Here is a 72089-nt window from a genome sequence, read left to right as displayed (position 1 = left end):
GAGCTGGGCCCCACAGCCTGGGGTCTAATAACATGGCCTGAGCCCTCTCTGCTTTCAGGTGTCCGGGCCTCTCCAGCACCTGCCCCCTGGGGCACAGATGTAAGCGTCATTGGGCCATTCAGCTGGAAATCTGGGAGCAGTGACTGTCTGACAAGACTCCAGGTGCCCCGGTCATTGTGGACAGAGATTAGATGCCAATCTCCTTCCCTAGGACACACAATCCGGCAGGCTTGTTTACAGTCAGACAATTGGCCACTGTCCCCGCCTGGGGGGCTACTCGGCCGCCTGCCCAGGCCGATGCCAGACACGGAGCAGGAGCCCTTCCCAGCATGCTGTCTCCTGGGCCCAATTAGGGAGGGCGGCGTGGGCCTGCAGGGATATCCTAGCGTGACTGGCCCTGCTACTGCCCAGGGCCCCCTTTCCACCACTCATCAAAGGCGGCCAGATTAGAACCCACTTCCCCTTACTCACAGGAACCAGTTAAACAATCTCAAGTGTCTTTGGATGTCCCCTCCTGCCTGTTTGTTTTTGTGTTTATCCCCACAAATAGGTCACAGCATTTCCTATAATAGTGGAAAAGGCAGAGCGAGCAATGGCGTGTATTCAACAGCCAGTAAAGAAAAAGAAATCTTGTCTTTGAAGCCAATAGCGTGTATCTAGATAGCTAGCAGAGACTACAAGACCACTCCTCGGCCAGTCTGCTTTGAGCTGAAGTGAAAGATGTTCCCACAGCTGGTGCAGCAGTGTGGCACTGTCATGTAATCATGGTGAGGGCTAGTGGCCACCTTGTCTGAGGTTAGCAACCATAGATCAAATGCATTTCGGTGGGCCAGGAGGTTCTCCAGTCCTCGCTCATCTCTGGAAATATGACAGGACACAGGATAGGATAATGCAATGGAATTTTGGTCATGGTGTGATTTTGCCATTCCGAACACATCCAGGCTGTACTCCGACTGGGCCTGCAGATGCCACATTGCCAAGTATGGTTCGGGCATGGCCCCGGAGTGAATTCTGGGGACAGTCTCCTGAGGCGGGGGGAGGATCTCTCAAGAGTGGTTCTTCGTCCACAATGGGGTGAGAAGCCCTCTGCCATGCCTAGCAAGTGCTGAAGCAGGACAGTGCTGAGCCTCTTGAGGCCCCAAACACTCTTTTTTCCTACCACACAAAAGACCTATTGATTTCATTATGCAGTTCCCATCCTTGGGCCTAACTGAGCTCTCCAGGGACATTTCTTCCAAGCTGATCCCTGGGTCTCCAGTGGCTGAAGGCAACTAGAGGTCACGAGGAGCCTGCAGGGCCAAGGGCCTCTGCTGCATTGGGTGTTTACTAAGGGCATCAAGTCAAGCTCCAGTTATTTGGGGCAGTGGATACTTTATGAATCAAGACACTATACTTATTTACAGGAATGGTAAACCAACCTGGAAAGTAGAGTAGAGTCCAAGTTTCCACTCTCAGACTCTGGATGAACTTGGGATATCAGGCTGGAAGGCATTATTTCCTGTCAACGATTTAAATTCAAATCCAGCCAACCAGGAACACGGTGAATAAACACACAGGGACCTGTTAAACATGGAACCGTGGGCGAAAGTGAGTTTATCCCTTCCCAGGACAGGTATCAGATGTTCACTTCCCTGTCTGTAGGGGACTGGTAAACAGCCACTGGGGAGTTGCCTGCCCTTTAATTGGAGTGGTTCTTGAAGCAGATGTCCATTGCGAGGAAGATGTGGATGACAGCTCTGAGGCCTCTGGCCCTAGAGGCTGAAAAAATGAAGAAGGCCCAGTAGGCCAGACCAGAAAAGTATCACTCAAGGGTCAATGCCTTAGGCCTTAAATCTACCCAAAGCAGCACCTTCCCTAGTTTACAACCTTTTGGCATAATATGAAGAAACTTAAAAAGTTATTAAGTGTGTTGTATTCAAGCCAGATTCTGACAATGCTTAGAAAGTCTCTTCTGAAAAAAGCTTTTCTCAATCTGTTTTCTAAACTTTGCTGTTTAGAGCCTAGGGTCCAGGCACAAAGCTCCTTTCTTCCCCCCTCATTCCTGCCTGTCCCTGCCAGGGTGGATATGCAAACACACATTACACTTGCTCTCTTTGGGGGAACACAACCCAAAAACTGTTTAAAAGTTACTAGCAGTGAGGTTGTGCTGAAAAGCAGAGCTTTTACAGATGAGTTTGAGATTTGGTAGAGTTAAGTCTTGCCATGGGAGCTGGAGACAGGCAGGAATAATCAGTAAGAGCAGGAGTCAATGCAACAGAAAATAGAGAAGCAATGGATAAAATCAATGAAAGTAAACATCGTTCTTTAAAAAAGTTAATAAAATTGATTAACCTTTAAAACTAGATCGATCAAGAAAAAAATGATAGAAAAAGCAAAATACCAATGTCGGCAAGGAAAGGGGCTTTTAAAGACATTAGCAGGCTAATGAAAAGAAACCATGAACTACTCTATGTACATAAATTCAACAACTTGGATGAAATGGACTGATTTCTTAAAAGCCATAAGGTACCAAAAATTAAAAATAAATAGAATATATAAAAACTTTGAATTTGTAGTTTAAAAACCTTCCAAAAAAGGCAAAATCCAGGCCTAAATGGTTTCACTGGTGAATTTGGCCAAACATTTAAAGGAGAAATAACAGCAATTCTTCATAAATAATTCCAGATAATATTAACTGAAAAAGGGCACCCTTCATAATTCATTTTAGGAGGAAGCCAATGTTACTCTCATAATAAAGCCAGATAAAGACAATTATAAGAAAAAAACCATGCTTCCATTAATATAGATTCAAAACTCCTCAATAAAATATTAGCAAATTAAACATAAGATATTAAAAAAGGATAATACACCATTGGTCAAGTAGCATTAACCCTGAGATAAAGATAGGTCAACACTTGAAAAGTAATGAATATGATTCACCACATGAACAGTGTGCACACACTAACAAAGAGAAAATATTCATGACAATTATTGTCCTCGTTTCTGTAACTGGTCATTTGGCTGTAGCTGGCAATTATAACTACCTTCTTCCATATTCCCTTTGCCTTCAATCAGTCATGACCTCCATTGGCCATGGTTTTTTTTTTTGTTTGTTTTTTTAATCCCTGCTGGAGTAAGCCAAGCCTTAATTCGTGAAGGATTTGAGCCATCAGTAGCCCTGCTGGGATTAGGTTTTGTGGTTTTCCTTCAAACTTAATCACAGAGCATAGTGACACTAAGAGACACTAAGAGACACATTAGGAATTCCAGACTTACTTCTTCCTTGTAGAGTAGCAACCCAATTTCCTTTTGGTATTCAGGATCAATCATCTAAATCAGGGTACGCACCTGGGTGGTTCAGTCGGTTGAGCATCCAATTCTTAATTTCAGTTTCACTCAGGTCATGATCTCAGAGTCATGGGATGAAGCCCTGCATCAGTCTCTGCACTCAACAGGGAGTCTGCTTGAGATTCTCTCTCTCCCCCTCTCATTCTGCCCCTCCCCCTGCTTGCTCTCTCCCTCTCTCTCTCTTTCTCTAAAGTAAATAAATCTTTAAGAAAAATATCTTAGTCAGCAGAGTAACTTCTTTCTTTACCTATTGATTCAGAGAAATGTGAGTCGAAAATGGTTGGATGGCAGTCTTAACTTCTAGATCAATGAAATCATTATTGTGCCTCCTGGTGAAAGCATTTCTTCTTCTGGAACTAAGACCCCTAGGCCAGCAGAGTGTAAAACTGTGGGAATAAGAATCAAAAATTTCACTACTGAATCACTAGGGGTAAGTAGTAGCGAGTGATGTCACTTCCATTTCTACCCCTTGATTCCTGATCCCATGAACCTGGCTATGGAGGAAACAGTAACATAGATGTTGATTCAGAGCATATGCAGCTTTCTGAAGAACCCTTCTCCAGCCACGCAAGTTATTGCCACCTAGCTGGAACTGTAACTGAATCTTCAAAAGGCCATTTTACCATTTTATATAGCAAGCCCATTCAGTATGGAGGGAACATGGCAAGATCAGTGAATTTCATGAATATGGGCCCATTGTGGCCTTTCACTTGCTGTGAAGTGAGTTCTTTGATCAGAAACAATGCAGTGTTGGAATACCATGATGATGAATAAAACATTCTGTAAGCCCACAGTTGGATGGCAGTTTTAGCAGAAGCATTGTGTAAAGGAAAGGCAATTCTATATCTTAAATGTCTATTCCAGTAAGAACAAAATGTAACCCCTTCCATAAAGGAAGTGGCCCCATGAAAACAACCAGCCACCAGATAGTTGGCTGATTACCATATGGGGGACTCAGTGTTGGTCTCTGCTGCAAAAGATTGTGCCCTTGGCCATGGCAAATGGAAGTCTATGTTGCTGAGTCCATGCCTAACCTCTATCCCCACTGTGGCCACTTTGTTCAAGAGCCCTTTAAGCAATGACAGGTTGGGGAGAGGCTGACTGGCATCCAAAAGGCAGGCAGGTCATCTGATCCACTTGATTATTAAAACTCTCCTCTTTATATGTCTCCCTTTGGTGGCCATTGACATGAAATACAAATATCTTCACATTGTTAATCTATTCAGAGATATCTATCCACATACGTCTTACCCAAAATTATTTATCATCCATTTTCCCATTGTGTTCTTTCCAAATCCCTGACCATCCAGCCAAACCACTGGCTAGCCCATGAATCAGTATATAATCACACATATAACCATTGTTATTTTCAAACAAAATGGTTAACCAGGTGCACTATTTGAAGTTCTGCCCACTGGGAGGATTTCCTTTCACTGTTGTCCTTCAGGATATTCCAGAAGGAGGCTGTAGTGCTGTGGATGTCCATTTCTGAGAGATGCCTGCATATCATGCAAAACCATATGTAAACCCCGCTCAACTTTTCTCTTCTTCTGTTAACTAATTATGAGGAACTCCTCATGAGATCATAGGTGAAGACTGGGAAAGAGAAGTAGTACAGCAGGAGTAGTACAGCAGGAGTGGCTTTATGCCACTTCTTTATGTAATTTACTTGGATGATTAGGGCCTGTTCTGACCCAATCACATATAGACCATTTCATTTGATGATGGAGTGCTGCTGTGCACAACCAACTTTATGGCTCAGTGCATCAAATAACATCTAGTTCATGATGAGTAGCTTAGATCATATGGTAACTTGGTGGCCAATGGTTAAGTGTCCAGTGTCCACTAAGGCCAGTATGAGACCAAGAGCTATTTCTCAAAAGGAGAGTAGTTATCTGCAGTGGGTGAAAGGACTTTGTTCCAAACTTGACTCATAACTATAGAAGTAAAGAGTTGTGTGTGCCTGTATGTGTGTGTGTGGGGGGGGGGGGGGGGCGGGTATTGGGAGGTGGGAAGGGACGTCTGAAAAGAATAAGGATTGTCTTGCATGGAAATTGCCTCAGGGAGGCCATAACAGTTTCCTCTGGCAATGTATAGCTAATCCCCTGAGATGGGGGTGGGGGAAGGGGCTGCTTCTACTGGGAGTGGACCCTCAGGAAGACTTTAAGAAATTAGGTGCTCAATGTCCCCAGTTTCATAAAAGTCTTCCCACATATCCCCATTCCAACTTTCAAGAACACATTCCTTCCCAATGAAAATTACTGTAACAGTAGAACTTTGCAATGTTGGAAATTAAATTTGCATTGTAAGTCAGCCACTCACATAATGAGTTTCTACCTTTGGTTTTCAGCAATCTCAGCTCTGGAGCTACTGGAGATAAGTGTCTCTTTCAAGGTAGACATTGGAGTTTTCAGGTCTTTTATTCAACACTTGAGCTAGAAATTGGAATCCCTCAGCTCATCGTTTTGTTTCCCAACTTTGCCCAGTGATAGGAGCAACCAGGCAATCTCATTATACTCATTAGTTTGATTAAAATGTTTGAAAATATCATATATATGATACTGCAGATTCTTGCTTTTTATAAGTATTTGATTAGGAATATCTGGTGATGATATTTTATATATCTCTATTGCCAGATCCTGCCACTGACTATCAGTGCTGTTTACTATCAGAAATAAAGTCATTATGTATTTAAACCTAATTAAATTAGAAAACCAATTCTAGAAACACTAACACTAATTCAGAAAATTTGTTCTTAAGATTTTGTTCCCCTAGAGCCACCCTTATTTCCAAAATCTCTATTAATTAGGGTTCTCAAGAAAAATGGAAACATAGGAGACATATACTATATTATAATTTAGTTATTAATAAGATTAAAATATATTATATTCCTTAGAATAAATAGCCAATTCCTTAGAATAAATCTCTCCATGTCTCTACCTATCTAGATAAAAAGATTTATTCAAAAATACTAGCCTCTCTGGCATGCATATTATATATAATATGGGATTATATATATTCATACTTCAAACTTCAGATGAAGTCCAAAGGTAATCTTTTGGAAATTTTTCTCTTGCTCAGGAAAACCAGTCTTTTTCCTCTATTAGGCCTTCACCTGAGATGGCCATCCCCATCATTGAGGGCAATCTGCCTTATTTTCATTGATTTAAATGTTCACTGACTTAAATGTTAATCATATCCCTAAACACCCTTCAAGTTGATACATAAAATTAACCACTATAAGAATTAACAAGAAAAATCACATCATTATATCAATAGATATAACAATAGATGAAGAAAAACATCCAAGCACTATTTTTAAAAAGTTTTTTGACAGAAAAAAATAGAAGTGAATTTCTTCAATCTGATAATGGGTGTGTACAAAACAACTACAGCTAACATAATTCTTAATAGTGAAAGACTGAATGCTTTCCCTCTAATACTGACAGCTAGGCAAGGATGTCTACTTTCACTACTCATACTCAATAGCATACTTCTAATGCTAGAAAATGTAATAAGGCAAGAAAAAGAGTTAAAGGACATCTAGATTTGAAAAAAAAAAAAAACTATTCCCATTCAGAGATAATATTATTATCTATGTAGAAAATCTCAAACAAACTATTTTAAAAATAAGCTCCTAGAACTAATAACTGAGTTTATCAAGGTCATAGCATGTAAGAGCAATGTAAAAAATCACTCGCATTTCCATATAATAAAAATGGACAACTGGAAACTGATATTTCTAAAAATAGTAATACTTACAATAACTTCCAAAATGAAATAGAAATAAACATGACAAAATATGTGCGGAATCTATATGCTAAAAAATACAAAATGCAATGAAAAAGAGCAAAGAAGACCTAAATAAACAGTGTCATACTATACTCACAGACTGAAAGAATTACTTAAAATGTCAATTTCCCTAAATTGATTTATAGATTTAATCTTAGTAAGATTCTTTGTACACCTAGACAAGTTGATTCTAAAGTGTACATACAAAGGTTAATGAATTAGAACAGCCAAAGAATTTTGAAAAAAGAACAAAGTTCAAGGACTCATATTACCTGATTTTAAACCATATAATGAAATTCCAGTGATTAATACAGTATAGTATTGGCAAAAGACTAAACACACACGTAAGTGAAGTAAAATAGAAAATCTGGAAATAGGTTGCACAAATATGGCCAACTGAATTTTGGCAAAGTTGCAAAAGCAGTTCAGTGGAGAAGGAACAGATTTTTCAATAAATGATTCTGAATCAATTTAACATCATGTGCAAAAAGAAAAAACCTCAATCTTCACTTCATGCCATATTAAAAAGTTAATTCAAATAAGATTATAGGCTGAAAAATAAACATAAAACTTGTAGGAGAAAAACTCTTCATGATCTTAGGTTATTCAAAGAATTCTTAGATATGACACCAAAATGTAATTTTTCTTTCCATTAAAAAATTTGATAAATTAAACCTACTCAAAATATAAAACTTTTGCTCTGTGAAGAGTAATGTTTAAAGAATAAAAAGACATGGGAAGCCCGGGTGGCTCAGTGGTTTAGTGCAGCCTTCGGCCCAGGGCGTGATCCTGAAGATCCAGGATTGAGTCCCATGTCGGGTTCCCCGCATGGAGCCTGCTTCTCCCTCTGTCTGTGTCTCTGCCTCTCTCTGTGTGTGTCTCTCATGAATAAATAAATGAAATCTTTAAAAAAAAAAAAAAAAAAAGAATAAAAAGACAAACCAAAGACTGGAAGAAAATATTTGCAAATCACATATCAAAGGACTTGTATTCAATATTCATAAAGAATTCTCAACAAAGAGAAAATAATAACAAAAGGAGCAAAAATTGAACACATACTTTATAAAGTGGATACATGGATAGCAAATGAACACATGAACAGGAGCTGAAGAAAAAACAGCAAATAGATCCTACGCCCAGCAGAAGAAGATAATTAATAAAGATTCGAGCAGAATTCAATGAAATAGAGACCAGAAGAATTGTGGAACATATCAACAAAACCAGGAGTTGGTTCTTTGAAAGAATTAATAAGATAGATAAACCATTGGCCAGCCTTATTAAAAAGAAGAGAGAGAAGACTCAAAGTAATAAAATCATGAATGAGAAAGGAGAGATCACCACCAACACCAAGGAAATACATTTGATTTTTAAAACTTATTATGAGCAGCTATACACCAATAAATTAGGCAATCTTGAAGAAATGGACGCATTTCTGGAAAACCACAAACTACCAAAACTGGAACAGGAAGAAATAGAAAACCTGAACAGGCCAATAACCAGGGAGGAAACTGAAGCAGTCATCAAAAACCTCCTAAGACACAAAAGTCCGGGGCCAGATAGCTTCCCAGAGGAATTCTATCAAATGTTTAAAGAAGAAACCATACCCATTCTACTAATAGAATGGGTAAAGATAGAAAGAGATGGAGTACTTCCAAACTCATTCTATGAGGCCAGCATCACCTTAATTCCAAAACCAGACAAAGACCCCACCAAAAAGGAGAATTATAGACCAATATCCCTGATGAACACAGATGCAAAAATTCTCAACAAGATACTAGCCAATACAATCCAACGATACATTAAGAAGATTATTCACCATGACCAAGTGGGATTTATCCCTGGGTTGCAAGGCTGGTTCAACACTCATAAAGCAATCAATGTGATAGATCATATCAACAAAAGAAAAAACAAGAACCATATGATGCTCTCAACAGATGCAGAGAAAGCATTTGACAAAGTACAGCATCCACTCCTGATCAAAACTCTTCAGAGTGTAGAGATAGAGGGAACATTCCTCAGCATCTTAAAAGCTTTCTATGAAAAGCCCACAGCAAATATCATTCTCAATGGGGAAACACTGGGAGCCTTTCCCCTAAGATCAGGAACACGACAGGGATGTCCACTCTCACCACTGCTATTCAACATAGTACTAGAAGTCCTAGCCTCAGCAATCAGGCAACAAAAAGAAATGAAAGGCATTCAAATTGGCAAAGAAGAAGTCAAACTCTCCCTCTTCGCAGATGACATGATACTGTACATAGAAAACCCAAAAGACTCCACCCCAAGATTGCTAGAACTCATACAGCAATTCAGCAGTGTGGCAGGATACAAAATCAATGCCCAGAAATCAGTGGCATTTCTATACACTGACAATGAGTCTGAAGAAAGAGAAATTAAGGAGTCAATCCCATTGACAATTGCACCGAAAAGCATGAAATATCTAGGAATAAACCTAGCCAAAGAGGTAAAGTATCTATACCCTAAAAACTATAGAACACTTCTGAAAGAAATTGAGGAAGACACAAAGAGATGGAAAAATATTCCATGCTCATGGATTGGAAGAATTTATATTGTGAAAATGTCAATGTTACCCAGGGCAATTGACACATTTAATGCAATCCCTATCAAAATACCATGGGACTTTCTTCAGAGAGTTGGAACAAATCATCTTAAGATTTGTGTGGAATCAGAAAAGACCCCGAATAGCCAGGGGAATTTTAAAAAGGAAAACCATAGCTGGGGGCATCACAATGCCAGATTTCAGGTTGTACTACAAAGCTGTGGTCATCAAGACAGTGTGGTACTGGCACAAAAACAGACACATAGATCAATGGAACAGAATAGAGAATCCAGAAGTGGACCCTCAACTTTATGGTCAACTAATATTCGACAAAGGAGGAAAAATTATCCACTGGAAGAAAGACAGTCTCTTCAAAGATGGTGCTGGGAAAATTGGACATCCACATGCAGAAGAATGAAACTAGACCATTCTCTTACACCATACACAAAGATAAACTCAAAATGGATGAAAGATCTAAATGTGAGACAAGAATCCATCAAAATCCTAGAGGAGAACACAGGCAACACCCTTTTTGAACTTGGCCACAGTAACTTCTTGCAAGAGAAGGCAAGAGAAACAAAAGCAAAACTGAATTATTGGGACATCATCAAGATAAAAAGCTTCTGCACAGCAAAAGAAACAGTCAAAAAAACTGAAAGACAACCTACAGAATGGGAGAAGACATTTGCAAATGACATATCAGATAAAGGGCTAGTATTCAAGATCTATAAAGAACTTATTAAACTCAACAGCAAAGAAACAAACAATCCAATCATGAAATGGGCAAAAGACATGAACAGAAATTTCACAGAGGAAGACATAGACATGGCCAACAAGCACATGAGAAAATGCTCCACATCACTTGCCATCAGGGAAATTCAAATCAAAACCACAGTGAGATACCACCTCACACCAGTGAGAATGGGGAAAATTCACAAGACAGGAAACCACAAATGTTGGAGAGGATGTGGAGAAAGGGGAACCCTCCTGCACTGTTGGTGGGAATGTGAACTGGTGCAGCCACTCTGGAAAACTGTGTGGAGGTTCTTCAAAGAGTTAAAGATAGATCTGCCCTATGACCCAGCAATTGCACTGCTGGGGATTTACCCCAAAGATACAGATGCAATGAAACGCCGGGACACCTGCACCCCGATGTTTCTAGCAGCAATGTCTACAATAGCCAAACTGTGGAAGGAGCCTCGGTGTCCATCGAAAGATGAATGGATAAAGAAGCTGTGGTCTATGAATACAATGGAATATTACTCAGCCATTAGAAACGACAAATACTCACGATTTGCTTCGAGGTGGATGGACCTGGAGGGTATTATGCTGAGTGAAAAAAAGTCAATCAGAAAAGGACAAACATTATATGGTCTCATTCATTTGGGGAATATAAAAATTAGTGAAAGGGAATAAAGGGAAAGGAGAGAAAATGAGTGAAAATATCAGAGAGGGTGACAAAACATGAGAGACACCTAACTCTGGGAAATTAACAAGGGGTAGTGGAAGGGAAAGTGGGCGGGGGGTTGGGGTGACTGGGTGATGGGCACTGAGAGGGGCACATGGTGGGATGAGCACTGGGTGTTATGCTATATGTTGGCAAATTGAACTCCAATAAAAAAAATTAGAAAAAAGAACACATGAACAAATGCTCAATATCCTTAAATATTAAGGAAATGCTAATTAAAACCACAATGACATATCACTACACACTTAGAATGGCAAAAAATAAACAATAAAAAAACCCAAAACTGTGAATAATACCAAGTGTTGGTAAGATTGAAAAGCAACTGGAATTCTCATATACACATTGTTAGTGGGATTGCAGAATTGTACAGTTACTCTGAAAGATAGTTTAGCAGTTTGTTATAACAATTGATGTACATGACAACTTGGATGAATCTCGAAGGCATTATGGTAGTGGAAGAAGTCATTTTCCAAAAGTGCTCACAGAAGGCACCTGGATGTGCAACTTAGTTTTGACTCAGGTTACGATTTCATGGGTCATCGGGTGGAGCCCTGTGTCAGGTTCTGTGCTCAGAGGGGAGTCAGCTTGAAGATTCTCTCCCTCTGCCTCTCCCCACCTTTCAAATAAATAAATAAATAAATAAATAAATAAATAAATAAATAAATATTTTTTTTAAAAAAAGCACTCACCATGTGATTCTATTTATATGACATAAAAAAAGCAAAACTGTATTGATGAGAACAGGTAACTGATTGCCATGGGCTAGAGCAAAAGGAGGATTTGACTACAAATGGGCAGCACAAGGTTTTTCTTTTGAGTGTTGAAATTCTTCTGTATCCTATTTGTGGCGGAGGTTATGGAAATCTATGTGTATGTAAAAACTCCCAGAACTGTTCATAAAGAAAAGTCAATTTTATAGTGTATGAATTAAAGCATTAAAAATTTATATGTTTCAAGTTGTATATATCTGTTATAACATATATGTTTAATATAGGTAAACATATATCTATTATGCACATACACACACACACACATATATATATGGGTCTCAAATCTCTAGAAGTCATTATGTAATATGAAACTTTTACCAATGGGCTAGAAATCTTTTAAATGTGGAGAAAAGAAAAAAATCATCTTAGAATGCTTAATTATACATAATTTATTGATGAATAGAGTCTGTACGTTTTACAAAATGTTTTGTGGGCATTGGATTCCTAAAATTACAGTTGTCACATTTCTTGGGTATAATTAGATGGAGAATAGCATTTTACATTGTTTAAAAAGAGGGAGTGGGGGAGAAATGTCAAAGCTTTTCTGTCTGGCTTAAATGATAGGTCAAACTGCACAGAAATCTCTCTGGTTTTGGAAACTGGCATTTGGGCCTAGATTGTCCAATTATCTGAGCCATCAGCCTCATGTCTGAGCTGTCCACAATGATGCTTTCTAGGCCCAAGGCCAAGGCTGCTAGGCCAGAAAAGCCTTCACTGACGTCAGGAGGCCGAAACTGAAGAGGAAGGGAGGGAGGGATCCTATACTGATCTGCATTTGCCTTGAAGGAATTATTTGACTGGTAGTGTTCAGGATAAGAATTTTTACCTTTTCAAATTAGCTCACTATGATATGGCATGTGAGAGCTCACTCAAAAATCCCAGTGCATACTTTAGAAGGAGCCCAAGATTATGGAGCTGAAAGACTTATCCTCTTTCTGACAGTATATCTGCTTCCCAACAAAGCCCACAGTGAAATCCCTTTCAACTGCGAAGCCCTAAGATAAAAGACCTCATCCTGCTAGCACCTCAGACGTAAATCCAGTAGTATATAGGGATGGTTTTCATGGACCATCCCTAAAACCGGACTCCAGTTTTTCAGGAAGGCTCTCATATTCTTTAAGAGTGGATATGAATCTTATCTTTATAAAGCCACCACCAACTAGATTGAGATGACTTGCCAGTGGTTTGCTCTGCACCATTTATTGGGTGATTTATATGTTGAATGTGCCGGCTTCTTGCAGCAGCCTGCATAGATTGATATGAAGGGCTCTGGAAATTACCTACTCTCTGAAATATTTCTTCCACTGGCCTCCAAAGGCCCCAAATGCCTATAATATTTACCCTGCAGACCAAATTATTAATATGTAAATGCTAACCAGGATGGAGTAATCCGTTAGGTTCATCACCACAAAGTGATTGGCTATTCCATCAAGAAGGAGAGCCCTGGAGAGATGGGACTGAGAAGTTTTGACATTAGAGAAGAAAGCATTTAAAATATAGGACTTTAGGGTGGTTCTAGTGAGGAGGTTACACCAATGTACTGGGGGCCTGAGAAAAAGGGCAGGTGAGGGTACATCCCAGATCTCACCATATTCATCATTTCTTTTACCAAAACGACCTTCCTCTCCAGAGTATCTGTCAGGTGACTGAGTGTGTACCTTTCCTTAATTTTTTCCACTGAGTTAAGAAAACTGGTATGATTCCTACATCCTGGCAGCAAACACAGCAGGGCAGGCCACACTGCCAGATCAAAATATTAGAAACAGACATCAATTAATAAACTGAGGGTTTACATTTTTATATTAACGAAAAGCAAATGGGTCAACGTGTTTGGTGGAGGAATAAGGAACCGTTGTAGGAAATCAACGCCCCTTATCTAAATATTGGGGAAACTTCTTAGTGGGCATATATATCAGAAATGTTTTAAGAACTGGGAAGCTGAGTATTTTAGTGAGTTGGCAGAGAGGGGGCATTCCAGCTCAGGCATGGCTTTGGAGAAAGAGAGGAACAGGAATGCAATGTTAAAAGATAGCGGGCTTGAGTATTTAAGTGCCAGGTGGATAGGAGCAAGATGTGTTGGGGGTGGGGGGGCCGAGGGGCTGAAGGACAAAACTTGAAAACGATGTAGCCCAGTGTGGCACAGACTTTTGTCTTGTCCCATTAATGTCCACTAGATTTAGGGTGCCCATGTCAGATTTCCAGCTCCTCAAAGGTGACAGCCCCTAGAAGACACAGCTCACCTTGGGCCTGGGTTTCCAGTCATCCCGGACTGAGAAGTGGACAAGCTTAGCAGCAGAGATTGGGGAAACTCTGCTGGTTCGTGCCCAAGAACACTCGAAACTCATTTATACCTAGTCAGTCCATCAGCAGCATCCCTCCCACGTACCCCCTCCCCCACTTAACCCCATGGGAACCTGATCTGGCCTCCCTTCCCCCCTTGGGTGCATGACTTCTTTTTCCTTTCCAGCTTATCTTTGGGAACTACTTTTTAAAAAGCACTTTATTATGGAAATTTCCAAATAAACTCAAAAGCAGAAAGACTAGACAAATGTACCTACACGTAACAATCATCAACTTCAACAAGTATTAAGTCATGGATAAGATAGTTATATCTACATTATGATTCCCCCTTTATTCCCCCTTATTGGATTATTTCAAAGCAAATCTCAGATATCATATCATTTTGTCAGTAAATAATGAGATATGAATACCCAAAAAGTTAAAGACTCATTTTGGAAAAAATAATAAGCACAATATTATTACCACACTTAATTTTTTAACAAAAAGCCCTTAATTTCATCAAATATGTGGGATTTCTTCTGAGCATGAGCCCTGGAGCTGGGGAGATGAGATCTGTAGGTCAGGGCTTGGGCTCTGAATCCCAGGATAGGGCCATTCTAGAAATCTGAAAACCTTGCCAGAGTCCACGGTTCTAACCTTCAAGCCCCTCGATTTGGTCCACTCTCCTTGCCTTCCAGTTCTAAGTCTAGAATAAAAAAACTACCTGTGCTTGGTGAATGACCCTGTTCTCTTACTTATTAGCTACCTGGTCTTGGGCCAAGACTAATGACCGTTTTCTCATCAGTGAAATGAGATAATAGCACAATATCATAGAACAGTGGTGATCATTGTGGACAGTGATTTGTTGGGGTGCCTGGGTGGCTCAGTACGTTAAGCGTCTGACTCTTAATTTCAGCTCAAGTCATGATCTCAGGATTGTGCTATTGAGCCCTGCATGGGGCTCTGTACTGGCATGGAGCTTGCCTAAGAATCTTTCCTTCTCCCTTGCCCCCCCTCTTCACCCACACTTGTTCTCTCTCTCTCTCTCAAAAAAAAAAAAAAAAAGGACTTCTGTTGGTCATTCTTCTACGGTAGGCCTGTTAGTAACAAATTCTGCTTTTTTTTTTTTCTTTTATCTTAGAATGGCTTTATTTTCTCTTCATTCCTGAAGGATATCTTTTGCTGGATATAGAATTCTGAGCTGACAGTTCTTTTCTTTCAACACTTGAAAAATGTGCCACTTTCTTCTGGACTTGATAAATTCTTTTCTTTTTTTTTTTTTTGGACTCAATAATTTCTAATGAGAAATGCATTGTCCTTCAAATTTTTTTTCCCTGTAAGTAATATATCATTTTTCTCTCTAGGTGCTTTTCCTATGTTCTGAGTTTTCAAAAGTTTGACTATGATATGTTCAGACATGGAATTTTTGGATTTATCCTGTTTGGGATTCACTAAGCTTCTTGAATCTAGGTTTATAACCCTTAACAAATTTGGGGAAATTTCAGGCATTATTTCTTTGAATATTTTTCCAGCCGCATTCCCTTTTTCCTTTCCTCTTGAGACATGAATATTAGTTCTTGAGGCTCTGTTCACTTTTTTTCAGTCTATTTTCTTTTTTATCCAAAGTGGGTAATTTCTATTCATCTTTCTACAAATTCACAGATTCTTGTCTCTATTACCTCCTTTTTTTATATCAAGAATTTTAAAACTTTAAAAAAAAAAAGAATTTTAAAACTTTGATTATTTATACTTCTCAATTCTACAGTTTCCATCTAGTTTTTATATTTTCTCTTTCTTTCTCGAGATGTCCCATTTTTTAAATTGTTTCAAATGTTCTTAATTATTTATTAGAGCATTTTTATGAAGGCTGCTTTAAAATTCTTGTCTGAAAATTGCAACATCTGAATCATCTCAGTGTTAGCAGCTGTTGATTGTTTTTTCTCAAGTTGTGATTTTTCCCAGTTCTTGGTATAACAAATGATTTTTAAAAATTATATCCTGGACATTTGGGAATTGTGAGATTCTGGATTCTATTAAAATCCTCTATTTTACCAGCCAGTCATCTGTTTAGACTTAGCACATAGGTCTAGTCCACTTCATTTGTGTTACCTTGAGGCTAACCTGAAAACCTAGGCGATATTCCCTACTGTATCACTCAAACATTTGTCATGTTAATTATGAAGTTTTATATGTAGGTCACTTGGGGTCATTTCATATACAGGTTTTTTTTAAATATTTTTTTTATTATTCATGATAGTCACACAGAAAGAGAGAGAGAGGCAGAGACACAGGCAGAGGGAGAAGCAGGCTCCATATAGGGAGCCCGACGTGAGATTCGATCCCGGGTCTCCAGGATCGTGCCCTGGGCCAAAGGCAGGCGCCAAACTGCTGAGCCACCCAGGGATCCCTCATATACAGGTTTTAAAAGTTTCTTTCTCTACTGTCTTCACTCTGAAATTCTCCTGACTCTCTAGTTGGGAAATGAGGAATATAATCTTCCACTTCTGAGTGAAGATGGAAGTCCACCTCCCTACTTGGCCTCTTGAACACCACCCTGGCTCAGGAATTAAAGGGATCCCTGATACTTCTGGGCAGGCAGTGGAAATCAAGGCTCACCTCTCAGCCTTCACTGGCACTTGAGGGCTGAGGGAAACTGGAAACAAAATGGTTTCTGTTCTGCTAGGAACCCCTTTTCCTTGTCCTTTGGCTAGAGAGACAAGGCTTTTCTTGGGGCTTCAAAAAATCTAGACCTATTGGTGTTTCTCAGTTGAAAACTTTTCCAGCACACAATCCAGAACATATGGGAGACAAAAAGAAAATCTAGGAACACACTATCATGCCATTCCTCAATGCCCAAGATTCCTAGCCTGTCCTGTTTTTTCCACTATTCAGAGGCTTCCTATGTGTGTTGTGTTATTATCAGAATTTTTAGTTGTCCATATGAGAGGAATAGGAAGAAATGAGCCTATTCTATCTTGTCTGGCTCATCACCTTCAGAAGATCTATGATACCAAGCACCGCTTGAGTGAGAGGATCCACATCCTGATTTGCCTTTGCCTTGAACTTAGGCATTTATCTCTGACTTTTCCAGGGTCAGGGAGCTGCTTCCCAACTTGGGATGGCAACTCTTGAAGGCTCAAGGCCCCTGGGAGTCTTGGAGCCCTTATGGAATTCTTTCTGTATTCCACAATCGTGGCTGAAAATGTTGGCCAGAAGAAGCATCCTGGCTTGCCTGCATGTAAGTGGCCCATCTCTTGCTGTGCTGGGGAGGTAAGAGTCAAAGATCAACCATAGTATCCTCACTGCAGGACTTCTGTCCCCTGAACTTCACAGCTGTGCCATATAATTGTCCAGCCTTCAGTATCTAGAGACTGCAAAGCCAACAATTAGGAAGAGAAATCAGTCCCAGAGCTGCCATTTCAACCCTGTGAGCAGTTGCTAACTTAAATTCCCCAGATTATTACAAATGCAGGTGCCTGCAGTGTTTCTTTATCTCTACCTTTGTCCCAGAGCAGAAAAATCACACTTAGGTAGTGAAATATTCATTTTCAAAAGGAAAGTCTCATTTAGGACTCCAATAATCGTATTTTCTCAGAGAAAATTATTGCCAAACAACAATCCTATTCCTGTATGCAATCTTTTATCATCTCAACTTTTTTTTTATAGTTCTTGGATCTAAAAATTATTTCCCTAAACATTCCATATCAGATATCCAAAAATCTGCAGAATTTAAGTCCTATAATTCAATAGATCTCAGATGTGCTTACCTTCAGGCTGACCTATCAGGAAACTGCAAATTTTCACTGAGGCAATGCCTGCAGAATCTCAGTGACACCCTCCTTGGTGGATATGACTCCAGAAACAGGCTCCCTGGGTTTGCTTCCTCAGAAGCACACCTGTTTCATTTCTAGCTTTTATGGAAATGATTTTATTTTACTTTGTCTATTCCTCAGGAATTCCCCAAAGTAACTATTACCTGAGTATTAGTGATTCCTCAGGAGGCCCATGCTTGTGGCTTAGATTATATGGGATTGCACAGGATCCCATATGTTCTACACACTCTTTTTAGAAAAGTTAAGTCCACCATTAGGTGGAATTTAGAAAATATGTCCTTCTTTCAGGAAGAATAAAATCGAGATCAGAATTCTTTCTAAAATTACCGTTAAAGTCCAGGACAACCTCTAACCACCCTTTAGTCTCTCCTTCCTCCCCAGATTTTTCTCTTGTCTCTGAATGTAAAGGGAAGGGGGGATTTTCAAAGGAAAATTCCTTCATTTTGGTGGAAATGTTCCCATTGCTTCTTGATTCTACTCAATAGTTTGGTTCACCCACTTGCTCCTCTTTAGATAAAGATGAAATTCAAAAGAGATGAAGAAAATGGATTCATAGTAGATCAAGTCAAATCGCTGATGGTTGAGAACCCACTCCCTTCATTTTGAAGCATAAATTGTTCCCAACTTTTCTTTGTGGACAAAGCCTCTCATAAGCAACTTTGAATTCCTTTTATAGTGAATGTAAAACTGCAGAGTTTCCATCAACAGAAAAGTGAATTCCACACCAGTCTGATGATATGGATAATTTGCCTTTGTAATGACATAGAGCATGTAATCAAATGGCCATGGATAAGCCTGGGCAACCAGACGCTGGGAAATGTCCTGATTTTTTACTGTGGTCTTTCAGGATTGTCTCCTGGCACTCTTGAGGCAAGACGGAGCCTCTTGACAACTTGTGACCTGGGTCAGAGAGGGACCTCCTCTACTGTCCCAGCCAGTACCATAGCAGAAGAAGCAAGTGCAGGAGGTGGCTGGCAGGCGGCACATGCTTGGGGAATGTGTGGACACTTGCGTGTGGACATCAGAGGCATGGGATCTCAGGCTGAGCTGGGAGCCAGTACCCGACAGCACCGAACGTGAGGAGCTGCATAGACTGAGACAGTCAGTTCAGCTAGCAAGGGGCACACACGTGTGTCAATTATAAGGGTGACCAGTTGATAAGAGGCCCCTTGAAGAGCCATGGGAGCCTATGCTGTGGCAGGAATGAGTGGGGAGCTTTGACAACCATGTGTTAATAGTCATATACAAATCAAATCCCATTCTGTGTCTCATGATTGCCATTAGAAGTGGTAGTAGGAATGGGACAGGGCACACAGCTGATCTCTAAGTTTGGGAGTGCCACCAGAGGAGCGTAGGAAAGGGAAAGAGGAAATGTATGACCTTCTCTTCCTTGGGCAATACAACTCCCCCGATAAGAGCATACGTTCCCCCTCCCACCCGCCCCCAAGATTGACTCTGATACAGCTCCATCCATAGGGATCTGGTTTAAAGCCTGGAGTGCTTTATAATGGGACATGGAACAAGAACGATAGATGCAGCGCCAGGAGAGCCCCAGAAGCCAGGAAAAACACAATCTAGGTGCTGTCATCCTGGGGAAGATGAAGAAACTCTGAGCACCCACAGGAATGGGAAGCAGAGGGAGTCAGGCCAGCAGTTAGGCTGCCCCAGAGTACACACAGAGGATGCCAGCTGGTTGGTTTGATGGGAAGGAAACAGTGATGAGCAAGGGATGAAGAGACAGGGAATTGCCAATCTTCAGGTCTCTGAAGGCCAGCTCCACCAGCCTTACAGGGCATGGAGGCAAACGCCCTCAAGAAATTCATTCATTCCTAGGTGACTTCCTTCCAAGGGGTGGTACCAATCCCTATGAGCACAGGAAACTGGTACAAAGTTCAAGTTTTAATACTTCTTGGGTATTCCTGAAGGATCACATCGCCAATGATGTTGGCATTTTAAATGCCTCTCATTGACCCCCCAATCCTCGGGATCTAACAGATCACAGACCCAGACTGGACTTTCTGAAATGTGGAGGATTTTATTCCACAATTTTTGGAAATCCATAAAGATTCTTTTACCTTTTTTCTGAAAGGCTCTTTTCTTTGCAGATTCCACATCAAGCAGTTGGCTTCTGATGGCTTTTCCTTCACCTTCTGTTCTCCCTTCCTTCTTTCTCCTCTGTCTTACTTTACCTCATTTTCATAGATTTCCCCCAAATAAAGTCATCCAAAGATTATTCATAAAACAGAACTCCAGAAGTTTCTAAACTATCATTAAGTCACGTGCCTTCATTTTAGTGGAAGAAATTAGGGTGCAAATCATGACTACAGGGCAAATAAATAATGGCTTGTCTTAGCTGAAGACATTTTAAAAACCAGTACACAAGCTCCATGCAAAGTCAGATATTAGCATTGTCTTTAAAGATGTTATCACACTGGTGACACGTTATGGTGAGTTAAACAAGGTGCGTAGCATTTTAGACAAGGACAGGAAAAAACATGAATTCAAACAAGCCTCAAATGATGATTGTTTTGATGATAGAATTTGCAGGGTAAAAATATCAGAGACTTGAAAAGCATAGCATTCCAGATGAAAGACTTTAAGTGGCAAAAGAAATTCATTACTATAATAAGGAGGATAGAAATAATACAACCTAGCAGATTCGGAGTGTTTGTTGAACAAATGATCAGAAATGCAAGCTAGAGTAAGTGGTGGTTTCTAACTAATGATGATGACATAGCATATCTCAGTCGAATGGTTAACACTTGAGACAGTGAAATTTCATTCAACATGTTCACAGATAATCTGACGGGAAAATTGTTTCCCCTTCCTCAGGGAGTTACTACAGGATGTGTTCCACAAAAAATGAGAGAGTAAGCCAAGAAAGAGAAAGATGTGGATTCTAGGAAATGAGATCCAATGAGGAAGAAAGTAAAGGGAATTTATAAGACATCAGCAAAGAAAAATCAGTGGTCAACATCTGTACATCTGTACAGCAGGCTTCAGAAACTGCCTGTGGAAATTGGTGCAGGGTGGAGAATCTGGGCAGGAGGTCTCTAACATGCAGGGCTCCGAGGGAGCTGGCTGGCATCAGCAGTGGCAGCCAATTGTTAAATATTCAGGAATTTCACAAGCCAATTGTTAAACACAGCCACTATTAAAAATTAGGTTATGAGGGACACCTGGGTGACTCAGTGGTTGAACATCTGTCTTCAGCTCAGGGCATGATCCTGGGGTCCTGGGATCGAGTCTCACATCAGGCTCCCCATAGGGAACTTGCTTCTCCCTCTGCCTGTATTGCTGCCTCTCTCTCTGTGTGTCTCATGAATAAATAAATTAAAAATCTTTAAAATAAATAAATAAAATAACAGGTTATGTAAACTAATAATTAAATAAATCATACTAAAAATGAAGGTAATACATTTTCAAAATTCATCTCTAATTTACCTCATCTTACTAATATTTTTGTTCTTGAGGTTATTTATGTTTTTTACATTTGGATGGTAGAAGTATATAGTGGATGCCATTACACATGTTTCCCCAGGTCCATGTTCAGTGATGTCACATTTAGTAGCTAGAAGTTGGCCAGAGTGGAAGTACTTACACTACGGAAATTGACAAAAGCTGCAAATCAGGCCTCGATTTTTTTTTTTTAACGTGATTTAACAATCACGTAAAAACTATGCTTACTTATTATGGATACTTAAGAGTTTGGCAAAAAGCAGTGAAAGCATTCTATGAGAACAGAATGGCTATGTGGATGTTATGATAGAATTGCATGTTTTAGCATTAATTGTAAATAGTAAATTCTGTGCTGCATGTTCTTATGTCTGCTCCATGGGCTTTAGCCCAGGACAAGTAACCAACTTGCAGAGCTGCCAAGAAAAGGAACCTGGGGCAATCAGCCCCGCCAGTCTGCTGGTCCACCTTCCTTGCATTACAGTTACATGCATAAATATGCACATGCTGTTAGCAGGCACATAGGCTATTAGCATGTATGTAGACCATCAGCATGCACATACAGTGTGTACATAGTCTGTAGTATGCACATAGACTGTTGGCACACACATAGATTGTTAGCATGCACATAGACCATTAGCATGTACATAGACAGTATGTACATAATCTGTTAGCATGCATATAGATTGTGCCAATGCTTATAGAATTTTTACAGCGAGGCAGGCACTATTGTTATAATGTCCCATTCACAGACGTGGGGGCTGAGATTTCCAGTGGTTTATATGCCCCACAAAGTCATCCAGCGTAAGTGTGCCTCACCATACAGCAATGCTCTTGTGCCCTGAAGAACCACTTGCCTCCCCAGGGCTAGGGGACTGGAAGCTCTGGAGGTGACCAGGAGTATAGGTGAGCACCCTCTACTCACCAAAAAGGTTCTCTGTTCACCTAATGACATCATCTTCTGATGGCAGTAATCCTATCCACTGAGTGTTTCCCTGAGAAAATAAATTAAAGCAGGGCTCTCTCTGTCTCCAAACCGTTTAATTGTCCTGCTTTCACAGTCTTTGTCTGAGAAACAGGCCTTGCGTCTTGCATGGGTACCACACTTCGTATATGGCTTGGCACCCAGTTAGTGCTCAATAAATGTTAGCTGATATTTTCACTTACTTGCTTTTACTATTAATATTTAAATTTATATACAGTCAAATTGACTTAGGATGCATCTTAAGACCCTTTAAATATGTATCTGTTTGGGGGTGGTTATTTCCGGAATTTAGGCCTTTGAAATCCCACTCAATTTACAAAACATGTTTTATGTTTCATACATCTCACTTGTTTGGTCTACACACAGTGGATTTTCCCCCCAGAGAAGAAGCTTGCAGTCAGTCTCGAAACACAGGCCTTTCCCATACACTTTGCCAGGGCCCCACAGTCATCATGGCAGATTGGGGTCACTCTCAGAATACCACACGGAGAGTTTGGGGTTACAACCAGCTAGGATGGAGAACACACAGCAGAGGGGAAGCACAGATGGACAGACTCACAGACGTCTGCCCACCCTCAGGATCAGATGGGCCAGGCAGTCTTCAGTATGCCTCAGCTGGCCACATTCCAGTGAGTCCGGGCAGAGTCACCTGCAGCCACAAATCAACTCCAGAACCTTCCCTGAATCACATTAACATCTGACTCTGGTCAGATAAAGCCCCACTCCTGCACTGTTTAGAGAAAGAATTATAGGCTTTGTGTGGAATGCTTTTAATTTTTATCTATGTCAGGACGAGGCTCGTCTTACTGAGCACTAACTTGTGTGGTGACTATGCCACGGCACCCTGGACAGCCCTAATCAGGAGCGCCCTCCACTGAACCAGGGCGGTCTTTTTCCATACTACATGGGTATCAGGAATCAGATTGTATGGCTTTTCTGTGTGCTCAGAGGATTGACTCCTGGGAATGGCCACCATCAGCTCATGCTGATGAATATGGCACATACCTGAGTCCACCTTGGTGCCATTTGCCAATCTCAGCTAGCACAGAGCTTCCATCCAGAGAAAGCCAGGTCTCATGGTAAGAGACCAAATCCCATGCACCAATCTGTGAAACTTAAAGAAGAAAGTAAAAAAGCAAGTGGAAAAGTCATTGTAAGAGCAATCACCAGTGATAGATAACATTAAGTTGTTCTGGGATTTGGGATTTATGCCAGTTGAGTTGAAAAGGCAGGTGGCTGAGATGTAGTAGAAAGCTGCAGTCTGAGACCAAAACTGAAAGGAGTGAATTACATGACCTTAAACCAACCACATGTCTCATATGGCTTGGCACCCACTTAGTGCTCAATAAATGTTAGCTGATATTTTCACTTATTTGCTTTTACTATTAATATTTAAATTTATATACAGCCAAATCGACTTTAATTTGATAAATAGTCCTGTGAGTTTTCACACGTGGGTAGATCTGTGTGACCACCACCAATAGGTTATGGAGAATTCCATCACCCCAAACAAATCCCTCATGCTGTCCCTTTACAGTCCTTCTTCCACCCCAACCCCAGGAAACCACTGATTTGTTTTCCGTCTCTATAGTTTTGCTTTTCTCAGGATGTCATGTAAGTGGATTTAGACAGCAGGGAAATTTTGAGACTGGTTTCTTCCTCTAGCACAATACCTTTGAAACATCTGTATTGCCATGTGTATCAAAAGCTGGTTCTTCTGACTGCTGAATAGTATTCCATGGTATACACACATGTCTGTAGTTTATCGATTTGTCCATCCAAAAAACACTGGGGTTATTTCACTTTGGGGCAGTTATGAAGATTGTTTCTCTAAGGATTCATGAACAGGCTTTTCTACATTTTTCTAGAACAAATATCTAGGAGTGAGATTATTGGGTCACCTGGTCGGTACATTTCTAAGATACTGACAAATTGTTTTCCAGAATAGCTACATTCTAATTAGCAATGTATGAGAGTGCCTGTTGCCATATTCCTGCTAGTACTTGGTATTGCCAGTATTTTTCATGTAAACCATTCTGGTAGATATAGAGTGCTATGTTAGGGTGGTTCGAATTTACCTTTCTCCAGTGGCTAATGATGTTGAGCATCTTTTTATGTGCCTATTTGCTATCCTTACATCTTCTTTGGGGGAAATGTCAGTTCAAATATTTTGCCCATTTTTAAAATTGGGTCATTTATTTTCTGACAGTGAGTTTTGAGAATTCTTTACAGATTCTGGATATAAATCCTTTACCTAAAACATGATTAGGAAATATTTTCCTCAGTCTGTGGCCTTCTAATCTTTCCTAAATAGTGCCTTTTGCAGAGCAAAAGACTTTAATTTTGATGAAATTCAATTTATGAAGTTTTTCTTTTTCCCATCAATTGTCTTGTTAATGTCATATATGAGAACTTTTTGCCTGACCCAAAGTCATAAAGATGTTCTCCTGCTTTCCTAAAAGTCTTATACTTTAACATGATCTATTTTGAATTTATTTTTTATAAGGTATCAGATCACAGTTTTTTTAGGTTTTAAGAGGTTTTTTTGGTTTGGGTTTTGTTTATGAATGTCCACTTGTTTTAACTTCAGCCAATATTAACACAAATTTTTAACCCTTTTTCTACCCCTCTTTATATAAATTTTTATTTCTCTGTAAATTGAAGATCATTTTTTCTTACCTCAAATAAGAAGATATATACGTGGAAGGGCCTAGCCCAGTGTCTGGCATGTGGTTCATGGAAAAATAAATAAATAATGGTTTAAAATACACACACACTCCTAGAAAAAAAATTGCAAATTAGGCCAAACATTAAGATCCATCACCTGAAATTAAGTTCTGAAATCACAAGGTAGCATTTGCAGCTCTAACTCAAAGCCACTAAAGAGTAGCCATCACTGGCTCTAAGGTGGCCTCTGTGGACACCCTCCCAGGGAAGAACACACCTGCCTTCCTGTAGAAATGAGGTCCCTTGTCCATTCCAGTGAGTGGTCAGACAGGTGCGCTGTTAAAATGCATTGACCTCAGCTGAAGTTGAAAACTGTCCTCATCAGCTGCAGCATGTAGCTTGCGTGCGTGTGTCAACGTGTGCACACATGTGGGATATGTACAAAACCCAGTCCTTCTAGGCAGACTGCAGACCCACAGACTTTGCCTGCGCAGACCCCTCCTGGGAGCTGTCTTCATGTGAACGATTTACCCTGGTGACTTCAAGACCACAGAACTCATCCAACAAAGGGGCTCATTTACTTTCTGACATGGTTAATGTCCTGATTTAATGACCCTCTTATATCACACTCAGCACCCTAAATTATAGGGCAGCTCAGGCAATTACACTGCAGGATCTCAGGCTGCACCTCTCCCAAGAGTTGCAGTGTGGTTGTCACACAGCTGCCTTCCAGGGCTCTGCTGAGCTGCTGGAGGAGCTTCCAGCCCTTCCCGTGAGCTACAGGCCTTGGCTCCCATTAAAGTAATTGTTTGCACCTCCTTGTTGCTCCAGATCACTGTCTCCTGGGATTTTCCGCCACAGGAAATATTATCCTGAGCATATAACCACACGTGTGAAAGACTAGAAATGTCTTTCTTGTAGTTATTACTAAAGAAGCAGAGTCTGTGTTTCTTGTGCATTCAAGGGAGAAAAAAAATCTCGTCTCCTTGGCGTGCTCTGAAATGTCTGAGTTATGAAAGATCATTTTCCATAATGACCCTTTGGGATAAAAGTAGTTGTAGTAAGGATTTCACAAACAGGAGTCTCCGAACTTGCTCCTGAACACTGCCAGACTCAGAGCACAGCCAATTAGAAAGGTTTAGCACCTAGCAAAAATCCTCTCAGGTTTAAGAGATTTTTGCAACCCTGGCATTGATTGTAAGGCTAGTGTAAGGTAAAAAGGTAAAATTCTGATGCTCAGGACCCACATTCAAGGGCTTACATCCAAGGAAACCTATGGTGACTTACAGGTTGATGCATTCTAAGCATTTCTCAGCTTTGATCTACTATTTATTCAGCAAATGATTTTGCTGGTGGGAATAGTGGGAAATGAAACGGTTGAAAACACGAAGTATCTGTGAAAGGAAATTTTTCTTTGAAAAATAACATCACAGTCTTAAACTTAGAATCCACTTTATAAATATGAGAAATAAAACAATCTATGTTTCGATGAGACAAAATAGGGAATGACAAGTTAAAGAAATTAGCATTCAGAACAAGAAAGAATAGCTTAAAATCCTGTAATTATATCAATTTGGTTCACTAAAAATAGATCAGGTGGAAAGGAGAGCCCTCTTGAGAGAGAGAAATTGTAGGCAGGAAACAAGAGGACTCGATTTTCTGTTCCAAACATTGACTCCATGCTGAATCCTCAAGCTCCTGACCAAGCTCTAGAAAAGGATTTATGGCCACTTTGGAGGAAGAGTCTTTGGAAGTTAGAGATAGGGAAGTAACAGTGGCTATTGTCTTCCTTCCAGCATTCCAACCACTGCTGCTTATATATTCTGAGCTTTATCTCAGTCCCACCTGAGGTTAATTAATCACCCAGCTCCCTCAGTTTCCTCATGTGTAAGATGGGAATAAAAATTCCTATCTCACAGAGTTGTTGCAAGAACCAATGTAAGATGCTTTGCAAAGACTGATTTAACATAAACTGAAGATTCAATGACATGTAGCTGGTATCATTATTGTCATGGCTCTCATTTGATGAATACTTGAAGATGTTCAAAGTCAAAATGAAGTACTGGTAGAATTTAAAAGGAACATGAGTGAGCTGCCCTGAGATTCATATACAGCTATGTTTGCTCTGAGAGAAAAAGAAGCTGTGGGAAAAAAAGAAACAACAACAAAAAAACAAACAAACAAAACACATTAAAGGCAAAGTATAAAGGGAAGAAATAGTAGGTAACACACTCTCTCTTCTATTCTGAGTTGACTGGCTAGGGGAACCTAGGCCATTCCCTCCAGCTGGCAACGGAAGGAAAGCCTAGCTCACAGGGGCCCTGTAGAAACCGTAATAGAAAACACCCCTTGGCCCTGTGGAATTGAAGCCTGCTGTAGTTGATAGCACGTAATACAAAACACATTTGTCATTTTTCCTTATATCTAAATAAATAAATGCCCAGGGGGAAGGGGAAGCACACTACAGTAATCAGATTTGGTGATGTGTCTCAAGAAAGAATGCACACCCAAGGACTGGCATGAAAGATGTGAACAGCAATCAGCCAAATGAAACAACCCGAGAAGACCCACCGCATTGGGACAGGGTAGAAAATGGCAGATGGTATGGGCAATGGAACCAAATGAATCCCTTGGGAATTATATCATTTTTTTTTTTTTTTTCCATCAGATTGAGTCATTGTGAGAAAATTGGCGGGGGGGGGGGAGTTCAAAATTCATTACTTAAGGGAGCATTCAGGGATAAAGTCACAGTTTTATAGGTTGTATGTGAATATTCATAAAACCAACGTTGGATTTTATATGCCACATTTCTGAATGCTTTGGAGCAATGCCTTCCCTTGGAAACACACGGCAAAGGAGAGAGGTATCTGTTGGAGAGGCTCTTGATGTCCATGGTGGCACATAGAAAAGAGAAGGGATGAAGTGTGACCACTCCCAAAGCCAAGAGGTAGAGTTGGAACCACGGTCCATCTGGGAAGGTGATGCCCCATGAGGGGGCCAAGCTTATCTGTTCTGAGGTTGTTGACTAGATTCTTGATTTTGCTCCTTCTGCTCAGTACCAAAGGGCCAGGATTATTTCTGGCAGGGATTCCAAGAGCAGCCTACATTAGCACTGGGGCCTGGAATCACTTGGCTTCCCCTGGTATGAAATTCACAGATTTAGGAGTATATTTAAACACTCCCTTCTCCCCTTTATGTCCTATATGTCTCTATCCTCACAGAAGCTAAGTTTCTAAACCTATGCAACCTCTCAAATGGACATAATTTAACATTGTAGGTCCTTGAATTTACCTGAAAGTTCAATGCTACCCCTAGTAAATTGGGAAAGTAGGAAAAGGAAGCTGGACTTCCCAAAGTGTGGGGAGGCATGGCAGAAATGAAGATAAAGAGTATCACTTTGTTTGTTTTTGGTGTATCAAATAGTCAAGATCAAATAACATTTGGAGAGAAAAAAATTAACAGCGACTATTCACCTTATAAGGACATTTTCACAAATATAAAAAATCTGGCAAGTGTTGTTTTTAAAAGTAACTGGTTCCTACAAATTTTAATAACTTTCTCTCTACAAATCTCAGGACCAAAACTAAATAGAAACTGGAATTTCAAAATATTAGAAGATATGGGCACCTGGCTGGCGCAGTCAGAAGAGCATTCAACTCTTGACCTCAAAGTTGTGAGTTGAATCCCACGTGGGGTATAGAGATTACATAATAAATAAAACTTTAAAAAAGAATATTAGAAAATAAAAATAATAAAAATATATATCAGAAACTACATAATACAGCTAAAACAACACTCTGGGGAAAATTTATAGCCTTAAGTACTGAAATTAATAGTGTATGACTCAAAAATATTAGGAAGAGAGCAATAAAATAAATCTGAAGACATTTCAGGGGGATAAATAGTAAAAATAAAAGGAGATAAGAAGAAAATGTGGTAGAACTGCCAAATAAGTCCGATGCACCCTGCCCAAAGGAAAAAAGGGTAAACTAGAGGTTATTTAAATAATAAAACTTTAATTATAAATAAAATAAACAATTTTCCATATGGAGGGAAAAGAGATAAAGCCATAAAAAAAGAAAGAAAATATGAAAATGGGGAAAATTCTCAGCTACAAAGGAAGATTTTGAAATAATAAATGATTTCGCTGCTCACTTCTACCAAAGTAAATGTGAAAACCTCAATGACTTCCAACAAATATAAATTACTAAAAATAGAAACCATAAGAGATGGAAATAGAAACAAAATTATTTGCATATAGAAATTTTATGATATCAAAACGTTGCTTTCCAAAAACAGTACAATTGGTATTGTAAATGAATTCTATCAAATATCCAAGTACAGAATACCTTCAGTGCTCTTTAAAGTGCTATGGATTAGAAAGAAAGAAGGAAAGTTTCCAAACTACTATTAATTTCAGAATTTTGATTTTGAAATACTTTTAGATTTGCTCACAAACAGCTCCAAAATGTCTAAATAATCCAACCAACCATGCTTTAAAAGAAAAATACACCATAGTCAGATGGAATTCAATCCAATATGTGAGAATGTTTCAATTTAGATCATCTATTAATGTAACACAGAGTAGGCCAAAGGGAAAAAATTAAACTGATTTATCTATAGCTTTAGGAAAGGCACTTATTAATTTCAACATAATTCATCATTTAATATCTTTATAAAATATAAAGAGGCACTCACAATTTTACACACACAGCAGCATTTTGCTTAAAGGCAAAGCATTGACAGTATTACTATTGAAGTCAAGAAAGAGATACAATTACTAGAGTTATGAAAAATTGCACAGAAATTACAAGCCAATGTAAGTAGACAAGAGAAACAAAATGCAAAAAAAATTGAGAAGGAAGTTAATTTTTCATTTTTGCAGATGATAGAATAGTATGCCTCAAACAAACATATACATTCAAACATATACACAAAAGAAAAAAACTATTCTAAACAATAAGGGAATTTAGTAAAATGGCTGCTGACAAAATTATGCAAAAATCAATAGCTTTCTTATGCGCAAGGAATAACTCATTAGAAAATAAAATGGAAATAAAGGGTAGAAAAAAGGAAAGAGAGAGGATGTCTGGAATCATACTTCATAATAAATGTGCAAGTCCTAGATAAAGCCACTTTAAATGATATTAATGGTCATAAGAAAAGAAAATGAGAGAAATTACCTTAATGTATAGAAAAAAAAAAAAACCATTGTAAAGATAGTAATTTCCCCCAATTAATGTGATCTCAATAAAAATACCAACAAGATCTCCCAGTTTGGGTTTTTTTTTTTTTTTCATTCTTAGATTTTACTTTTAAGTTATATCTACACCCAATGTGGGGCTTGAACTTACAAACCTGAGATCAAGAGTTGCATGTTTCACCAACTGAGCTAGCCAGGCAACCCACTCTGGTTTTTTAACTGCATAAGCTAATGCTAAATCCACAAAGAAAAAGAATAAGCATTTGATTATTTCCAGAAAAATTGTTAAAACCCAAGAGCAATGAGAAGGAATGTGCCCTACACATGTTAAAGTATTATAAAGCTGTAGTTTGGTTTTTGTGCACAAATGGATTAAAAGCAAGGGAACTGTGTAGTAAATACAGAAACAAGTTAAATGCATATAGCAATATGGCATATGATCAAAACTGCATTCTAAATCAGTGAGTAAAAGAGTAGATGATTCAAAAGTAGAGTTGGGGCATGGCATAGCAATCTGCAAAATATAATATGGAAATCCTTATTTCATTCCATTGAACCAAAAACTTCTGGATGGATGAAGGATTTAAACACATACAAGATGAAACTGCTGAAATATTAGAATAAACCTCAGGAACATTTGAAAGAAATGAATGAAATCTTAGATGAATTGATAAAGATAATGTGGTCTAGGGATGCCTGGGTGGCTCAGTCAGTTGAGTGTCCAGCTGCTCTTGATTTTGGCTCAAGTCATGATCTCAGGGTTATGGGATTAAACCCTGCATCAGGAGGAGTCTGCTTGAGATTCTCTTACTCACCCTCTGTCCCCTGACCCTGCTCATATGCTCTCTCTAAAATAAATAAATATTTTTTAAAAAGATAATGTGGCCTATACATACAGTGGAATATCATCCAGCTTTTTAAAAAGGAAGAAATCCTGCCATATGCAACAACATGGATGAACCTGGAGGACGTTACACTAAGTAAAATAAGCCAGTCACAGAAGGACAAAGATAGTATGATTTCACTTACATGAAGCATCTAAAATAGTCAAATTCATAGAAGCAAAGGATAAAATGGTGGGTGCCAGGGGTTAGGGAGAGGAGGATATGGGAGGTTGCTAATGAATGGGTATAAAATTTCTATTATGCAAGATGAATAAGTTCTGGAGATCTGCTCTACAGCATTATGCCTGTAGATGAGGATAGCATATTGTATACCTAACAATCTATTAAGAGGGTAGATCTCAGGTTAAGTGTTCTTACCATGATAAAGAGAAAGAAAAAAACTAAAAGCAGAAATTATAGCATAACACAAAAAAGACACAAAGCAGTTGTTATATATGCGAAATAAATAAATAGACAAATAAATATCCCTGAGTGCTTTTAGGTCTTTCAACACAAGATATGATATCCTGAAATAATAAGGGTAGTTAATATGACCACACAATTTTGTTTAGGAAAACATCATAAACAGTGTCAAAAAATAAATGGCAATCAGAGAAAAATAATTGTTACAGAAAGCATATGAAAGGGGCTGATTTCCATAAAATGCAATGATCTGTTGAGATTCAAAAAAAAAAAAAAAGACAACAAAGGAATAAGTAAAGCTATTTTCATGTAGAAAGGAATACAAATGGCTGCCCAACCTTAGTAATAATTATAAATTTTATTTAATTTAAAAGTCTAATACTTCTACCTTTCAAATTAGCAGTGATAAAAAGGTTTAATTTTTTCACACTATCATAATGAAGCAAGACTCCCATTCAGCGGCCACAATAAGTATAGCTTCTTGGGAAGTAAATTTCGCACCATCTACCTTTTGACTTGGTTGACAGAGGATTGTACCCTTTATTATACTCACAGACGTGTGCAAAGACACACTTAGAAGGAGGTGCACAGCAATAATATCCGATCCAAACAACCTAAATGGCCATCAGTTAGAAGACTGGTTAAGTCAGCTATGGTACTTTCCGACAATGGAACACAACACAGCTGTGTAAATGAATGAGGAAAAAGAAAAACTAAATGAGATATCGTTTAGAGATTATTACATATGGAATAAAATGGTTTTTATAAAGCAACACAGTGTGCCCGAACCTCTGCAATTTTGGACAAGATCTGGTTCTAAACTGTGTTGGTGGGCTCAAGGGTCTGTGTTTCATTACTGCGCTTAACACTATATACTCTTTAGGGGTTCTATTGTATCTACCAAGTATTATGTAATAAGAGCTGTCTTTTGGAATTGAGGTGGCTCCAGGGCTTCAACAGCAGTAGAAGTCACACACAGGTTCTGCTTTGGAGTCTTGGGTTGGCCCCCCAGATTGGTGACCTTGGGAAAGTCATGCCTTTGTTTCCACATCTGTAAAGTGGTCTTAATCATTGTACCTACCTCCTAAGAGTGTTGAGGAGATTAAAAATATATGTAACAGCACTGAACATGATATCCTTTGTGCACAGAGTAAGAACATGGAAGAGTCAGTCATTATTGCAGCGAAGGAATGACCTACACAAAGCAAGAGGCAGAAGTGGGTGAGGGACCACTACCTTTGGTGTAGTAGGTGGGGAAGAACTGTATTTTGTGAACTCCTAGAATATTGACGCCCACAGAAGTTAGGCAATAATGGCTCCTCTGGAGAGGACAACTCAACTGGAAATTTAGAACAGGATGGAGGCTTGCCTTTCATTGTAGAGTTTGACTCCCCACCCCTTCCATGTAAATGAATTCCTTTTTTAATTAAAAAATAAATCTTGTATTGAGCCAGTACTAAGCTGAAAGTTTTTCTACTCTGGCTAGGAGGAATTCCACATGCCCACAGCCTTTCTCTCTGCCCACTGATGCTTAAGCTATCAATAATCATCGGGCTTGATGTCATGCCAGTTCCCAGTGGTGTTGACAGACTCCAGCTCAAAAGTCCCTTTATTAGACCTTGTCCCTCAGTAAAGCTTGCAAATTGCTCTGATCTTAGGAGACAAAACCATCGCTCATACTCTGAATCTCTGAGCATCCTACACAATAACATAAGAATTGGCGAAAATTACCCAAGATAAAGCGTCCTTTAGAACATCAAAGTCCCTGATTTCCAGGCTGTAGGCTGCAGGTATGTGACAGGCCTGACAGGCCAGGTGGACGGCAGAGATAAAGCAAAAAGTGAAATTCTCCAGCCACGGTGCCCGCCTTGGATGTGGTGCTAGGTTTTCTGTGAAGGGGATTAATGTTATCCTATGAGGTGTGAGCACATTTTGCTATTACCTTCAAACCCAGGTAATCAGCAGCAGATGCAATCAGTGAATGAAGCCTTTAAACCCCACATTGAGCTGCAAAGCCTTCCTCCTACCAGGCTTAATTTTGGACTGGGCCATTTCAAATTGTGTCCACACATTTCATCTCCTATGTTTAGGCTAAATTCTTTGTGTTTCACTTTATTTATGGTGAGAGCATCTTTTCCTTACTACCATCATTGCTGTGCTCTTAGGAGCAACAGCAGCCTTTGCCTGCATTTCTGAAGATGGGTTCTGGCAAACTTACCATTTCACTGAGTTGACATAGTACTGTACGTAAATATGGCCAAGATGGAAGCTTGCATATTACCCAAATGCATGCACATCCAATCTGAAACCGGCAACATGAGTTAGAAGTTTAATCATCCGGATCCCTGGGTGGCGCAGCGGTTTGGCGCCTGCCTTTGGCCCAGGGCGCGATCCTGGAGGCCCGGGATCGAATCCCACATCGGGCTCCCGGGGCATGGAGCTTCCTTCTCCCTCTGCCTGTGTCTCTGCCTCTCTCTCTCTCTGTGACTATCATAAATAAATAAAAATTTTTAAAAAAGAATAAAAAAAAGAAGTTTAATCATCCACTTAGAAGAAAATGATGGTGTCTTACAATTCACAGAGAAATTGCTTAGCTTGACCACTGAGCTCTAGCTATCTCTCTGGAAATATTTTACCATACAACCAGAAGAAAGGTGAAACTTTTTATACTGAACAGTTGGACTCTTGGCCTCACCTTGACTATTTTAGCCTCAAGAGTTCTGTTCATAAAAATAAGCTCAAGTCACTGAATTGAACAGGCTCTTGTTACTTCAATGTAGATTATGGGAAACTAACAAGAAAGAGGTCAGTAATATGGACATCATAACTGAAGATTCTGGGAGAAAGTCAGACGTGAAAAAAATGTTCTTGTTGAGTTCAAAGTAATGTTGATGTAAGTACAGTTTGTAAATGTCACTGATCCACCATAGCTCTGGAACAGTATTTTCAAAGAAAGCAGAATACAATTCAAATAATTCCAGTGCTATGACCTCTGGCTCAGGAAATTTAATAATTTATAGAATTTATTGTTTAGATAAATGCTTCTTGAACCTGGAAGAAACTCAAGTGCATGTGGATCAGTCTGTGGGGAAATGCTACGAAGTGGGATGGATATAGAGCTGTTGGGTATCTCTTTGAGAACACAGCTGTGTTAGAAAACCACAAGGCCCAATGAATACAATAGATGGATTCCCAAAGATCTGAGTCCAAACCTGCACATTTAGTGGAGCATAGCCTTCCAAAGCCACCTCTTTGGGAAGCTGGACATCCATTCTCACGATGAAGCTTTGCAATATTCTTGGAAGTGCTACTTAATACACATCATCACAGAAAGTGGTCTCATTACTTTTCTTAAGATCATAAGATTTTTAAAAAATAAATAATGGCATTACCTACTACGATTATTTTTTTCATCAGATCTGAATGATTTTACACCTGTTTTCAACCATAAAACCCACTATCAAAGAACAAATACTTGTCACCCTTGAGGAAAGTCAAAATCATGCAGCACCATCCCTGAGCCATCTGGTTGTATTTTGGACAGGGCTGGGTGGCTGGAATGGAGCATCGATCTCCTGAAGAGCCCACTCCTACCAAGACAGCATTGGTTGTTTGTGTGAGGGGCATGTGTATTCTACACATCAGCTCTGTGGCCTCTATTGATGCCCCTGTGTGCTATGTGGTCCACACCCTGAGCAGTAGGCTCCCCTCATGTCAGGTCTCTGGAATCTAATCTAGTGAAAGGCTGAAGGCCTTTCAATCTGAACAAGATGCATTGGTGTTTCTTGCCTCACCCAAGCCATATATAGCCATTGTCCAAAGGTCATTTAGAGCCACTGCCCCAAGGTCATATGGAGTCACTTAAAAGGGTTCCATCTACTGACTGAGTCTTGTCCCTGAAGGGCATTCAGATCACAGGGGCCTGTTTCTGGCAGCTCAGGTAGGCCCTCTGGCATCACCAAGAAAAGCACCAGACACATTGAAACTCTGCAATCGTGTAATTCAGAAAGATGGGAATTATAAGGCTGCTCTGGTTTTTGGTTCATGGTTAGGTTCAGTTCAAGATCCAAATCAGAAACTTTTTGTCGGGGCAGCTCCATTGGTTAAGTGACCAATTCTTGGTTTCTTTCAGCTCAGGTCATGATCTTGGGGTCGTGGGGTCGAGCCCTAAGTCCACCTCTGCACTCCTCGCTCCGTGGGCTGGAGTTTGCTTGGGACTCTTTCCTTCTCCCTCCCACTCTCCCCCTCTCCCTCTCTAAAGTAAATAAGTGAAATCTTTAAAAAAATTTTATTTACCTAAGGTATCTCAATCCAATGGATAAACAACAAAATGACATCCTTTCTAACTTAGAAGCCATTTGCTTTTCATAAAGTAGCCTCACTCAGAAATAGCTTCGCTTGTCATCCCTCCAAGAACCGACATTTCAGAATGCTTTACCATGTGTTCCAATGTGGTTAAGGCACAGACACAGTTGGTATTTTAAATCTATTTTTGAGAAGAGAAAAGAGGGAGTCCCTCACCTGCAGGTGAGTGGGGCAGGCGGACACTGGACAGGGCAGAAGCGCATCAAACCATAGGTCACGCCTCATAAGCTGTCATCATTATGATGCTTTAAAACTAAGCCATGTTTCATACCACCTGTTGTACATGTTCTTATCATTTTCAAAGATAACAAAGGGAAAAAGGTAAATGTCTTCAATTGCTCAAAAAGAAAACTTTGATACACACACACACACACTGAAAATTATTCAGCCATGTAAAAGAAGGTGATCCTGCCATTTGCGACAATGCAGGTGGAATTTCAGAGTATTATGCCAAGTGAAATAAGACAGAGAAAGACAAATGACATACGATCTCAATGATATGTGGAATTGATAAAAAAACAACACAAACCCACATGAACTTAGAGATACAGAGAACAGATTGGTGGTTGCCAGAGACAAGGGGTTGGAGGTAGGTGAAATGAGTGAAGGTGCTCAAAAGTTACAAACTTCAATGACAGAACAAGTAAGTCCTACGGATATAAGGTACAACATGGTACTATAGCTAAGAATATCGTATTGCATATTTGCAAGTTGCTAAGAGGACCAATCTTAGAAGTTCTCATCAAGAGAGAAAAGTTTGTAACTATATATGGTGATGGATGTTAGAAATTTTTTTAAAATTTTAAATAAAAGTTGTTACTTTCTAAGAGTCCATACTCACTAGGCCAGGATCACCAAGCCCACTTCTGACATGCAATGGCAGAGGCTAGCTTACTGGGTCGAACAAGCCACCCAGGTGAGAAAGGTCTATGCTGGGACTGATGCTCAGCAGAGTGGGGCCCAAAGCTGGCATACCAGCCACACTCTGTGCCCGCTCTGAGTTGGGCCATGTGTTGGAAAAACAGGCTCTCAGTGACATGGTTTTGACTTTCTTTGTTTTGATTTTTATGCCATTTGCTGTTGGGCATTTTAAAAAGCCCAACTTTTAAAAAGCCCAAAGTTACTAAAAGTAACTCTCCTAACACATGCTCTAAACTGAACAGAATTATGAACCAAACCTGGAACAAAACTAGTAATTAAAAAAAAAAGATTTTAAAATGAAAAAGGTGATTAGAATACATGAATAGGACAACTGCACCCATAATTTCACTCTCTTACCCTAACTACTATTGGTACTTCTGATTTTTGCATATACTTATACTCCCTTATATACACTCACACAATTGTTATCACGTAATACGTACTTTTGTTGTCTTCTTTGTTTTTTTTTTAAGATTTTATTTATTTATTCATGAGAGACACAGAGAGAGAAGCAGAGACATAGGCAGAGGGAGAAGCAGGGTCCATGCAGGAAGCCCAATGCAGGACTCGATCCCGAGACTCTGGGATCACGCCCTGAGCCAAAGGCAGACGCTCAACCACTGAGCTACCCAGGCGTCCCTATTGTTTTCTCCTTCAAAAAAAGTTATAACATAAATTTTTCCCTGTTTCTAGCACTTACATAACTTTAATTGCTAAATACCATGTCATAAACTTGATCTATTGATATATTATTTTCAGCTTTTCTGCTACTATATAATGTACTATAATGAATACCCTCACATACATAGTATTTTTTTGTTATCTTAAGATAAATTCCCAAGGGGGATGCTAGTCAGCAGCACAGAATATTTTATAGCTCCTGATACACAGCATCAAGATACTTTCTCAAGTATCAAAATTCTCAAAATTAGAAGGCCAGTCCACAGTGCTACCAGAACAACCACCATAAGCAGTACTTTTATTACAACTTTGCCAATCCAAGTCCAAACCTCCCGATAATACTCACAGATTTGCATGATCATTAGCTATTCAAGATGTCATATATTTTCTGAAACGATTACTGTGCAAAACAGTAAAACATCAAAAGAAATACAAAACAGAATTTAAGTATGATTTTAATTACTGAATTTTAGAGCTCACCAGGACCTCAGGAGGAGAGAAAAGCTGGAGACACTTCACCCTCTCCCTTTATTTAGCCCATGAAAATTCTGAGACTCATTTGCCTGAAGTCACAAATCAGGTCAGCAACAAAACAGGACGGACAAACTGACAGACCTACTGAGGCTTTTGATGACAAGTCCAGAGCAAAGAGGAGACTCCACCTCCTCCTCCCTTTCAGGCAAAAGTCCCGGATTGAGTCCCACCACTGCCTCAGAAAGGGAAATCTAAATGTGCCCTTGTGGTTTCTGGTGATAGGCATCAGGGTGTTAGAGCATTTCCAAAGTCACTGCAGATGGCCTCTGAGTTGCGATGAGCAACATGTCCCAGACCACTACCCACTTGGATCGCACCATCCCTCCTTCCTCCATCCTCCCACCTTCTGTTTTTAATTAGGACCTTGGAACTCACTAGGTCAGATCCAAGCAATTTAAAGAATGACTTTCAAGTTGTATCTTTTAAGGAAAATGACTCTTGGTCTCCAGCCTCTATCAGACATTATACCCTCAGGGAAATTAGCAACCTGATTCTTCCCCAGGCTGTCATTTAAAATAAAAAGCTTTCTTATTTGCCATTCAAGAAAAAGTACAGTAAACCTAGCAGCAGGCGGATAGGGGTAATGAAACATAATTAACCATATTCAACAGGTTCCCAGTATCATATGTACCTGCATGTTTCCTGGTGATGTAACTCAGAGATGATGAGTATTGGCAATTTGCAATCATGCTGCCTGTGAGGGCTGGGTGTGATTGTGACAGAGAGAGCAGCGTGTCCCATGAGATGACCTCAGTGTTCCCAGGGCTGTCCATGCTGCCCCGATGCTGGATATACAGAACCAGCATCTGTGTTCAACATGAAGCCTTCAACAAACCCCACTGTGTATGTACTGGGCTCTCTTCACAGAGGCTGCTTGAATGGCACTTATGTCCTCTGATGATTGAGCTTCTCTGGCTAAATACATGTTTTTTCCAAACCCCACATTAACACGTGCTTACTGTGTACCACACTGTGTTAGGCACCTTCCTGGTATTAATATAGTGAGTCCTCTCAACAAAGTTACAGGAAGATTCCGCTACTCTCCTCAGATAAGGAAACTGAGGCATAGACAGACAGATAACTCACCCAAGTTGGGGCAAGAGCCATGGTTTGAAGCCAGGCAGTTGGGCTTCTGAGGCTATAATTTCTGCCAAGCCTGTACCCATCCTTTTTTTAAAAAAAAGATTTATTCATTTATTTGAGAGAGAGAAAGAGTAGGGAGAGGGATCAGAGGGAGAGAGAGAATCCCAAACAGACTCCCCACTGAGCTAGGACCCCCCCCATGTGGGGCTCCATCTCACAACCCCGAGAACATGACTTGAGCTGAAATCAAGGGTCGGACGCTCAACTGACTGAGCCACCCAGATGCCCCTATGCCACCTCTTCTGTGGACAGGGTCCTGGCTCAGCCTTTCAGGAAGCTGTGAGTGCCTTCCAGAGAGCTGCAGGTACAGAGCCTCACCTGGGAGAAACTTCCTGCCAGTAACATGCAACCTGCAACTAAGCCAACCTTTAGATGGAACTCTATAAGCACAGTTAAAGAAAGCCACAAGGAAACAGGACATTCTGTTTAAGCAAAGCATTAAGCCTAGTCTCTTAAACACACATATATACATGCACATCGCAATGCCACGGGAGAAGGGCAAGCAGAGGCAGGATGGCTGTTTTAGATGAAAAGAAACTAAGGAGGCATCATGTATCTTCTCAGGTGATATTACAGCATCACAGGTACCATAGTTATATGATACCAGTCTTGCTCATTTTCTTGGGGGTTATTACTGTGTTGCATCATGCAGAAGAATGCACTTATTTCCAGGAAATGCATGCTGAGGTCTATAGAGCTAATGATGCCTGCAACTTAGTTTCAAATATTTTACAAGGACACACATACATAAAGACAAGGAGGTAAGGCAAATGTTAATAACTGAGGAATCCAGGTGGCAAGTACCCAGTTACCCATCGTACTGTTCTTTCACCCTTTCTGGGTATTTAAAACTTTTAATAATTTAAGTTGGAAAAACAATAGATCTGGCTAGACTTATTTTGGAGTGTGCTCACTGAAAGGAGACCCACAACCAAAATCTTAGAACATAAAATTATAAAGAAGAAGGAACCTGAGATTTCATTCAGCTTCTCTTGTTTTAAAGAGGAGAAAGGCGAACACATTGAACAATTAAAAGCTATTTAAAATACTGTGTTATAAGTATTTCCATTAAGTGTTTATTTATCCTTGTAATCATTTTCGCAGTCTTGAAGAAAAAAATCAAAATGTAAATAAGACATCTAAATATTGTGCTGGTTATTTTTAAAATGTTTAACATTTTAAGAAGCTAATATTGCTGTATAATCACGCAGCATAAACGCTAGCATATTTGGCGCATGTTATAAATTAAAGAAAGATCCGGGTTCTTTACCAGAAGAATAAGTGCAACAGGCAGACTTGGGTTTAGTTCCAAACAACTAGAGCAGAGGAAAACTGAACATATTAAAACCTAGGAAAAAGGGGTGGAGAGAGGGTGTAATGTGATGATTTTACCAAGGACTTCTTTATACCAACCAGGCAATACCTGGTACAATAAATAACTCTGGGAAACCGAATCCAACATGAAGGGACCAAAGCACATCTCAGGAGTCATTAACCAGGTATTTCCAGATGACAACTGTGATGTGACTAATGTGCCCTAGCTGGACCACTGCAGTATGCATCTGCACCCAATATGGAGTGTGGCCAACTGCAGTTCCAGGGTAGAGGTGGGAGGCCAGGAACCTGGATCTAGAAGGTATCAGTAACTCAAAGTCCCCACATTCATGGTTTTCACCCTCTTCCTAAGCCCCTGTATATGCCATCCCCACCCTCAACTGTCCTCTTCCATCCCTCAAACCTGTGACTGCATTACCAGGAAGGTCCACCACTCATCAGCTCTGGTTCCTCAACAAAGGGACTAAAAAAAGGGGGGAAGTAAGCACAGAATCATTTGAACTGTTGGTTTACTGGAATGCCTGTCACCCAGATGTTTAAACATTCTCCAGATGTTGTCCTTGCTCTGCACCTGAGAGAGAAACTGGCCATGGGCACCTCTTAGAGTTGAGACCAAGAGGGAACCGTGGTCCCGAGGGCTTGAAATGCTATTCCAGAAAGGTTTCCACTCTTTCAGCACTTTGCTGCCTGGCCCTGGACAGCAAGAACCTGCTCTTTAAGAGTGCTTAAATAAATACATCATCAGATCTGGAAACAGATAAAAGCCTTCATCTAATTTCTTTCCCATTATATGCATGTGTTTCTTAATGCTCTTGATCTTGGATAAAATATGTTCCAATGAATTAGATTTTAAGCCATTCATACATATTATAAATTAAATATCCAATTATTTCCAATGTCTTCCTTGTTAATTGATACGAATCTTTATTAATTCATACTAACTTACAGATTTAGTTAATTGATACAGAAGTTCTCGAAGTAAAAATTCCTGGAAAGATATAAATTAATATTAACAGTTTTAGAAAAACCTGTAGGTATTGTTTCAAGTCACCTTGGGTACTTGATAAAATTATGTTCTCCAGGTACCAAATAGTATAGCACCCCAACAAATGTGTAGCAATTGACTTTTGGCACTTCTACCTGTTGGATTTAGTTTGGTGGCATAATGCTACTTGCTTGGGCTATAGCGTCACATATTAACAATCACTAGAAATATGAAGGCAGAGGGAATAATGTGGGTCATGGAAACTGTTTGGGATGTTATACTTAGAGCAATGCCAGCAAAACTTCCATGGTGACCCTGACCTTAGAAGGTGGCTGGGGACCTGGCAGCCTATTGTGCAAGGTTCAGCTCAGAGGGCGAAACACTGACCCCACTAAACGCTGCATTAATGAGCTGGGATCTCCACTCCCCCCAGCTCCCTGCTTAGAGTTTTCCCAGTTTCTACGTGAATCAAATTACGGGCACCTCTGCTGGGTTTCCTGTGAAATAACAGATCTTACTGTAACCAAATATTACCATCTCGGAAAAACTTCATGCAACTAGCGAGAGGACTCTTCATTCTCAGGCAACAGAGAAAAGCTTCTTTGTTTTGAGATTGAACACACCTGGAACAAGTTATCTGGGCGGAGGGGGTGGAGGTGGGGGTGGGGGGCTCCCTGGGCCCACAGTGGAGAGGGAGCTCCCGGGACCCAATCACATCCCTGCCTGCCAAAGGCCAGCCGCCCAAATCTTCTTCCCAGCTCTCTGGCCAATTTCATTGGAACTTGCAGTTGGCTGTAGCCACATGGCAGAGGGAGCCCTGCATCTACATGGAAGGATGACGCTGTTAAGGATCACAGAACTCAGAGGCAACATTCCTACAAGCTCTGAGAAAGAGCTCACGATTCAGAGACCGGAAGTGTGGAACCTCTCCTCCTGTCCTCTGACCACTCATACCCCCCACCCCTGCCCTGAAGCAATGACCAAATAAGAATTCTGGCTGTGTCTCTGAGACAGCAGGCAGACATCTGGCATAGGATTAGTCAGTGTGTGCATCTGTGCATGGCTTCCCTTGGAAACCAACGAAACCCTGTGTTTCCACCTTTGCCTCAAAACACTTGCTTTCCAGAAGAAAACCTTGTGTTGCTCCTTTCATCTTTATGCCATGGCTGGTCCAGCAGCCGCAGAAAGGAATCTAACTCAGACCAGTGTAGAGGCAGGAGGTATGGCTGGTGTGGTAGATATCAGGTTATAAAACCATTGTTGAGAGGGGAACAGGACCATTCCTGGTCTCATCTGGAACAGGACCATTCTCACCTGTTGAGAGGGGAACAGGACCATTCCTCAGTGTGGAGAACTGGGGTGAATGTAAGGCAGACACCCATCCACACGCTAATGCAATTTTTGAAGATAATATCCCATCTCTGTTCACATTTTTTAGTCTTTTTTTAAAAATTTATTTATTCATGAGAGACACAGAGAAACAGAGACATAGGCAGAGGGAGAAGCAGGCTCCCTATGGGGAGCGTGATGCAGGACTCGATCCCAGGACCCCGGGGATCACGACCTGAGCCAAAGGCAGATGCTCAACCACTGAGCCACCCAGGCACCCCTCCACACCTTTTAGTTTTAATAAAATATCAGGTTTTTGCTGGAAGGGACCAGCTCTTACTCACCTTTGGTCCCTTCACTTAAGATGCCTGGATGAGGTGTGTAGTCATCAACACCTATTACTAGAACTAGTCTTACAAACCCTTATGTGTACAGCAGTGCCCTGGGGGCTGAGACAATGAAGATTCTGACTCAGTGACAGGGTCAGGCCTGACTTGGTACTTTTCTAGCAAGTTCCCAGGAGCTGCTGGAGCTGCTGGCTTCAAGTCTGAGTTGAAGGATGTCCTAATGACAGTTATTTGCCTGTGGAACGGGCAATTTCCCACATCCAGGGAAATTGCCATCTCTGACTATCTAAGGTAGCTATATGAACGTGGCATTCCACGCACCACCACCCCATTGCCCCACCAAACAAGAACGTGTTATTGTGTCTCTGTACTCATTCTTGTGCCATTAATTCAGACATTGACATATGAATGGTGAAAACAAATCTAAGCAATTCATCAACAACCTAACTCACAACACTTTATTTATGGATTGATTTTTAGAGAGAGAGGGAGAGAGAGTCTTAAGCAGGCTTAACGCCCAGCATGGAGCTCATCACAGGGCTCGATCTCATGACCCTGAGATCATGACCTGAGCCAAAATCAAGAGTTGGATGCTCCACTGACTGAGCATTCCAGGGGCCCCCTAACTCAAAACACCATACATGAGGATTCAGGAAAACAAAGCTGAGACTTTTTTACAGAATGGTGGGAACTATGTTACTGTTGAGCTATTGCTATTTTAAATAATTTTAAGTAAATTTTAATAAAAGCCATTAGATCTTGCTAAAGATACCAGTGTGTTTTGACAGGGACAGAAAACCAGGTAAAGCCTCCCTGAAGGCTTTCCCCTTTGCACTAAAGTCATTGGGAGTCTATACCTAGTTGACTCTTTTAAAATGCATTCCTTTATTTCTGAACTGTTGATAAAGGGCTCTATCAGTTAGCAAGACCTCCCTTAAAATGGGAGGGCGACTATTAATTATTTCCCTCCCAGTGTCCTGTTTCAAGGGACCTGGTGTGTTTTTATTCCAGCAAGATGCCATTCGGCTGCTGCTTCTTGCTTTATAGCAAGTTTAATTTACTCGATTAAAAGTACACCTATGTTCGTCGTGTCTCCAAAGGGCCAGAGAGAGACATTCATGAAGACTTTCCCTTTGAAATAAAATATACAGATTTTGTTTCCCAGTGTCTCTATGTCGATCTTCCTTGCTTTGTTGGTTTCCATTGTGGTATCCAATATCACAGAGGCTGGCAGCAGAACGATGTGGAAATGCTTCTGATGAGAGCCCATTCTCTGGGCTTGTCGGCATAACATATATTTTATAAGAACAATGAAAATCCGTAAGGGGTCCATTTTGCACGTCCCCATAGAAGAAATGCTCTCTACACCAGAGGTGGGGGTGCTGGGTAAGTGGCTCTGATATAAAGCCCCTGCCAGAAACACAAGCACTCCCCATTTCTTGGGATTTCTTGTCACTACATTTTCTTCCACAGAGTTCCTCTGCCTAGACGGTTCACACAAACCATAAAAATTCCTGAAGAAAAAGGAACTTTATTGACCAGAATGCATTACCCAATTAAAAAAAAAAATCAATGTTTTATATTTATTTGTATATTTATATCCTGCAGGGGAAAAGCATGTGATGTATCTTATTTTTACTATGATGTGCAGCAATTCCTTAAGCAAATATGTGATCAGGCCATTTAAAATGCAGGGTGTATGTATTTATAGCTTATACCCACACATTTATTTTTATTTATCCAAAAGATTGAAACTGCGCTTTCTTGGCCCTTTCTTTGGTTTCCTGCTAAAATATATAATTAGGCAGATTTTTAATGTACCTAATGTGCCCTGAGGAGACTAAGCAGCGACCTTTTTTTGAAACTTTAAAAATATTGGTAGGAAGCAGTTCTCTTTTCTTTTTCCCAAGTTCAATAGCTCAGCTCTCCATTTCCTGTTTCCAATAGCCAAGGTAATTAGACCATAATGAGAACTCTTTGCTTGGAAGATGACATCTGAAAATTGAAACTATTTGCCACACCAACCTCAACACCAGGGGGAGGGGGCAGGGATCGCCTCCTTAGAGAGAGAAAATTCTACAACTAGAATGTCATACCTCCAAAATTATTTCTTCCTGAAAAGACTCTGAAGTCTGGAAGGTAAAGCGACATTTGTATTGCGTTTTGTTTGTTTGTTATGGAGTAATCAATTCTTCATTGTTAAGGAAACATCTCTAAAAGCTTTAGAAAGAGCCCGAACATGCGGGAAACCTGTTCACCACATCAACTTTTTTCTTTCTAGGCAGCAGCCATACAGTAAAGTGCGTGTGTCTTAAAAGCACAGCCTGGTGACACAGAGAGGGAAAATATCAGCGATATTGTCATAGTGTTGTACGATGTTGTATGGTGACACATGGTGGCTACACTTGTGAGCACAGCATAACATACAGACTTGTCCAATTACTATGCTGTACACCTAAAACTAATGTAACATTATGAGTCAACTACATTTCAATTAAAAAGTAGATCTTGATGAATCTTTTCATTTCCCATGATAAACCTGTGTAACGGCTACCAAGGTAAACAATTAGAACATTTCTAGCCCGTGAAGGCTCTCAACCCCTTCCTAGCAATACCCTTCCTAGCAATACCTACCCTCCCAACGGAGCCCCCATTCATCCTGACTTCTATCCCCCGGAATGGTTTTGCCTGTCCCTGGATTTCACATAAATGGAGCTGTGAAGCATATACCCTTTTCTGTCTGGCTTCTCTCTTTCAGCTTTGTATCAGAGTCAGCCACGTGGTTGTATATACGTTGGGTTCTTGCATTTTCATTGCACTATGGTATTTTCTTCATGTGGATATGCACACTTTATTCATTCTACCTTTCACAGACATTTGGGTGTGTCCTGGTTCCTAGCAAGAACGCTGCTATGAACATTCTTGCCCATATATTTGAGTGAGGATAAACACTTATTTGCCTTAGGTAGGAGTGGAACTCCCGGGACATGGAGTGTGTACAGATTCCGCTAAACTGCTTCCCAAGGACGTTTTATCAGTCATCCCTGCAACCGGGTGCCTGTAGAGCACCTTTTGAATGGCAACACGGGATGCCTGGGGTCTCACCATTGAAAGCGAAGTCTCAAGTATTCCCAAAAGGGAGTACACTGGGAGTGAGCAACAGAGGCAGAGAAAAAAACCATTTCACAAAATGAAAGCTACTCCCCAGGGAGGAAGCTGGCTAAGTGGGCTCTGGCCAGGGTCCTAGGGCCTCTCTGGGTGAACCATTTCACACCCACACTTGTGGGTTAGTCACAGCCAGTGGCATCGGTTGGCCAGCTCCCAACCTCAGGGCCTTTGACCACTTGCACATAACCAAAGAAGACTTTCCCGGGGTCAGGCTGCCCCTAGCCAGGCCAGCCTGGTTAACAGCCTTGAAGAGGGACACCTCTCGCCAGATACCTATTCAACCCAGTGAATTACCTGAGCCTTCCTCATTTGGACCAAATTCCTTATTTTCTCTTTTTCCAGTCATCTTTCTAATTATTGACCAAAGAGTTAATAGTGGGATTATCTAAGGAATAGTCCTTGTGGCCAGTAATCCTCTAACCCACACTAGCCCTGCTGCCCTCAATGGGTCCTGTCTGCCTCCTGGGGACACCACCTTATCCTCTCCACTTATATGCAGACCCTCCTCAGGCCCCAGAAGAGAGACTTTGGGATCTGTGCTCTACATAGGCCAGAATCCCAGGGGAGGTGAGAATCCTACCCACCAACCCACCCCCTCTGCCAAGACATTCTAGAAATGAGGAAGATGATGGTTCATAAGAGACTGTTGCCCCTACTGACAACTTTTCTGAACATCCACCATGATGTCATCTAAAAAGTTTAATATTCTTGCTGTTCCCTCTCCAAATTGAGAATCTTCCATTGGCAGAAGCTATATGGGTTATCAGAGAGGGACTTGAGAGGCCTTCCTACCACTGCAGGCCAGAGCCTCTGGGTCAGGGCCCACAGCTGGGCACATCTTGCCCACGTCACTCCCCACCTCCATCGCTCTGATTGCCAACTTCCCACTGGGTTTCCTCTCAAAGCTCTGGCTCTTTCCTCTTGTCTGGTTGCAATCTCTGCTAGAAGTTTCACAGGAGCCAGGATGTTCATTGGGCACTTGGCCTTAAAGTTTCACTCATAACTCAAAGGGTTACATACATAGTGGTTTGTCATTTCTCTGTAGCATAGACTTGAACCTAGGCCTTGGGAAGACCATGCACTTAGTATATACGTAGCTAGTGAAGGGGTCCAGCTGTCTGTTAACCTTCCTCACAAAGGAACATCTCAGTCTGCCTGGGCAGAGACCCCGGCTCCAACAGGCCATACCCACCTGTGGCAGAGCAGAGCTGGCATAAGCCAGAGGAGGGGTTGGGCAGCTTCAAGGACTTAAGTACTTCCCTTCTTTCTCTCTCTTTGTCCTTCTTCACCAGGAGACTCTGGAAAGGTTTGCACTCCTCTCTTCTCACCTTCCTCCCAGTTGGAGACTGATAAGGATAGACAGAGAGGCCGGGCTACCCCTGAGGAGGACTGAACTGTGGCCAGATAGACTCACAGCTAATCTGCTCCCAGATCCCTGAGTAAGAAAATAAATAACTGTTGGTTGAAACCACTAAGTTTTGAGGTAATGTGTCACACAGCAATACATAGCAAATGGAAGGTTACTGGTACTACTGACCAAATATCTCTGGTCTGCCTTCTAGAAGCATAACAAAAGGACACGTCTCCTCTCACACATGTATATGTCACTTTCTTTGGTAATGATGTGATCACCTCTGTGAAGGCAGCTCAAGAGCCAATGTGCACTGTCATCATCTCTTTCTCCCTCTACTACACCCATGGTCAGTTTTGCTCATAATGGGACAATGCTTCATGAGCGTAGGGCCCCAAGGGGAGGTGATGGAGTGCAGAGCTTTGAGCCCACCCCATGAACATGCAGCAGCAGCAGAAGAAAAAATATCTTTGCAGGTTGTAAGCACCTCCATTTAGGGGGTTTGTTACCATAGCAGCATCAGAACTATACTGACTAAACAGGCAAGGGTACGCAGGGATTCCCCGTCCGTCCACCTCTGTTTCTTCCTGCCGACACCTCCAGCCAGGTCAGCGGGATTGGCCCCTCCATATGGGATTCCTACAGTCCGCACATGGAGCAGGACTCTTTCTCCTGTGGGAGCCTGATTCGGGAGCGAGTTGGGACGCCGGGCATTGTCCCCGTGACTCCTGTGCTTCAGAACCCAGTGAACAGGAAAAGCTTGTGTGTGAGTTAGAGGAGTATAAGGTGTTAACGGCCCATGCGATCCAGTTCTGAAAGGCACAAAGTCAACACCCATTGATCTTGTGCTTTCTTTTCCGGAACCAGAGAGAATTTGGGGGAAGTTACTGTCTGGCCACCCAGAAAACAAAGGCCAGTTAGGATTTGTTTTATTTTCTTTTCTTCCCAGATCAATCCCTAGTTCCCCGAGGATCCGGTGTGGTTTTGAGCTTCCTCTGTGCCTGTTCTGCTCCCCACACACCCCCTGCTCGCCCCTCCCAGCCCCCTCAACCGTTCTGTCCTTCCCCATACCCTCCTCTGCTGCCCCCTCCCCTCCTCAGGCTGTGGCCTCCTCCTCGTTAGGAAGTGTTAGAAAGTTGCTGGAGTGCGAAATGAGCCTGCGAAAGCTCCTTGTCCTAATTAAACTTCAACGAGGAGAGTGACAAGAGGCGACGGGGAGGAAACGGGTGCCACGGGGGTCTCAGACTGGGTCCAGGCTGGGGAGGCCATTGTCCTGGAGAACAAAAGCTGCTGTTTGCATGTGTTAAACCCCATCAAACTTCATCAGACCCAGGTGCAAAAGCCCACATCCCAAATGCCATCCCGGCTTATGCCACCTTCCAGAGCACGGCTGGGGCCCCAGCCATCAGCCCTAATCAGGACAGGGCCCCACATCAAAGCTGGACTCCCTCCACAGACAGCTTCTGCTCCAAGATGCATTGTTGTTGCGACTCCCTCCGCTCAGCCCTTGCCCCACGAATTAGGGCACCGAGCCCCCCCCTGCCGAGCCCCCCCCCCCCCCCCCATAGCATGGCTGGTCTCTGCTGGCGTTATTGTTAATGAGGTAGGAAGTGCGGCTTCGTCCTAGCCCGGGACTAACCTAATCACATAAAGCTGTCGCTCTGGAACAGACCGAGCGGCCCCAGAGTCAATTTCCCTGAAAGCAACGCAGAGCAGAGCTTCCTGGGAGAAGACACAATGCTGTCTATTGTCTCTGTCACTTCCTCTGCACCCTCCCAGCGTGGAAGCATCTCTTTGGGAGCCACAGTCCTTTGCAAAAGCTGTTTGCTGAGGCCCCGCCGCGGTTTCCAAAACCCCCGTGAGAAGCAGTGTCTCTCCGCAGTCATTGTTTCCAGGCTGGCCAAGCCGGCTAGGGAGGAGAAGCCAGACCCAGGGAGACTGTCTCCTGGCCCTGGGCTTGCGACACTGGACCCTGGTGGTTCCTGGCGCCTCAAGGTCTCTAGAAGCCGCCCCAGGATCTGGGCAGAAGCCAGGGCGATGCCAGATGCAGGAGGAGCACCCTACAGGGGCCGGGCCCTGGGTGAGAACAGAGCCAGAATGATCTAGAAGGTCCTCAGGATGTCACTGGGCATCCTGAACGAGCTTCCCATCAGGACTCTGGGCAGCCATCTGGGCCACCGCTTACCCAACCGTCCTTCCTAATTATGGCCCATTCCCGGGGCGTGGGCCTTCCCCTCGAAGTGACCAACACTGGACAGAAGTTTCACTCACTCGTACCCGATGTCCTCATGTTTCTCTCTTCCCGCTGCGATGTGTTCCCAAGAACCCAGGCAGGGAGAAGGTGGGCTGGGGGAGGCCCAAAATGGGCTGAGGAGGGCCTGGGGCAAGACAGAGGTAGGGTCAAAATGCAAAAGTAAAGTAACCTGGATGGGGTGTGGATGCTGGTCTATGCTGAGCACTGGCTAGGAGACCAGACATTACAATGGAAGCTACGGCTCCCCATCTTCCCGAATGAAGGCTGTGTGTTTGGGGGCTTCTACCCCATTCTCTGGGTCACCAAGATTCTAGAGTGATCGAGATACAGCCCTTCTCTTATCAGCCAGGAGATTGACATGTGAACAGCCAAACCTAATCCAAGGCAGAGTTTACAGAAGGCTGTTTGGAAGGTGGCCTGAATGAGGACGAAAGAGGAAGGTCTGGTACAGGAGGAAAGAAGCTTTCCTGAGAGGGCTGCCCTCACTGTGGCCTCAGTGACCCAGCAGGATTTTGCAGAGAGAGAGAGTGGATCATAGGTGAGGCCAAGCCTTTGCTGAAGCATTGTTCATAAAAGGAGTCCAAGCACTTACTTCCCTCCCAGCCCCAGGTTAGCCTGGTTCTCCAACCCAGTCTTTGGCATTCCTGGGAAATTGTGACTTTCCTAACCTGCGGCCAGCCCACCACGTTCTCCCACCGCTCATTTTGCAGGCTGGTGTGTGTGTGGGGGGTGGGCACTCAGAGAATACTTGCTGATCCTGGGGAGTGAAGCCATACAGTAGGGCCCCTGGAAACCAAAAGGGCCCACTTAAGCAGATCACTCTTGGATGCTGGCAAGAGTGAAATCACTTGATAGGTATTTTGTCGTGTGTTTCTTTTTAACTATATAAAAAAAGGGTGGATGTGCAAACCCAACCCAAGAATACCTTGGCTCAGGCTCAACTAGATGAAACCTTAAAAAATGATTTAATGTTCTGTTAGACTGTTGCATATTAAGGCAATGTAATGCCTTCTAAGAGATGAGAATCAGATCCTGTGATGACTCGGACACATTTAAAGAGTTATAGCTCACTTATCAAAAAAGCAACAATAAACATTTTGCCCAATGTGTATAGTGGCCTGGACCTCAGAGTAATGTATGCAAGTGTCCCTTTGTTCCCAGACTATGATGCTACCACCTCCTACTTCCCTTCCTGAGCTGCGCTTTTGCAAACAGGAAAGCTTGTGGGAGAAGGGAGTACGTGGGGCTGCGTCTGCCCATGGAGTGGGGCTGTGTGATCACTGAGTTGCAAAGTCAGAGCTCTTCCCGGGAAACTGAATTTCCAATGGCTCTCTGGGCAGGGTTGACAGGGGTAGGCCGCAAGTATATGCATTGGGTATGTTGCACCTTAAGTAGTGCAGCTGTGAAACCTTGCTGTACAGAGGCATTCATGGAAAATTATTGGGCACTTGGCCCACAGCAGATGTGATGAGAAATTGGGCCAGGAGGAGCTGGGATGAGGCAGGAGAGAAGACATGGAAGGACTGCAAAGCCTTACAAGGTGACCACAGGCGGAAATCTTAAAAAAAAAAAAAAGAAGAAGAAGAAGACATTCCCACCAGTTCCAGAAAGTAGGGCTAACTTAAAATGCAACTCCTTTCCTTGAAGTGGGCTTGGCAGGCTCAGTTGTTGAAAGGAAAAAAAAAAAAATCAATTTTTTAAAAAAAGAAAGAAAAGAAACAAAATCAACATGTTTTACATTTGTCTAGCCTGCGTTTCCCCCCAGGCATCCCCCTCCTCACATGCTGAAATGATGTGTGAGATCAGAACAAAAGAAATTTAGAGAAGCTGTTGCCATAGGGTCCAGAGCTAAGGAGGCTGCAATTTTATTTTATTTTATTTTATTTTATTTTTTATTTATGATAGGCACACAGTGAGAGAGAGAGAGAGAGGCAGAGACACAGGCAGAGGGAGAAGCAGGCTCCATGCACTGGAAGCCCGACGTGGGACTCGATCCCGGGTCTCCAGGATCGCACCCTGGGCCAAAGGCAGGCGCCAAACCGCTGCGCCACCCAGGGATCCCCGGAGGCTGCAATTTTAAAATATTGTTTCATGTATTTATGATGTGAAATCGTCAAACAGGTAGTAGTATGCCGAGTCCTCTCGGATGGTATCAGAGTCACATAGCTGGAGCCTCTCCAGTCATTGCTTAGGAGAGTCACCTGTGCCCCTTGCCTCCAGACGCCATCTCAGCCCAAAAACCAGAGGAAAGGCAGCATTTCCCCTTGTGTTCAGAGTTCTTTATTTCTCCATTCATGTTCCAGGACCCACACTCCAAATCTGTTGTTCTGTAAAGAGTGGACACTTACTTATACCCTAATGTGAATGGGAACCCCAACTTTTTCTTAAGATGGATAGGAAGACTTATGTTTTCACTGATCCTAAGCTAAAGTAAGGTTAAACAGATGAGGGAATTATATTTAGGGGCAAAGTGTCCATACCCGACTCCTATGAGCCTTCCTTAAAGGCTCTATGAAATTTCTTACCTCCTAGGCTTTATGCAGAAGTTGGTTCTCTCCATCTGCAATGCTTTCTGCATAATTGACTCATATTTTCTTTCCGCTTCATGATGACACATTTCTCTAGAATGGTCTTCTATGATTAGGAGTGTCTCTGTGGCAGAAACTGCTAGTTGCCTACCAACATCTATTCCCCTTTCTTCCTGACTAACAGACTCCTATGTTGTTAGGAGCATCAATGGGGCCAGCTGGAAAAGCAAACCAAAACAAAACTTCACTTCCCAGCTTTACAGATATCTGTAGCCAAGGAGATGTAAGCAGAAGACATTGATGGTGGGGAGGGGGTTGCTTTAGAGAAAATTCTTCAGAAGGGGAATAATTAGACCAGGAAGCTGGTTTTCTTCTTAGCCTTTCTCCTTGGAATCTGGCCATGATGGTTGGAGCTCCAGCAGCCATCTCGGGGCCAACCTGAGGATGGAATTAACAAGCTACAGTGGCAAAACAGAAAGAAAGACAGAGATGCCAGGCTTTCTACTGACTGTGTGTGGTGCTGTCTTATCAGCCCTTGGCTTCCCATCTCTGTATGTATTTCTTTTATGTGAAAATGAACTTCGATCTGCTTTCAGTCACCATGATTTCCAGTTTCTGTCACCAATTGAACTAAACCTAAGTAAGTCCTCCTCTTTTTGCACCTCTCCAAATGGCTGTTTACATTCCCAATCTCTCATCGTGAGCCTGTCTTCTCCCCAGTCTGTGAGAGCTATAAGGTCAGCAGTGAACTTTGACTTTTGGAGCTTCAGTGCCTGCCTTGGAGTCTGGCACATAACAGCAGTCCTACACATGTTTGTTGAGTTGGAGGCCCCTGAAATATGGCTCTGCCTGTATGTGGGCATACTTGAAACCCCTTTCAAGAGTTAAGACTACAGGATATTGGGAGCCAGAGCCCAGGAGAAGTCAGTATTTAGACTACTTTGGATTCAGAAGGGGAAAACCCACCTATTTATATTTATTTATAACAACAAAATGGCTATTTTTGAGCACCAGCTACGTGCTCCAAATATTGGTTCCCTCTGTCCCACTTCATCCCATACTTTTAAGATTTCTGCCTGTGCATGATTATTGCAGATTAAAGCATATTCCCACATGCACCTTGCCTACCTCACCCTCTCCCTCTTCAGCCAGGAATTTCCCCAGTGAATCTCTGCAGGTGCAACAGGAACCAGGGGCCTCCCGGGGTGGGGTGCTCAGGAGGTGGGAGATGGAAGCATGACCCCAGGGCCCACAAGGAGCCCCAGAAGTAAGGTCCCCACAGAGCCCCTGAGAGTTTCCTTTGTCCACCTTGCATCTATTTTGCCCAAATGTGCTTTTGGGTGAACAGTTACCACAGAAGAGCAGGCCAGGCCCCCTGGCCTCCAAGCTCAGCCTTCAGGGTAGGGCAGAAGAAAGAATGTAATCAGAGTTATGGCTTAATGAAGTGAACCGTGATGACCATAAACAGACAGTTTGGGATTTGGTTTGTTATTTTGTACAAGGCAGTATCTTTCAACAGCGACTGGTGTTAGGGTCAGTCTTAAACATTTTCGTGTCACCCACCAAAAAACAGTAATGCCATTGTTACACTGTACTTTTCCACCTTAAAATGGGATTGGTTTTGTGGGTTGGGAAAGTTACCAAAAATAAGTTTCTTCAATCACAAAAGTTAGCACAGAGGAAGTTGCTAGATCATTTGAAAGATGGGAGAGGACCATAGATAAGAAAGAGTTGTTACAGACAACAGACTTCCAGACCACCTACACTCCAGCTTTTTTATATTTAATGTATATAATAGACAGTGAATCCAGCCCAACTGGAGGAGAAAGTTTGTCTACTAGACCCTATTATATGGGGTAGAACCCAAAGAGCTTTATGGGATAGCTCATAGCTGTGTGCCATTTTACAAAATAGCAATAAAAAATGTTCTCCCTCTTGAGATCAGCATCCCAAATGCAGTAAGCCCAACATGGCCATGCCAAACAGCCTGGCAGTGCAGCTTCCTGAGTCCGGGATGGAAGGTGACAGATTTGGGTTGTGGGCAGCATTCCCTCCTCCTTTGGAAAAAGTCTCTGCTATAAGTTGGTGACCTTTATTTTGTGCCCAAACACGTCAGCACTATCTAGTAACAGCCCGAATCAGGCCTATTTTTGGCACTTTCAGAGTTTATAGCCACTTGGGGATGCCCTGAGGGGCTGTTCATCTTTAAAGCACATCCTAGAAATGCGTTGCATGGGAGATGCTGGGAACCAGGCAGAAATGGCAGGTCTGAAGGATGACAAGGAGCCTAGGTCATACGTTGGGCCGAGGCTGGCCAGCCCCATGGCCCCAGTGCGATCCTTACCCAGAGGTGAAGCTGGGACTCTGGCATCTCTGATGCAGTTGAGCAAATGCTGCCAGCTATCATTTTGTCAAACAAGATTACAACACAAAGGTCCAAGTGTATGGTCTTGAATCTTTTTAAAAAAAAAAACTTTCCATTATAACCAAGAGTACCATCTCTTACCTCTATTTCTCCAGGCAGGCATTATTCTATCTGGATGTATTTTCCCATCTAAATGAGAAACTCCTTGAAAACAAAAACCACATCCAATTTTTCTGTGGTCATCATACCCAGCTCATAAAATGTTTTAACAAAGTATAAAATCCTTTGGATTCCCAGATGTCACTTCACTCAGGATTGACCTTTTTAACTTCTTACAAGGTAAAAACCAAGAGGGTACTTTAGCATATGCAGAGGATTGTAGATTTCCACCTGGTGTAGAAATCACCATGTGGTTGGGAGCCAGGTGTCTGGGCATTCTAGCCCTGGTTCAGTCACAACTAACACAAGGAATTCATATTTTTTAAAAAATAAGAAATTAGGTAAACTGTGCAAGCAGATTGATTTGTCACTTCATATTGGATCATGTTTACCCTGTCTGTTGGAACAAAGTGAAAACTCATGGAATATGAACTAAAGCTTAGGAGATTACTATATACTCATGGAAGATTTATTATAATTTACTTTAACTTACCAAGAGAACTTCTGAATATATTTCTTAGAGTTGTTTTATTTAATTCCTACAAAACCCTATAAAAAATACATTTCTCAAGTGAAAAAAAAAAAAAAAACTAACACTGTGACCCCAGACAATACTGGCCCTCCAAGTCCAGAGTTGATTTGCCTGTGAAATAAAGAAATAGGTTTTGGAGAGCTCTGTGGTCTCTATCAGGTCTACAATAGAGGTTAAACATTGAGAATGGCATCTCATCTATTAATATCCCCAGAAAGGGTGGAAAAACAAGCAGGACTTAACTGTATTACTCCAGCTCAAGGCTTTTAATTTATTCTAGAAAGAGAATCTATTGTGATGCATTCACTGCAGACCTACAAATAAAGTACCCAACTCACAGTTGATGAAAATGCGTAATATGTATTGACCATTTGCATTTTGCGTATTTTGGGTCCCTTTCAGGACCTAGTACCAAGCTGTCCTTGGTCAATGATGCTCCCTGGTGGCTGGTGTGGGTGGTGCCTCTATAGTTATGCATTTGGATTCTAGAAATAGGAGTCCAGGCAATAAGCCAACTTGGAAAAGGATATAGTAAGTGCTGTAAAGGCAGTAGGACAGGATGCTATGAGGGAAGAATGTTGTATGGGCTAGTCAGGGAAGGCCTTTCTGATGAGACAGCCTTTGAGCTGAGACTCTCATGATAGAAGAGGTCACAAAAGAGCATTCCAGGCAGAGGCAATTGCAATTGCAAAGGCCCTGAGGTAGAAATGAGAATGGATATGTTTTCAGAACAGAAAGACATGCTGTGCAGCTGGCAGCTGACAAGCATGCAGTGTGGCCTGGATGTGGCACAAGATGGAAGAGAGATCAGGAGAGGCCTTTCCGGGTGTGAGGAGTTGATTCTGGGTGGGAGGGGTTGGGAACCAGAAAGGAGACTGATGTGGTGCTACTATGCTAGATGTCTTCACTCTCTTGCACATTCCTCACACTTCAGTCAATTCTACTTTAGACAATATTTCTTTCTATCCCAACTTCTGTTCAAATAGCTCAGAAAAAAAAAAATTGCTTTTCCCTTGATCAGCCTTCCATTCCATCCCATTGAGAGCAAAATGACCCTGACCTTGGCTAATGTACAGCCGTGGTGTTGGAGAACACCCTCCTTGAGAAGATGAAGAGCAACCACACACCCAACCTGACCAGGCACCCTCACCTGCAGAAGCCCATTTCCAGAACAGCCCAGCACCTTAACGACAACCATCCACATAGCTTTGTGCTGCTAAACTGTCCTATTTTACAGAGTAGGGAGCTGAAGGCTGAAGGCTCACCCCAGGTCACACGGCCAACAACTGCCAGAGCCAGGATGTTAGAAACTCCTAACTTGGCCTAAGTCCATGACATAATATGGAGGCAATGCATGGACTCAAAATTTAGTGATTTTTTTTTTTTTTTTTTTGCACATCCACTATTTTGGCCACTTGGCTGGTCAATGGGGGAGAAACTAGACAGTGTTCTTGCCCTCAGAGTTCAGTCTCATAAAGAAGAGGCACCTGGGTGGCTCAGTGTGTTACGCATCTGACTCAATTTCAGCTCAGGTCATGATCTTGGGGTCTTGGGATGGAGTGCCATAGGGCTCCTGGCTCAGTAGGAAGTCTGCTTCTCTCCTTCTTCCTCTCCTTTTACCCATCCCCCCCACCTGCTCACATATCCTTTTTCCCTTTCTTTCTCTCTCTAAAATAAATAAAATAAATCTTTTTTTTAAAAAGACCAATATCAAATTAATGACTACACAAATAGATGTATAATTATAATTTTGCATATGCAAATCATATTTATAATATAATGTAGCTACCCCATGAGTTGGAATCTGTACAATGGCTAGAATTGCCACTCCTACAAAGACACCTGAGACTTGGTGCCATCTCCCTGTTCTGGCCTCTCATTTCCTGCATTGACTGTCCACTGTCCACAATTGGCCAACCATTCTGGGCAAACCCCTTGCCATGCCCTGCAGCCCACAGGGGGAGTGAAGCCTCATATCCCAAAGTGGGCCTCTTGACCTAGTAATATCCATCCCAGCCCCTCCAGTGGCACAGAACCTAATTCCCAAAGTGCCTTAAAGCCCCTCCTACCTTCCCCAGGTCTGCATCTCATTCCATTAAACCTGTCTTCCTCGAGCCCCAGGATTCAACACCAGTCTAAAGAACAGTTCTTATTCCATGGAATGAAAATATAACCCCTTCTTTATAGTATTGCCCTGGTGTTTCTGGGCTCTGATCTTGTCAAACTGTATTGATTAAAATTCTGCAAAGCCATTCCTTTGGGGGTAGCTGTAAGGAGTCTCTGAAGAGTGGGGGCAGTTGGCTCTTGGCTGAAATGGGTATTGAACTTTTCTTAGGTTCATGGTGAGATATGAGCCTAAAGCCGATCTCTGCTCTAAAAGAAACAGAGAACTAGAGAGAGGGAAAGGACTCATTTCAGCCATCCTGAGAAGATGGGCTTCAGGTTGGGGGTGGGGGTGGGAGGTGCCTTTCATAATAGACCAGGTATTGGCCAACCAGCCATCAGAGCCTGGTGGCCCTTCTCATGCTGTGATATGCATACAAAACTCCCAGGGCTCTGGTTAACATGCAGATTCTATCTCTGTAGGTCTAGAGCAGGCCCTGAGAGTTTGCATTTCTAAAAAGCTCCCAGGAGATGCTGATGCTGCCAATCTAGAAAGCACACTTCTTAGATACTTGTTATCTAATATGAAGTGCAGAATCCTTTTTTTTTTTTTATGATAGTCACAGAGAGAGAGAGAGAGAGAGAGAGAGAGAGAGGCAGAGACACAGGCAGAGGGAGAAGCAGGCTCCATGCAGGGAGCCTGACGTGGGACTCGATCCCGGGTCTCCAGGATCACGCCCTGGGCCAAAGGCAGGCGCCAAACCACTGTGCCACCCAGGGATCCCTGAAGTGCAGAATCCTGAGCCCACCTCAGACCTGTGAATTGAGTCTGTAAGTTAACAAGATCCCAGGTGATTCCTGTGCATGGTACAGTGTGAGAAGGCTGGTTTCTAGAGCTTCTCTGAATGCTGTGCCCATGGCAGACATGGCTAATGAATCTCCACACTGATGATGAGTTGAGATCCTTCTCTGCAAAGTCTACAAATGAGAGTCAGCCGGAGAAAGAAACCTTGAGGCCAAAATGCACTAAAAATACTGGGAAACAGGGTTGCTGGAGGGGAGATGGGCAGGAGGATGGGGTAAATGGGCATTAAGGAGGGCACATGATGTGATGAGCACTGGGTGTTAAATGTAACTGATAAATTATTGAACACTACATCTGAAAATAAGTATGTACTATATGTTGGCTAATGGAATTTAAATTTAAAAAAAAAAGAAGAAGAAAGAAAGATTGGAAGAATTAGCCCTAACATATGACTGATGTAACAGGGGATAGAGAAACAAGGAAGGGCAAAGTTAAGCTTTCCAAATCCAAATGTTTCTAGAAGGAGACTAGGAAGAGAGAAGTTTCTGCAGGAAGCGTCTGCAGTGTCAGGATGAAGCATAAATATATGTGAAGGGGATGAGTTTCAAAGGGTGTAGGCCTGGAGTCAGACAGAGAAGGGTCTCTGTCCCCTGGCGTCTGGAGCTGCTGAAAACCACCTATGATATCCATCACAGAGAAAACTAAGTTCTAGGAAAAAGGTTCTAGAAGGGCTCAAAAGCTGCCCACCCAGCTGGGAGTGTCTTGGCCAGGGCTGAAGGAAGGAACTGGCTTCTGTCCCTCTAGCATGAGAGTCTCAAGTGGCATAAATGGAGCATTCACCATACACCACACAGGACTGGCCCTGACACATCTGTGATGTCATTTAGGTTTCTCAACCCGTTCAGGAGGTCCCACCATCCCTTTCTGATAGATGAGGAAAGTGAAACCCAGGAAGCTTCAACAATGAGGCTAATAAATGCCTTTATGGGAATCCTTCAGTCCATCTGCAAGGCTGACCTCCTAGGCATATATATTTATCCTTTGGCCTGAAAAGAAACTTTCCTGCGGTCTCTTGGCCAATTTTCACTAGAGGGTCCTTGGCTGCCTTGTCTGTGTGAGGGGCAGGAAAGGATGAGGATCAGGAAGCCTCCAGAAGGCAGTGATGCCTGGGAGCTGAGGGAAGGCAGGAGAGGGCTCTGGTGTGATACTGTCTGTCCAGTCAATTATGATGTGGGCAGCAGTGATGTCGTCCTGTCTGTTTTACCACACGAATGCTTGGCATGTCACACCTGCTCTCTTGTGTATTCCCATGACCTTGCTGGGAAGGAACTGTTACTCTCATTTTCAGAAGAGAAAGTGCAGTGCAGGAAGAGGTGCAAAGCGCTTAGCTCAAGTGCCAGGTCCAAAGTGCTCCCTGGACAGAGAGTCACACCCACATGTGTCTGATCTCAAAGTTAGGACCCCTTTTCAGGCTCACTAAGAAGTGAGTGGGATTTTGTGGGCGAGTCTGGGCACTGATCTCTATTTCTGGCATCGTGTCTATGATACAGGTGAAGTGTTGGGTACGATCAATAAACTGTTGAAACACCATTTGTTTGTAAGTTGGGGAATTCCTGCTTCTCGCAATGGAAAAAACTTTAGTGGCAACTTCCTACCGAACTTGGTCCCATGACATCTAGTGGCCACCCGGAGGAATGCAGTGGAACCCCTGGACGTTGGCTAGCAGGTGCAAATGCTGGTACTTCCCGGGATAAAAGACGGGCTGAAATGGACAATAATTGAAGTATCCGTGGAATTTATAAAATGCACACTTAGGCCTCGTGACACTTGTAATTCTTGGTTTTGTTCCTAATGGTTATGCTTATTTACCATCACTGGTGGAAAATACACCTTATCCAACCCATTGTTTTTTAATTGGTAAACTATGTTTAATGATTATAATAATATAGTATAGCATACTAAAATATAGTATAATAGAATATAAACTCATTTTGGGATTATTCTCAATAATAAAAAGCATTATAAAATTGAAAATGCTATAGGTGGCTAGTCTTTTCCCCTGGGGGTGGTGTGGAAGTCTTAGGATCACCATAATGCTGTATCAAAAAAACTATATGATGATATACATAAACAGGCTTCCCATCTGTTGTGCCTAAACATATTCTAAGACATGATGTGCTTTATAGAGACTTTCTGATTACAGGGGAACCTCCAGAGCACTGCTTGAGTGACTTTCACACCACAAAGGCACGACAACAGGATCCCCAGGCTATTTCGTGAGAACACAGATTTCAACAGCTTCTCCACTCCCCGCCTCCATCTCCACCCCAGGATTCAAATAATGGCAAACGTCCAAAGGAAGATTCTTCCATAATTGATGCTCCTTTACAGGGAGTCCCGGCTACAAGGCAAGAGGAAAGTCTTGTCACTGTGGGGTTAGGATACGTGGGTCCAAGAGCAATTCACCAAACTTACACACTCAAATTAGTTTTCAAACATTTTGGGTTTGGCAAACTACATCTTGCTAAGCCCCCTTTCCCAACATTTTTATACCCATGTGGATTTCAGGGGAAATTTAATATGTATGTTTCTGATTCACTTAGGCTTAACTCAGCACAATTGTTTAGCGAAAGGCACTTTATGTCCAAGAATCTTCCAGAACCCTTTTATAAGCCCCTTAAATACCTTTCCTTCTAACCAGGAAGTGTGTTTTGCCAGAATAAATAGAGCTCACCACCCCGCCAAATAATTCAAATTTAGTTCAAAACGCAGAATCCCTGAACTTCAAAGAGGATTGCAAATTTTGCAAACAACTCTTCATGTCACTGAGAAAGTCTGGTGGCAATATTGAGAAGTGTAGAATGCTACGAGGGAGATGCAGTGGTTACATGTAGTGGCATTTTGTATATTTTAAAACCAGAAGTCTCACTTCTTGCTGCATGGATTGAGTGCTGGCCTGGCCAAGAAGCTTCCAGATCTGGGTGGCCCAGGGACCTATGCAGTCACATCAGCTCTCTGAGCATTGGTACCATATTCACTCAGAAAGTGCAGCCCAAAGCTAATACCCCCCAGCACCTCAAATGGTGGGCTACCTGCCTAGCCCCATAATCAAAGCTGTGGATGAATGACTGAGTTAGCTTCATTTATTCCATCCCAGGGTTATTTTCTTCTTTGTTCTTTAATTTACCATAAACCTGAGCACAGATATTCAGAATATTTGATTAAAGCCAAAAAAGATAAAGATGGTTAAGATTTCAAATGTGCTTATTGTATATAAAGAAAACATTATTATTCCACCAGGGTTTAGAAGTTTGTCTTTTTCTAATCTTGGTGATACAGCATGATTTAAGAGTCTCATGCTCTACTGACTGAGCTAGCCGGACGCCTTACAGCATGATTTAAGTAGCCAGTTGTATCACTTAGGATTAGATTCAACCACATATAACAGAAAGCCCCAAAAGGAGGGATTTACCCTGTGCTCACATGAAAAAAATCCAAGGGAGGAAATCTGGGGCAGAAAGCCTCATTCTACTGTAACCAGGGACATAGGAATCTGCTCCAACTTCTTTATCACATAACTTCCATTCTCAGAACTGCTTTATGGTCATAAGATAGCTGCGAGAGCTCCAGCCCTTGCATCTATGTTCCAGGCAGCAGGAAGGAAGAAGAGCCTCTCAGCTGACTCAGCCCCACGAAAAGAGTTCTTCGGAAGCCAAAACCAAAGACTTTGGCTTATATCTTATTAACGGTTCCCATCTGCAAGAGGGGCCTGAAAATATGTTTTATCAAAGCGCACTGTTGTCCCCAGTAATTCGAAGTTCTACTAGCAGGAAGGAAAGGAAGAGTTGGGTGATCAACCAGTTGTCTCTGCTTTCCCTGCCACGCTGTCTCCTGGCGTTGTCACAACTCTTAATCACTGGGGTAATGGGTGGAAGGTGGACCAGGGGAAAAGTCCCAGCAGTCGTAAACTGTCAGGCTGGGTATGTGTAAGGCCTGATCAAGGCCTGACCCACAAATGTTTTGATGTATCGTCTTTTGCTTTTACATAGTTATTTCTCTGCTTCTGCGTGGTCTGAACTTGATTTACCTCAGACCAATATTGTGTGTAAAGATTTTCTCTCAGGTCTAGAAAGGACCTGGAAAGGAAGCGGCTAAAAACAGTGGTTCTGTGGCCCTTTCCGCTTTGACGTGGTTGGGTGTCAGCTGGCTCATCTTCTGCAGGCCCAGATGTTCCTGTGTCTGGTGTAATCACTGAAGAAAACTCACAGGAAAATAGCTCAGTTTGTGTGTTCCCTGAGGACAGAATGATGGAGAAGCACAGAGCCATCTTGTGGGACCTTGAGTTCTAATGAGTGCGAAAGCCAAGTAGCTCCCTGTTCACATCAAGTTTCGGCAACACTGAACAATTCACATGAAAGGTGGGATCTACCTCATTGACACCAGGAGGGAGATGCCTGCGGTAAAGTTATATTCTCGGGATATCTGGGTGCCTCAGTGGTTGAGCATCTGCCTTGGGCTCAGGGCGTAATCCCGGGGTCCTGGCATCTAGTCCCGCATCGGGCTCCCCCCAGGGAGCCTGCTTCTCCCTCTGCCTGTGTCTCCGCCTCTGTGTGTGTGTGTCTCTCTCTTGAATAAATAAATAAAATCTTAAAAAAAATAAAGTTAATATTGTCTCATTTCAAGGGACCTATCAGCCCATTGTAGCCAAGAAAACTGAGGTTAGGTCACCTGTCCTGAGGCACTGAGGGGCCACACTGCTTCCCAGCTCTGGAGAACCACCTTCATCTGAAGAGTCTGGCTTTCCGTGGAAGTGTTCTGAACACCCAGGGGCCCCAGAGCCTGGTCTTGACTTCTAGATGCTGGGTGAGGTGAGTGGTCTTTGGGAGGCAGTTCTGCAGCTGGCCACCAGCTGTGGGGATGCTGAGGACCTTCAGGAGGTCTCTGGGCACCCCTATGGAGGCTTAGGTACCAGACTTGAAATGAAGGATAACGAAAATGTGGGATCCATTACTACCGCCATCATTATTAATTACATTTGCTACAGACCTCAGGATCTCCCACATTATTTTATAAGTTTAAAATAGAATTAGGTGGAGCTTTCAAAGCTGGTGGAGGGGTAGAGGGGTAATCGAACTTTGATTTTATCTTAGTGTTTTCTTCACAATTGCTTTTACTGAGCATTCATCAAACAAACAGGCCCTCCACACAAAATGTCTTGGATTCATAGAGATGCCAAGAAGCCAGACAATAGCAGCACCACAGAGCTGCATACAGAATAAGAAGAATATTTTTACAGTGACATTAGTAGAGTGACTGTCGAATAGAGAAGCTTCCACAAGTCAGAGAAACCAGCAGAACTTGCTAACTTCCCAGAGGAAACAGTCTCCAAGAAGAATGGGAAAATGAAGAACCGGTATACATACAGCACTTTACAGTTTATAAAGCCTTTCTTTGCACCATTCTGTTGCTTGAGCTTCCTCAAACACTGTCAAGTGAGAAAGAGATTATTTTATAGAGAAAGAAATCGAACCTCAGAGTGATGAGGCATCTGACCCAAGGACACCCAGCTGGAATCTAGATCGGAGATGTGGTTAGAAGGGGCTGGGCCTCTGCGCCTTGGTGTTCAGGCACTCTCTCTGGCACCCAGACACCCAGTGGTAGACTGTGGGAGGAAATCGTCCTTCCTCCTCCCTTAGCAGTGGCAGTCACCATCTTGGAGGCCAGGACCCCAAGGTCTGGTCCCTAAGAAAGGCACAGCCTATAGGAATGCTGCTACCACTTCCACCTGTGCCTTCACCCCACTCTATGCTGCTCCAGAGGCATGGGGCTACAGGAGGACCCAGGTGCTCGCTCACCTTGGTGAAAGAAGAAGAGCATATACAGAAGAAGGTAAGAGAAATCCCTCCTCCACAGTCTGCCCCACCCACCCCCACAGCGTCTGGTCTTGATTCCTCCACGGCCGCTGATGTCTGGGGCAAGTATCTGCATGCCTCTGTTTACTCACCTGTAAAATGGGGGGAAGAGCATCTTGCCTTCATCCCTCCCACTGAGTGGCAAGACAGGAGCAGGGGTAGCTTGCTGGTCTAGACAAGTCTGGAATCAGGCCCATCCTTCTGACCTGTTCTCTGGGAGCTCCCTGCTATGACTGAGGGCCCTGCTCCCAACCCAGGCTCCCAGGATCATGAGGGTGGCTGTCAACAGGAGGATCTGCAGGTGAGGGGGTCAGCGTCATTGGAGCTGGTCCCCAAGGCCAGATGCTGCAGATCACAAGGGTGTCTTGGGGTGTGAGCTGAGGTGGCTTCTGTCCCCAACTTCATGATAAACAAGGGGGCTGCTGTCTACCTTCCAGCACACAGGCTCCACTCTCTAGGCGAGCAGAGTTCTACGCCCCCACCCTGTTTGCCTCTACCCATCCATCCAGCAGTCACTCACAGAATTCCCTCCACAGATCTTCAGACTTTTTTTTTTTAAGGTTGGCACAAGTGCCATAAGTTCAACCATCCAGGATCCCACAGAAACTCTTGGAATGGTTCAGTTTAGAAAGCTTCTCCAGTTGCAGAGCCATTATTATGCCATGCTTGGTGTACCCACCAGCCTTGGGGCCCTGGCCCTGGGGGCAAGGAGAATCTACTGCGGTACCCTGCAGGCCTTCCGGGGCCTAGACGCCCCGATGCTAGGGTCCAGCATCCAGCCAGGGGCCCTGACAGGAGACATCTGCCCATGTGTTTCCAAGAGAGCTGAATGGGGGCCACAGGGCCAGTCAGGCAGGGCAGGGAGCCCAGACACTGGCAGCATTGCTCTGGGACTCATGGATGTTAGTGAGCCTGGCACTAAAGACAGATTCACTGCTGCGGGTCGGCCGTAACCCGCGGAGTCCCGGGACCCATTACCCCCTTTCCTTGCTTCACCTGTGCATTCTAACCCATAACAGCACAGGACCCTTCCACCCCCAGCAGGCAGGTGATCTGATGAAGGGTTCGCAAAAGCTTCAAAGCTTACATACTCCACTGTCTGGAGGGACACTCAGTAGCACTGCCTTAAGGAGGAAGAGAGGGGACAGAGATGGACGCTGAGCCCCGCAAAGCCAACAGGAAGAGCATCAGGACAGTAAAGAGTGCCTCCGTTTCCGTTCTCCCCATTGAGATTACTCACAAAAGGAAACAGGCTGACGGGCTGAGCCTAAGGATTAAACCCTTGCTTTCGTTGCTGGTGCCTGCCCCACACCATTGTTCCAGAAACCTGAGGTATGACAAGCATGGGAAGCCACTTGCATGTCTCAGATGGGGACCCGGGGCAAGTCCCTAGGGTTGTTGGAGAGCGTTTCCCAACGAGCGACACTAGAGGAGCTGGACTTGCCTCTGCTTCCCTGGGAAAGACGAGCCACCCACCGGACAAAAGGCTTCAACACTTAAAACACAAAATTGCAAAGATCTCGTGTGCTTTCTCTTTGGTCTTCTTTTTTTCTTTCTCTTCTTTCTTCCTTTTCTCTTCTTTCTTTTCTTTTCTTTCTTTCTCTTTCTTTTCTGTTAAATCGAGGTATAATTCATGCATTTTAAAAGTCAAAATAATTGCACCCAGGGCCCCGGCTGGAGTGCGGTCTGCGCCCGCTCGGGTCAGAGGCCCGGCGCGGCCCAGCGAGGGCCGACGGCTTGTCCTGGCCTCCCGGCCCTCCGCGTGTGAGGCCCCGGGGCAGCAGGGAAAGTCCGGGCCATCTGGGCCAGCCGGGCCCGGAGGCGGTGCCAGCAGGAGCCGAGGGGGCGCGGCGGGCGGCGGCCGAGCCCAGGCCCAGGCACGTGGGCAGCGGAGCGGGGCCGCCCGGCGGGGCGCGCAGACCCCCGACGCGCCTCGGGGCTCCCGGCTGCGGGGCGCGCATCCCCGGGGCACCGCGCGCCAAGCGAAGCCGGGCGAGTGCGCTGAGCGGCGGCGGTCAGGGGGCGGCAGGTGCGGCCGGCGAGCTCGCCCGACCGCGGGGCAGAGCAGCCGACCCGGCGCCCCCGGCGCCCCCACTCCGCGCCCCGGCCGGCTGCCCGAGCCCCGGCGCTTCCGGAGCCCGGGGGCGCTTCGGGGCGCTCCTCCAGGGGCAGCCCCCGGGGCGGGGGAGCGCGCGGCGCGGTGGCCGGGCGGGGGGTGGCCGGACTCCGCAGGGGCGGCGGGCGGGGTGGGGTGAGGCAGGCAGGCCGGCCCCCTCCCCTCCCCTCCCCTCCCCTCCGCGCCCGCCCTTCCCCCGGTCCTGCAGCCAATTAGACAGCCCCCTCGGGCGGGAGGCGTGGGTCGCTCCATAAAGCGGCGCGGAGCTGTCACCCCGCGAGCAGGCTGCGCACCCTCCGGCCGGAGCCCGCGCCGCAGACTCGGGCGCCTGGGGCCGGGGAGCGCAGGAGAGCCATGGCCACCACCAACGGGGCGGTGGAGAACGGGCAGCCGGACAGGAAGCCGCCTGCCCTGCCGCGCCCCGTCCGCAGCCTGGAGGTCGAGTTCACCAAGGTGAGGCGGGCGCCCGCCTGCCCGACGGCCGCGGGCTCGGCGCTGGGCGGTGCGGCGGCGGCGGCGGCGGCGGCGGCGGGGCCGGGGGTCCGCGGGCCGGGAGCCCCGCCGCCGCGCTCCGCCCCGAGGGTGCCGGGCTGCGGGCGGCGCGCCCTCCGCCGAGCTGGCCCCGCGCGCCGCGGACCCGAGCCTCCGCGCCCGGGTCGGGCCCTCTCGGAGCCGCGCCGGGAGGCGGGACGGCGCGGGCGGGACCGGCCGCCGCGCACCCGCAGGGCACGGGCTCCCGGGCGGCGGGGCTCCGCGCTGCCGGCCTCCGAGCCGGGCCGGGGTGGCTGCAGCCGCCGCGGCCCCGACGTGCCCTTACGGGCCCGCCTGGGAGGCGAGCGGAGGGGCGGGCCGCGGCGCCCCGGGCTCGCCGGCCTCCCCGCGGGCCCTGCGGCCGGGCTCCGGGGGCTGAACGGGTCGGGCTGCGGGAGGGTCGGGGGGTGCCTGGGAACACCGGGGGCTGGCCTGGAAGCCCGGGGCGCGCTGGAGACGTCCAGAACCACGTCCTCGGGAGCGCCCGAGCGCTTCGTGCCTTCCGTGCCAGGCCCACCATGGTTTACCCAAGGTGGGCAGGAAGGTGAGCCCCGGCGAGGCTGCCCGAGCCCAGCGGCCCCGGCTCCCACACGCTGGGACTGCGCTCCCTGCCCGCGGGCTCCCAAGCCGGCCTGCGAGCCGCGGGGGGCCAGGCCCCACCGGGCCGCGCCCCTGCGGTCTCTGCTGTTCCGCGCTGGGCTGGGGAGGCTGGAGCGTCGGCAGAGCGGTGAGATCACCTGCCTAGGGCAGAAGGAAGCCGGCGAGGCCTGGAGCCCGGGCCGCGGAGGGCAGGGCGGCCGGGAGGGAGCGCGATCCGTGGGAGGACACCCCGAAGCTGCTCGGAGGCTGGAGCTGTGCACTGGGGCCGGAGCCTCGGCTGGCTTCTCCTTCCCCAACTTAACCTCCTTTTCATTTTTCTTTTAATTTGCATCTTATCCCTAGCTCCCAACTCCAGCTGCCGCAGCGCTGAGAAAATTTCCCCATCAATTTTACTTTCAAAAGTAGCAATTATGTCCCTCAAATAGTTTTAATCAAGCGGAGAAAGTTGCAGGCCACTATGTGTGGCCTTCAGATTTTGGTCTCTTGGCACTTCATGTCGGCTCTGCCTCTGATCACATGACATTTTAAATTAACTGTTTTCAGAGGGCTCCGTAATCAACAAAGACACTTCGCCATGAACGCTGGAGATTATTTTTAATGTAGTTTCCCTAGTGGTATCAGCTTCAGAGCGAAAATTCCATCACCAGTTCGGGGAACAGTAAGAATAGTACTTTTCAGATGCTGACCTGGTGGTGGTGATGGTGGTGGTGGTGGTGGGGTGGTTTTGTTTTATTTTTGTTTTATGAGGTTGTGATGCAGAAGCCAGAAATTGCCCATGTTAGTGTCCTTTGCCTTTTTACCTTTTTGAGGCCTCTCAGAGCAATGCAGCCACCTATGGAAGTTTCCTTCTTGCTCTGCAAGTCTCTATGGCCCTTCACGAGTGGATATAGAGGAGGATCTTAGCAGATTCGCAGAGCGACCAGTGTCTCTTGTCCTGCTGCGTGCCCCCTCTTCCTAGTGGAACAGACTGGGGAGAAGCAATGAGATAGAGATCCTTAGGGGCTCTCAGGCCATGACAGCTGCTATGGCCTGACACCAGGCCACCGTACCTGCTTCCCTGTGGCTCTGTCCTTGCTCCTGGCCCGCAGGCCGACCACCACTGAGGCCTACCCCTAACAGCAGCAGGGCACAGGCAGCCTGTGTGGTGGTGGCTGATGGACAACAAGCCCAGCAAGCAACGCTTAGGGAGCCTCTGGCTGGAGAGACAGCAGACGGGGCCTGGGAAAGAAGCAGGAAACCCAGAACTGCAGAACCCAGGCCCTGGAGCAGGCAGTGGGGAGGGGTGGAGTGTGTGAGCCGGTAAAGGCCTGTTAGTTTTCAGATGGGACTCATGGAGCTTCTTGTTAATGGAGGACATGCCAGAAATGGTGGATCCGAGCCCCAGTTTGGGGGGAACCATTTCCTAGGATAAGTCCTTTTTCCAGAAGGATGGCCTTGTCACAGCTTCTTCATTTGTTCTCACATTTTTTAAAAAAAGATTTTATTAATTTATTCAACAGAAAGCGTGCGCACGCCGCCAGAGAGCAAGCATGAGCAGGGGGAGGGGCAGAAGGAGAGGGAGAAGCAGACTCCCTGTTAAGCAGGGACCCCAGATTCTCAGGGCTCCATCCCAGGACCCCGAGATTTTGACTTGAGCCAAAGGCAGACACTTCACTAACTGAGCCACCCAGACACCCCTGATCTCACATTTTAACACTGGCTCTGCTTTGTGACACTAGAGAGGGGAGGGTCGCCTTCAGCATTCCTCTCCCCCAACCCCCCCCCCCCCCCCCCCCCCGCCCCAGATCTCAGAGGATAGCAGCCTCTTTCACTTTAGGGCGATCCTTTCCTTTCCTTTCCTTTGAAAATTTCTTCCACTGACAGAGATTCTCTTTAGGAGTTTCTGGTTCACTCAAACACCCTCTTTCTGATCCCTTTTTATAAGAAATACAATTCCCTCCAATCTCCTGTTCTGAAAACATACTCTCTTGAGTTTAGCTGAAGTCCGGTGGAAGTTATGGTCACTGACATCAGCAGCCCTTGCTTGAGTGGCCACCACCTTCACCTCCACCCCGGGGCACCGGGCTCCTCTGAGCAGTTGTGGTTTTCCGGCTCAGCCCGGACAACATGCCATTCCACTCCTACAGTAAAATATGAATTCCATAACCTAATTTTTATACCTCTGTAAGGTTTATCTGATACCAATTCACAAGTCGAGGAGAACATTTTTTTTTCTAGGCACATTTTTCTGATTTGGGGCTCAATGCAGTACAGGCAGCATGATTGGTAGGCCACACTTACTGACCCTTTCTTTATTTGTGTTTTTGTTTTGTTTTAGTGGGGAGGAAATCAACAATAGAAACCACTTATAAGATTACTTACTAGCGTCGTATACAGAAAAAAATTTTTTGCTAAATTGGCAACATCATGATGGGAAAGTATGGTTAGGGTTGAGGAGTCTGACTGGTTTGTTTTGTTTTGTTTTTTAATGTCTCTGGTAAGAAGGGACTACAGATTAATGTCATGACTGACCAAGTAATTTTTTTTCTTTGAGGAATGAACATGCTTGGAGATGAAGTATTATAGACATCTGATCGTTGCAATCTGTTTCCATCCTCCTTATTTATATTCTCTTCTACCATCTCCTCACTTTCCCTCCCCCTTGGAATTGATACCAGGAAGGATCTAGAATCAGCAGTTTTCACTGATGGTCTGTATTTTCTAACCCACGAAATTTCATCTTCCGACAAAGAGGCCTCTCTCTCTGGCTGCACTTCCCTCCCCGCGCTAACTGAACCTCTCTTCTCCACTTATTAATTTCTCGCTGTTACCGAGTGATTACTTGCTGGATGGCAAGAGTGAACTCCTGGATTTGGTTTCAGCTGGAAGAATAAACCTGTAATTGTAGCCTGGCTTGTTCCACGTGCTTCCCTGGGGGCCTGGCCTCATGGTGAAGGCACTGAGCTTCCAGAAGTCGGATGGGCACATCCTATAGGCAAGGGATGCTCTCAGCTCTGGATCCCACACGGGGGACAAGGTGCCTCTGCCCACCTGCCCGGCAAGAGCTGGCCTTCCGTGCTTTGTTCCCACTCTCCCGGGAAGAGTGATCAAAACGGTCTCCCCTAGACTGAGTTTCTTTCCCAGTGAGTCTTGGAGTTTTCACAGGAGAGCCCAGGACGGAGACAGTAACCAAGCCGCACACTGGATGAGATGTCTCCCCTCTCATCTATCATCACTGGGGAGTCAAGTGTTCCAAATGAATAAAGTTCACAGTAACGGGAATTAGCCCTTGGAGCGACACGATTCTTTTAAATGACTCAAAGACAAGCAAAGAGATGCATATAGATACAGAAACGGAATTCGATGAGCTAGTTCTGTACTTAGAAATTATTGATGGCATTTCGTTTGATGGAAAGGCTTCTAAAACATCTTTCCCGTGTCTGTGACTGGGGTCTCTGTGGGCTGTGAGCTGTGATGACAACGCTGTCGCTGTCCCAAGGTGGTATGGCAGCAGATTGTCTGTCCCCTCTGGGTAGCTGGGCCCTGCACACTGTCAAAATGTGTTTTGTACATTATCTGTCACCTCTGTTCCTGGTTCTTCTCCAAAGGCCCTCTCCTTGAATATGGTGCCTTTCAAAGGCAGTTAGCAGACTAAACTAAGAGTAAACAGCACACACCTTTCAGCATGGGAACTTTGTGAATTCTTTTTCATTCACTCGTGATGTCTTCTAATTTTTAACGTCCTTATTCTCAACTGTGTTCTAGATAATTGAGGCTCTGAATGAAGTGATTTTTGTGGATGAAGTCTTTGGTTTTAGATATAAACGGTTATTTGCTGCATCTGTTCATACAACCAGAACATTTCCCAGCTCAGATAGTTTTCTTTGTAGTCCAACACTGGCTTTTAGTAAGGCCACCATAAAAATAGACATTTTAAAGAGAATGGGGGAGGTGTACTAATGTATACCAGTGAAGATTAAGGAGTATATATAGTAAGATTCTTGTAGAAAGCCAGTTCCTCGGCAATCTGGCTGAGGGTTTTGGCAGGGAGGAGGCAGAAGGAGTGCTCACTGCTGACCTACCCTTCAGGGGCAGGTGATCCCTTGGCACTTTATATGTATGAACCTATTTAATATTCCCCCAAACTCGATGAGGGTGTAGGATTTAACTTATACCCTTTAACTATTTAACTCAGCTCTTCCTCCATGAATCCATGTTAATGCTTTAAATGGCTCATTCAGTTAAGCGTCTGCCTTTGGCTCAGGTCATGACTCCAGGGTCCTGGGATGCAGCCCCTCATTGGGCTCCCTGCTCAGCGGGGAGCCTGCTTCTCCCTCTCCCTCTGCCCCTCCTCCCTGCCTGTGTGTGCATGTGTGCTCTCTCTCTCTCTCTCTTTCT

At 43.6% G+C, this 72089-nt stretch overlaps 1 protein-coding gene and 1 long non-coding RNA gene across 2 annotated transcripts in view; one reads left to right on the top strand and one right to left on the bottom strand.

Moving 5' to 3' along the window:
• Positions 1 to 43776: 43776 nt before the first annotated feature.
• Positions 43777 to 48114, bottom strand: LOC144290539 (uncharacterized). Its single transcript, XR_013358139.1, has 3 exons — positions 47994 to 48114; positions 47649 to 47891; positions 43777 to 44802 (listed from the first exon to the last, which is right to left on the bottom strand). It is a non-coding gene; the product is annotated as an uncharacterized LOC144290539 (long non-coding RNA).
• An 18732-nt stretch (positions 48115 to 66846) lies between these two features.
• The window catches only part of ALDH1A3 (aldehyde dehydrogenase 1 family member A3), a 37932-nt gene continuing 32689 nt past the window's right edge, over positions 66847 to 72089 (top strand). Inside the window, exon 1 of the mRNA XM_077869515.1 lies at positions 66847 to 67034. Within this exon, the coding sequence (XP_077725641.1) occupies positions 66936 to 67034 (99 nt within the window). The 5' untranslated portion in view covers positions 66847 to 66935. The remainder of the gene's footprint in view (positions 67035 to 72089) is intronic.

This window comes from Canis aureus, chromosome 2 (assembly GCF_053574225.1).
Source record: "Canis aureus isolate CA01 chromosome 2, VMU_Caureus_v.1.0, whole genome shotgun sequence".
NCBI lineage: Eukaryota > Metazoa > Chordata > Mammalia > Carnivora > Canidae > Canis > Canis aureus.
This window is presented reverse-complemented; position numbering and strand designations above follow the sequence as displayed.